The 67447-nt window shown below is 59.3% G+C and overlaps 4 protein-coding genes and 1 pseudogene across 4 annotated transcripts; all 5 read left to right on the forward strand.

Moving 5' to 3' along the window:
* Window positions 1–2155: 2155 nt before the first annotated feature.
* Window positions 2156–6457, forward strand: LOC134056796 (M-phase inducer phosphatase 2-like; annotated as a pseudogene).
* A 9640-nt stretch (window positions 6458–16097) lies between these two features.
* LOC134056694 (M-phase inducer phosphatase 2-like) lies at window positions 16098–20394 on the forward strand. Its single transcript, XM_062513556.1, has 14 exons — window positions 16098–16210; window positions 16367–16678; window positions 17091–17132; window positions 17425–17461; window positions 17588–17692; window positions 17762–17870; window positions 18115–18245; window positions 18407–18580; window positions 18692–18787; window positions 19108–19170; window positions 19277–19375; window positions 19793–19926; window positions 20034–20145; window positions 20269–20394. The coding sequence occupies exons 1-14, from the start codon at window positions 16098–16100 to the stop codon at window positions 20392–20394; spliced, it is 1653 nt and encodes a 550-aa protein (XP_062369540.1).
* Window positions 20395–32107: 11713 nt separating this feature from the next.
* On the forward strand, window positions 32108–34319 carry LOC134056695 (M-phase inducer phosphatase 2-like). The gene is made up of 8 exons (XM_062513557.1): window positions 32108–32161; window positions 32332–32505; window positions 32617–32712; window positions 33033–33095; window positions 33202–33300; window positions 33718–33851; window positions 33959–34070; window positions 34194–34319. The coding sequence occupies exons 1-8, from the start codon at window positions 32108–32110 to the stop codon at window positions 34317–34319; spliced, it is 858 nt and encodes a 285-aa protein (XP_062369541.1).
* A 2915-nt stretch (window positions 34320–37234) lies between these two features.
* LOC134056696 (M-phase inducer phosphatase 2-like) lies at window positions 37235–41532 on the forward strand. Its single transcript, XM_062513559.1, has 13 exons — window positions 37235–37347; window positions 37504–37815; window positions 38228–38269; window positions 38563–38599; window positions 38897–39016; window positions 39312–39383; window positions 39545–39754; window positions 39830–39925; window positions 40246–40308; window positions 40415–40513; window positions 40931–41064; window positions 41172–41283; window positions 41407–41532. Exons 1-13 carry the CDS (start codon window positions 37235–37237, stop codon window positions 41530–41532), a joined length of 1536 nt encoding a protein of 511 aa, XP_062369543.1.
* Window positions 41533–44436: 2904 nt separating this feature from the next.
* On the forward strand, window positions 44437–48729 carry LOC134056697 (M-phase inducer phosphatase 2-like). The gene is made up of 13 exons (XM_062513560.1): window positions 44437–44549; window positions 44706–45017; window positions 45430–45471; window positions 45760–45796; window positions 46094–46213; window positions 46509–46580; window positions 46742–46951; window positions 47027–47122; window positions 47443–47505; window positions 47612–47710; window positions 48128–48261; window positions 48369–48480; window positions 48604–48729. The coding sequence occupies exons 1-13, from the start codon at window positions 44437–44439 to the stop codon at window positions 48727–48729; spliced, it is 1536 nt and encodes a 511-aa protein (XP_062369544.1).
* Window positions 48730–67447: the final 18718 nt, after the last annotated feature.

Raw genomic sequence — 67447 nt, forward strand, 5'->3', positions numbered from 1 at the left:
CCCTCTGAGCTGGGACACTCATTCCTCCCAGCAGGACTCCCAGAAAGTGTGGCAGCCCCCATTTGGGGGTTAGGGTTCATCAAGACACTCAGGAGCATTAATCCCTCATGTTCTGAGACCCTCCTGTAGTGATTAAGCCCCCTGTCCATGGGATCCCCAAGGTATTGACGCCCCTTGTGAGTGTGGCTGTGCTCATCAGGACCCCCAGGCCAGTAACACCTCATCCCTCTGCCTGGGACCCCCAAAGCCATGTCACCCTCATGAGAGGGGGGCGCTTCTGGTCTTTGCAGGACCCCCAGGGCTGTGGCAATAATTTTCTGGGGGACAGAGCTCTGTGGGATCCCCATGGCTGTGGGGTCTGGAAGGGGTGGGTGTCCTTAACACAAGGGTCCCCCATTCTGACCCTGGCAAGTGGCCACCCAGTGCCAAGTGCTTCAGTCATCCTTCCATCCTCCCCTCCACCTTCCCACATTCCTGATCCGCTCCCTAGAGGGGCTTTTCTATGCGCCCCCTTCCCCAGCCAGGTGACAGTGGCCTGGATATTTGTGTTGGGCCTTGCCTTTGCTTTGGTTTGGCCCCGCGAGAGAACCCAAAAAATATCCCCCAAATCCTCCTGGCTCCCCATTTGTGCCTCCTGGTCCCCACACCCGTGTCCTGCTCCCTCCCAAGCTGCCCATCAATAATCCTATTTTCAAGCTGTTGGAAGGGGCATCTGCACACACACATGGGCCAAGAGGTGTGCCCTCAATTAAAGAAAAGGTTGTGGGGGTCAGCAATAAAGGGGCTGTGGCATACAAGGAAGGCCACTTAACCTGCCCCAAAACTGAGCAGATAAAGCAGAAAACAGCAATGCAAATCGCCACTCAGAAGAGCAGAAGAAATGACTCCACAAAATGGCTAAACTGAGGATCTTTGCTAAAATCATCTGCAACTTCATTCTGTGTCAAATCCCCTTTCAGCTCTTCAAATGTTTTAAGGCAGCAGTTGACAATACTTGAACAGCATAAAATGTCACTAGAGTGGCACAGAGCTTTCTCAGAATTCCTGTTCTATATATAAATGTCTGTGTATCTACATATATACACACAGATAAAAATACATAGAATTTGCTGTTAGCAGGAGGAACTGGTGCTTTTTGCAGGGCTGTGTCAGAGCCGCTGGCTCTCAGCAGTGGAACAGCGCCTTCCAAACACCCGTGAAGTTTGGACTCCAAACACCCGTGGGGCTGGGCTCCTTCGGCACGTTTGATCTCCAAGTGGGAGAAAAGCGAGATTAGTTCCAGACTGTGATTTCCGCCCCCCCCCCCCCCCCCCCCAGGTCTCTACTTAGCTCTCTTAAAATTCCAACACTTCTGGCGCATCCATGAGGAAACTGAGGCAGGCTGGAAGCACAGGGGAAATAAACACTAGGGACTCAAGGGCGTGCTTGCAAGAGCAAAGGAATCAAGCAGCTTGAAGCACAATTAACTGATTTTGGTTACGTTTAATACAGAAATAAGAGTTTTCTGGCTGGTACACAGAGCAGGCCATTCACAGCCGCCTTTAAAAAAAGAAAGTCCGCTATTAAGAAGGTCCAAGATTTCAAGCTTGCGTTCTTGTGGCTGCATGTGGCAGTCGGGGTTGTGAGGGTGGCATTAGGGCACAAGTTTGTCGCGCTGCAGGAGACACGGGAGGACCGAGTGTCCCCTGCACTGACAGGGCGCGGCCCCGCCCGTCGTGAGGGCAGCGCTGGACACGCCCTTTTTCTGCTGGACACGCCCCCTTCCGCCTCTGAAACCGCCCCCTCGTCTGCGGCTCCGCCCCCAAGCGCCTCGCGCGCCTCTCTTTGGCCCTCGCGCTCACTGCGACCTCCCATTGGCTGGGGGAGTCGCCTCGTGCGCGCCGCGGCCTCCCATTGGCTGCGGCTGCCGCTGGTGTTGTTATTCCTGTTACTGCTCTAAGCGGGAGCGGCGCGGGTGGCACCTGTCACCTCTGCTCGCCTCCTGTCGCCTCCGGCCACCTTTTATCACTTTTTGTCACCTTTTATCGCCTCTTATCTCCTTTTATCAACTCCCGCCTCTCACTGCCATCTCTTTGCACCTCTTACTTCTTGCCGTCTCTTGTCCCCCGTCCCCGGTTACTTGCCGGAGCTCGCTCTCTCGGTCCCTGCCCGGGCCATGTCACTGCGCGGTGGCCGCGGGCTGGCGGCCATCTCCCCTCTGCCCTCCCCGGGCACAGCCGCGCTCACGCCGCTGTCACTGGATAGGGCTGACCCGGCGGTCCCGGACAGGTGACGGGGGTGGCCGGGGTGCCTTTGTCCGGGGCTCGTGCCAAAGGACGCTTTTTGGGATCCCTTCTTCAGCTCCTGCCCCCGCCTCGCCGGGCCAAGAAGGGGCACCCGGGCCACGGACACTGCCCCGTGTCACCGACACTTGTCCGCCCGCAGGTACCAGGACACCCCTCAGAGGGGACGCGGGGCGCTGCCCCTCCCGCGGCTGTGGCACACGCTGTCCCCGGAGCCGCTGGCCTCGGACTGCCCCGGGGACTCGGTGTCCTCGCAGCCCACGGATACAGGTGAGGGACTGCGGCTGCTCCGCCCCACAGCCGTCCCCAACCGCTGCTGGCTCTGGGGTCGTGCCGAAGGTGTGGGAGGGGGGTCCGAGGGGCTCGAGGCTTTTTGGGGAGTGATGGGCAGGAGCCCGTGCCTGCGGTCCCTGGGGCTCGGCCAGGAGCCGCTCCGCTGGGGACCCTGCTCGGGGTGACGCGCAGCATTCCATGCGGGACCGCTGCTCCCGACGGCGCTGCCACCCGCCTGCTGGGGGCCTCCCTGCACGGACCCATCCTGCCCGGTGTCCTGGGCTGCGGCCAGCTCCCCGATCCCCACACCGCGGCTATCCCTGTCCCTTGTTCCCGCAGCACTGGCACCGGACTCCCCCACACAGCAGAGCTCCGCAGCCGTGAGGGAAAAGTGAGTGGCCCCATCCCCGTGTCCCCCCGGGGACACCTCCTGGCCCTGGCCCTGGCCCTGGCCCTGCCTCTCCCGAGCAGCAGGGCTCGGTCTAAGCCCGGCTGTGTCCCCCAGTCTGTGTCTGGGAGGTGACAACCTGGGCTGCTTGGGCAGGGATGCGGATGCCATCCCCCCATAAAGCTCATCTCTGCTCTCCCCACAGCTTCCAGAAAATGATGCCGAACTCTGGGAGACGTCTCAAAGAGTAAGTGGAGGGGCTGTGTCCTTGCGGCAGGACACGAATGCTAGGCTGTCCCCGTGCTCAGGCTGTCCCTGTCCCAGACCCAAGAGCCAGGCTGTCCCCGTGCCCCTGCTGGGGTCCCACCCACTCAGGCCATTGGTGTTCGTTCAGTACCTGCCCCAGGTTCCTTTGGGGAGCTGTGGCTGCCCCGGGGAGCTGTTACCCCACCCTGAGGACGTAGAGGACAGAGGTGACAGTGGCAGAGGGGTGGGACACAGCGCTTTCATTCCACCCTTTCCTTTCCTTTCCCTCCTCTTGCAGCAGGAAGCTCCTTGGCCAGAGGATGCACTCCTTGCCGGTAGGTGCTGGAGGCTGTGCAGGATCCTGCCGAGTCCCCGGACGAGCAGGGACGAGGAAGATGGAGCCAGCAGCGGGGGCAGGGATCCCGCACCTGTGCAGCACCTCTCACCCCCTGGCTGTCCCACAGAAGTGTCAGCTGGAAGCCAGACCGGTCCTGAAGGACATCTCCCAGCTCCAGGTGCGCAGGGACAGAGTGCAGCAGCGCCAGACGGAGCCCGAGGATGAGGGGGCAGCGGGACCTGGGGGTCAGGGAGGGGGCAGAGGGGTGCTGATCCCGTGTCTTCCCCCGCTGCAGGAGGGCTTTGGCCCCAAAAAGCTGCAGAGGCCGGGCCAGCGGGACCGGCTGCCCACCGGCCATGGGGCTGCCAGGAGCAACCTTCTTGCCAAGAGCCCTTCCCGCACACCAGAACTGCTGGTGAGAGACTGGAGGGCTCGGGAGGGCACCAAGAATGGCTGATCCTGCGGCTGGACGCGTTGGAGCTGCTGCCACAACCTCCCCATGGGTGGGGGCCTGCGGATGTGGGAGATGGGCGGGCTGGGAGGTCATTGGGACACCCTGACTGCAAGCCTGGAATGCACTGGGAGGTGGATGGAGCTTGGGTACGGGATCCATCCCTGCCTGGGGGTGGACAGCTGCTGACAGGACTTGTCCCCTTCACCATCTCCTCTGCTTCTGCCCCAAGTCCCCCCAGCTGGTGCTCTGGCAGAGCGATGCCACCATGTGCCAGGGGATGGAGAACGGGCTGACCACGCCAGTGATGAAGAAGGAGGAGGCAAAGCTGGTATGTGGCAGCCTTTGGCATAGGATGGAGCCCCACAGTCCCCTCTCGGGGTCTCCAAAGGGGCCCAAGGTCCCTGAGGTGGGGGCTGGTTGGTGAGCAGCACCAGCCCTGCTGCTGGGGGCTCCCAACACCCCAGGCAGCAGCACGGGCTCTCCCCACAGCGTGCGGGGAAGCGCAGCCAGTGCCGGCAGCTCTTCCGCTCGTCCTGGCTGCCCGGCAGTGTCCCCAGGCCCGTCCTGAAGCGGGGACAGCCCTCGCACAGGGGCACCCCTGTCAAGGCTAAGAAGCAGAAGAGGGTGTCTGGCAGTCCTGACCAGGAGGCGTCGGTGCAGTTGGTGGGTGATGGGGAAGGGGAGGAGTGGGACCAGCCTGTCCAGCAGCACTGGGCCACGTCCCTGCTGTTCCAGAGCCTCTGATGTCATCTGGGGCTGTGTGTGTCTCCACAGGGAGTGGGGCTGGAGCCTTCCAGATCCGCCCAGCTTGAGGAGATGGAGAAAGTGCTGGCCAGCGATGAGCAGGAGCTCATTGGGGACTTCTCCATGGTAGAGCCACGAGGATGGGGCAGGGCTGCATTATTGGGAACAGGGACCATCACTGGAGCCCTGCAAGAGCCCAAAGCCAGCTGGTGGCCCTTGGCTGGGGACACAGGGCTGTGACTGCCCAGCATGCAGTCCCTGCACTGGATAAAGAGCCCCATCACTGCTCCTCTGGGTCCATGCCAATGCCACGGCCACATGTATCTGCCCTTTCCCCTCCTGTGGGTGCAGAACTGACCACTGGGAGCTCCTGGGCTGGGGGGACAGGTGCCACCCCCAGGACGTGTCCCTAGGACAGGGATGACCCCGCATCCTCTCTCCTCCAGCCTCACCTCCTGCCGACGGTGGAAGGGAAGGACCCAAGCCTGAAGTACATCTCCCCTGGCACGGTAAGGGGACAGTGACCCTTTGCCAGGCCCCCCAAGGGGCTGCCTGCCTATTCCACCCCCCACCTGCCCCCGTGTGTCCCCCCTTGGTGACTTGTTCCCCCCGCAGCTGGTGGCAGTGCTGACGGGGCACTTCAGCAGCTTCCTCGAGAGCAGCATCGTGGTGGACTGCCGGTACCCCTACGAATACGAGGGGGGCCACATCACGGTCAGAACTCCACGCTCCCCCCGCCCTCTGTGCTCCTGGGACTGGGAGGAACGGGAGGAACCGCCACGAGGGGTTGAGCATAACGCCAGCAAGGGGTTCAGGATCGCCCGGGATTTGTTGAGTACCCTCTGAGAGATGAAGCAAAGATATAGAGCTCCCAGAGAGGAGTAAAGCAGCCTCACCAGAGGTACTCTGAGCCTCCAGAGAGCTTGAGCAGCCCCTCAGGAAGGGTACAGAGCTGCCCAGAGGGACAGAGCAGCCCCAAGGGGAGTGTCAAGACACTCCCTAAAAGGTTGATTCCCAGCTGGAAAGAGGAGCATGACAGTGGGGGAGGCTGTGGGGCAGCGTCCGTGGGTCCCTGCAGAAAATGAAATGGGAGGCAGAGTGGAGAAAGGTGCCTCGTGTGTCCGTCCCCAGGGTGCTGTCAACCTGCCGCTGCAGCGGGATGTGGAGGAATTCCTGCTGGAGCAGCCCAGTGTGGCGCTGGACAGCAGCAAGAGGGTGATCGTCATCTTCCACTGCGAGTTCTCTGTTGAAAGGGGCCCCAAAATGTGAGCGATGCCTCGGTGGGGGGAGGGCACTTTGGGGTCTGCCCGTCCCCCAGGCACGCCTGGATCCCCGCACGGGGCTGATCCCGTGGCCTTTCCCTGAGTCACAGGTGCAAGTTCCTGCGGGAGAGGGATCAGTCCTGCCACGAGTACCCGCAGCTGCAGTACCCTGAGCTCTACGTCTTGAACGGGGGGTACCGCGAGTTCTTCTTCCAGTTCCCGGTGAGTCCCCTCCCGGTGTCCCCTCGCTGGCAGGAGCTGAGGGGGGCGCACGGCAGTGGGGAGGGGCAGTTCTGGCTCTGAGCCCCTTCCCTGCAATGGGGCTGACGGAGCCGTGCGTTGCAGAGCCACTGCGAGCCCCGGGACTATCGGCCCATGGCGCACCCGGCGTTCAAGGAGGAGCTGCGCAAATTCCGCGGGCAGAGCCGGCGCGGCCGGCGGGAGCTCTTGGTCCGCGGGCGGGACCTGTGACCATCCATCCATCCATCCATCCATCCATCCATCCATCCATCCATCCATGCATCCCACCGGGGAACAACTGTAGGAAGAGTTCCCTTGGCCAGGGATGCGCCTCGGCTTGCTCTTGTTTGTTAGGATGTGTTTGGGAAGGTATTTAGAGTTAAGATTGGTTTTGCGTTTGTTTATTGTTACAAATGGTTTTGTTTTGTTTTTTGCTATAAGTATTTTTTATTTATGGTCTTCCATATTTTTTGTTTATTGTAAATACTTTATTGTTATTAATATTTTTGTGTTTGTCTGTTGCTAGGATGGTTTGTTAATTACAATGTCTGTTAATAAACTCCTATTGTAGGAGAACAAACCTGGCTCCTGAGCTGTCCCTGCCCACTCCAGGGCTCTGCAATAGGAACGGAGGGGTGGGGGGACGGGCAGGCTGGGATGGAGGACTCTGGGGCTCTGGGGACAGGGACAGCTGCTGGCAGAGGACAGGGATAGGGTTTCCCTGGGCTGTGGTGGCTTCCCCACAGACAAGGTGGGTGGGGAAGGGGCAAGTGTTGGCCCCTTGGCTGCTGCTCCTGCAGGGTGGGGCGGCAGCAGTATGGCCCTGGACCCGCATGGGACCCTCTTTCCTGGACATGCTGGGCTTGTGTTGAGGGTTAGTTCTTTCTTTTTTTTCCCTCTGTGGAATTTCCCCCATTGTCATGCTAAGATACCTGTTGACTGGGCCCTGGTGACAAGGGGGAGGGGACGGGAGGGAAGAGTGAAACCCCGCGAGATTCAAACAGCCAGAAGAGGAAGCGGAAGGCTGGGTCTCGGCCCATTTCCCCCGGGGAGTTCGGACGAGAAGGACGATCGCCGCCGGCGTCCCATCCCTGCGTCGGGAAACCACCATCGGACCCTGCCCGGCTGTCTTCTCGCTGTGAACTACCACCATCCAGCACTCTACTGAGCACCGGGACCGACACCGTGAGCAGAGAGCTCTCTCTCTCCATCTCTCTCTCCCCCTGGGACAGCTCTGCCATCACCCCCAGCCCTCCTGCGGCTCTGCGGGACCTGCCCGCCCCCAGCACTGGGAACTGCAGCTCAGGGAAAAGGTGCCTGCAGCCAAAAAACACTGGGACTGAGTTACTGTTCTGTTTGTGGGTAATTTCATAGCTCTTGTTGTTCTTGTTTGTCTTGTTAAATATACTAGTAAAGAACTGTTATTCCTACCCCCATGTCTTTGCCTGAGAGCTCTCTTAATTCCAAAATTATAATAATCGGAAGAATCACATTTTATTTCAGTCCAAGGGGAAGCTTCTGCTTTCCTTGGCAAACACCTGTCCTTCAAACCAGGACAGATTTTGGCCACCCAACGTGGGGCCCGAGGGCATTGAGAGAAAAGGGTGAAAAAGGAATAACAGTTCTTGAGTTACCTCAGTTTTGTGTTAGGTGGCATCATGTTGTCCAGCTTACCGTGGTTTGGGCTCCATGTGGCCACAGCTTTATCTCTCCCATTTGCAATCCCTTACTTGAACATGGGTCCTATAACTCAGGCTGCTGTAACTATTATCCAGTTCCTTTTGTGGGCTGATAACGTGAGAAATTCATGGATTTTTAACTTCCTCTGGAAGGTGGGCACATGGATTCGGAGCTATCACACTCTAACTGTATGTTTTTGGGGCTACTTTAATAATGGTACATACTGTGAGGATATGACACCAGGGAAAATTTTGTCCCAACCCCTTACACAGTTTTTTGGGTCTGCTCCACCAGCTTTTGAGGGGTTCAAATCTCTTCTAAGCAGTAATGATATCATACAGTGGCTGACATTGCTAATAGGCCTTGTAAACCTGTTCTATTTAACATTCCGAGATGAGGGGAGATTGACTTGGATGACAACCCTGATACGTCCCCCAAGGAATAGGGATCCTGCCCCAGAGCCTGGCCCTGCCCCAGAGCCTGGCTCTGCCCCAGAGACTAAGGACTCTGCCCCAGAGCCTGACCCTGCCCCTGCCCCAGAGACTAAGGATTCTGCCCCAGAGACTAAAGATTCTGCCCCAGAGGTTAAGGATGTTGCCCCTGAGCCTGATTCTGCCCCAGAGCTCACCTCAGAAAGGAACCATCCAGAGTGGGTGGGGTTTCTAGTGAAGGAGATGGGCCAAATGCTGAAGGAGTACCTTTCCCCAGCTCTTGAGAAACTCTCCCTCTGCCTTAAAGAGGGAGAACCTGATGGTGCAGCAGTGGAACCCACAAATGTTACATCTCTCCAGGCTCCAGCTGAACTGCAAGGGCACTCACAGCCAGCAGCAGTTGCCCCCGTGGAAACTAGAAAGTCTAAGGTGAAAACAAAGCACCTAGATAATAATGATCAGAAAGCAGGGCCCTCACAACCAGCAGGGGAGCCAGAGGTTGAGATCGTCACAGAGTCCCTGTCATACGAGAGTCTCCGTACTCTGCGTAAAGATGTTGTACGAAGGGGCCGTGAGGCTTTTACAACGTGGTTACTGCGGGTCTGGGACCTTATGGGTACAGGTGTGCAGCTGGATGGTACTGAGGCAAGGAATTTGGGACCCCTAACCCAGGACTCAGGTGTGGATCACATATTCGTAAGGGAACGAGGCCCCCTTTCCCTCTGGGAGCGGCTTTTAATGAGTGTAAGAGAGAGGTTTGTCCATAGAGAGAGAATGCAGGAGCACCACCATAGAATGCGCTGGAAAACCGCTGAGGAGGGGATCCAACAGCTGAGAGAAGTAGCAATACTGGAAGTACTCTTTGGGAGGGGTGGACAACATGACAATGACCCCGACAAGGTCAGGTGCACAGGGCAGATGTTGTGGAATCTGGCACACCTGGGGCCATCTCAATACACCACATTCATTGCAGCCATTAATGCTGACACCAACCACGAGACAGTGGGTTCTGTTGCCGATAAGCTCAGAAATTTTGAGAGTATAATGAATGGCCCAATGCAGGCTCAGGTCTCTGCCGTGATTAGGGAACTCAGAGAGGAGTTCAAGGAGGAGATAAGAGGGGTGAGGGAGGAGATGAGGAAGGTCAATGCAGCACCAGTGCGAGTCACAGATCCCAGAGTTAAAGCCCAACGTCCCCCAGCTAGGGAGAGAGGATACACCCCACGAGCGGACCTGTGGTTCTTTCTGCGTGACCATGGGGAAGACATGAGGAGGTGGGATGGGAAACCCACTTCTGCCCTGGCAGCACGGGTGCGTCAACTCAAGGAGGGAAACACTAACCAAAGGAGCTCCACTAAAGTGAAGGTAGCCTCAACTTCCCATAACCAAGATGCAGGGTATTACAAAAGGGAGGATGATTTGTCAGATCCCCTTGAGGGAACCTCCAACATGTATGCCCAGGAAGGAAATAATAACCAGTGCTAGAGGGGCCCTGCCTCTAGCCAGGGAGAGGCACGGGAAAACCGGGTCTTTTGGACGGTGTGGATCCCATGGCCTGGCACATCAGAGCCACAAAAACATAGGGCATTAGTTGACACTGGTTCACAGGTCACCCTAATACCATCAGAACATGTTGGGGAAGAGCCTGTTTCTATTGCTGGGGTGACAGGGGGATCACAGGAATTGACTTTGCTGGAGGCTGAGGTGAGCCTGACTGGGAAAGAGTGGCAGAAGCATCCAATTGTGACTGGCCCAGAGGCACCGTGTATTCTAGGCATAGACTTCCTGAGGAATGGCTATTACAAAGACCCAAAAGGGCTCAGGTGGGCTTTTGGAATAGCTGCTGTAGAGGCAGAAAACATTAAGCAATTGAACACCTTGCTTGGACTGTCAGAGAACCCATCTGTAGTGGGACTCCTGAAGGTGAAGGAGCAGCAAGTGCCAATTGCCACCTCCACAGTGCACCACCGGCAGTACAGGACAAATCGAGATGCCGTGATCCCCATCCACAAGATGATCCGTGAGCTGGAGGGCCAAGGGGTGGTCAGCAGAACCCACTCACCCTTCAACAGCCCCATCTGGCCTGTGCGCAAGTCTGATGGAGAATGGAGATTGACTGTGGACTACCATGCATTGAATGAAGTGACTCCACCGCTGAGCGCTGCCGTGCCGGACATGCTGGAACTCCAGTACGAGCTGGAGTCCAAGGCAGCAAAGTGGTACGCCACCATTGACATTGCCAATGCATTTTTCTCCATTCCTCTGGCAGCAGAGTGCAGGCCTCAGTTTGCTTTCACCTGGAGGGGCGTGCAGTGCACCTGGAACCGACTGCCCCGGGGGTGGAAACACAGCCCCACCATCTGCCATGGACTGATCCAGGCTGCACTGGAAAAGGGTGAAGCTCCAGAACATCTGCAATACATTGATGACATCATTGTGTGGGGGAACACGGCAATGGAAGTATTTGAGAAAGGAGAAAAGATCATCCAGATTCTGCTGGGAGCCGGTTTTGCCATCAAGAGGAGCAAAGTCAAAGGTCCTGCCCGAGAGATCCAGGTCCTGGGAGTAAAGTGGCAAGACGGGCGGCGCCAAATCCCCACTGAGGTCATCAATAAGATCACCGCGATGTCTCCACCAACCAACAAGAAGGAAACACAAGCTTTCCTAGGTGCCATAGGCTTTTGGAGAATGCACATTCCTGAGTACAGCCAGATCGTCAGCCCTCTCTACCTGGTCACCCGGAAGAAGAACGAATTCCACTGGGGCCCTGAGCAGCAGCAAGCCTTTGCCCAGATCAAGCAGGAGATGGCTCATGCTGTAGCCCTCGGCCCAGTCAGGACGGGACCAGAGGTGAAGAATGTGCTGTACTCTGCAGCTGGGAACAAGGGCTTGTCCTGGAGCCTTTGGCAGAAGGTACCTGGTGAGACCCGAGGCCGACCTCTGGGATTCTGGAGCCGAAGTTACAGAGGGTCTGAAGCCAACTACACCCCAACAGAGAAGGAGATCTTGGCTGCTTATGAAGGAGTTCAAGCTGCCTCAGAAGTGATTGGCACAGAAGCACAGCTCCTCCTGGCACCCCGACTACCAGTGCTGGGGTGGATGTTTAAAGGGAAGGTCCCCTCTACCCACCACGCCACCGATGCCACATGGAGCAAGTGGATTGCCCTCATCACACAGCGCGCCCGTATCGGAAACCCAAATCGCCCTGGGATTTTGGAAATAATTACAAACTGGCCAGAAGGTGAAAATTTTGGTCTTGCCGATGAAGAGGAGCAAGAACAAGTGACCCGGGCTGATGAAGCCCCGCCATACAACCAACTGGCAGCAGATGAAACTCGCTACGCTCTTTTCACTGACGGTTCCTGTCGCATCGTGGGGATGAACCGGAAGTGGAAAGCAGCCGTATGGAGCCCCACACGACAGGTTGCACAAGCTACTGAAGGAGAAGGTGGATCAAGTCAACTTGCTGAACTCAAAGCCGTTCAGATGGCCCTGGACATTGCTGAAAGAGAGAAGTGGCCAAAGCTTTACCTTTCCACTGATTCATGGATGGTAGCCAATGCTCTGTGGGGCTGGCTGGAAAGATGGAAAAAAGCTAACTGGCAACGTAGGGGAAAACCAATCTGGGCTGCTGATGAGTGGAAAGACATTGCCAGTCGGGTAGAGAAGCTACCCGTAAAGGTCCGTCATGTAGATGCCCATGTCCCCAAGAGTCGGGCTAATGAGGAGCACCAACACAATGAGCAAGTAGATCAGGCTGCAAGGATAGAGGTGTCACAGATAGACTTAGACTGGCAACACAAGGGAGAGTTGTTCCTGGCTCGATGGGCCCACGATGCCTCAGGTCACCAAGGCAGAGATGCTACCTATAAGTGGGCACGAGACCGAGGGGTGGATCTCACCATGGACAGTATTTCCCAGGTTATCCATGACTGTGAGACGTGTGCTGCCATCAAGCAAGCCAAGCGAGTGAAGCCCCTCTGGTATGGGGGGCGGTGGTCCAAATATAAGTATGGGGAGGCCTGGCAGATTGACTACATCACACTGCCTCAGACACGCCAAGGCAAGCGCTACGTGCTGACCATGGTAGAAGCCACCACTGGATGGTTGGAGACCTACCCTGTGCCTCATGCCACTGCCCGCAACACCATCCTGGGCCTGGAAAAACAAGTCCTTTGGAGACATGGTACCCCTGAGAGAATTGAGTCAGACAATGGGACTCATTTCAAGAACAGCCTCATAAGCACCTGGGCCAGAGAACACGGCATCGAGTGGGTGTACCACATTCCTTATCACGCACCAGCGGCTGGGAAAGTGGAACGGTGCAATGGGCTGCTTAAAACCACCTTGAAGGCACTGGGTGGGGGGACTTTCAAAAACTGGGAGATTAATCTACCAAAGGCCACATGGTTAGTGAACACCCGAGGTTCCACTAATCGAGCAGGCCCTGCCCAGTCTGAGCCCTTGAGAACACCAGATGGGGACAAGGTTCCAGTGGTGCATATGAGAGGTATGCTAGGAAAAACTGTTTGGGTGAACCCTGCCTCCAGCAAAGACAATCCAATTCGGGGGGTGGTTTTTGCTCAAGGGCCAGGGTGTACCTGGTGGATCATGCAAAGGGATGGAAAGACCAGATGCATCCCCCAAGGAGACCTTGTTTTAGGGTGAATTACCTACAATACTGTGCCTGTATCTGTAACTGTATGGATGTCTATAATTTGAAGATTTTTAATTTGATTTGGCATGATGGTAGGGGAAAATTCGGGGTGGATAATGTTGAGGGTTAGTTCTTTCTTTTTTTTCCCTCTGTGGAATTTTCCCCATTGTCATGCTAAGATACCTGTTGACTGGGCCCTGGTGACAAGGGGGAGGGGACGGGAGGGAAGAGTGAAACCCCGCGAGATTCAAACAGCCAGAAGAGGAAGCGGAAGGCTGGGTCTCGGCCCATTTTCCCCATGGAGTTCGGATGAGAAGGACGATCGCCGCCGGTGTCCCATCCCTGCGTCGGGAAACCACCATCGGACCCTGCCCGGCTGTCTTCTCGCTGTGAACTACCACCATCCAGCACTCTACCGAGCACCGGGACCGACACCGTGAGCGGAGAGCTCTCTCTCTCCATCTCTCTCTCCCCCTGGGACAGCTTTGCCATCACCCCCAGCCCTCCTGCGGCTCTGCGGGACCTGCCCGCCCCCAGCACCGGGAACTGCAGCTCAGGGAAAAGGTGCCTGCAGCCAAAAAACACTGGGACTGTGTTACTGTTCTGTTTGTGGCTAATTTCATAGCTCTTGTTGTTCTTGTTAGTCTTGTTAAATATACTAGTAAAGAACTGTTATTCCTACCCCCATATCTTTGCCGGAGAGCTCTCTTAATTCCAAAATTATAATAATCGGAAGAATCACATTTTCTTTCAGTCCAAGGGGAAGCTTCTGCTTTCCTTGGCAAACACCTGTCCTTCAAACCAGGACAGCTTGGCAGGACCCCTGGGAAACTTGGGGCTGCTGTGGGACCCCCGCAGCCAGGACACTCTCTTTTCTCAGGAGGTCTCCTGAACTTTGCAGCATTCCCCTCTGAGCTGGGACACTCATTCCTCCCAGCAGGACTCCCAGAAAGTGTGGCAGCCCCCATTTGGGGGTTAGGGTACATCAAGACACTCAGGAGCATTATTCCCTCATGTTCTGAAACCCTCCTGTAGTCATTAAGCCCCCCTGTCCATGGGATCCCCAAGGTATTGACGCCCCTTGTGAGTGTGGCTGTGCTCATCAGGACCCCCAGGCCTGTAACACCTCATCCCTCTGCCTGGGACCCCCAAAGCCATGTCACCCTCATGAGAGGGGGGTGCTTCTGGTCTTTGCAGGACCCCCAGGGCTGTGGCAATAATTTTCTGGGGGACAGAGCTCTGTGGGATCCCCATGGCTGTGGGGTCTGGAAGGGGTGGGTGTCCTTAACACAAGGGTCCCCCATTCTGACCCTGGCAAGTGGCCACCCAGTGCCAAGTGCTTCAGTCATCCTTCCATCCTCCCCTCCACCTTCCCACATTCCTGATCCGCTCCCTAGAGGGGCTTTTCTATGCGCCCCCTTCCCCAGCCAGGTGACAGTGGCCTGGATATTTGTGTTGGGCCTTGCCTTTGCTTTGGTTTGGCCCCGCGAGAGAACCCAAAAAATATCCCCCAAATCCTCCTGGCTCCCCGTTTGTGCCTCCTGGTCCCCACACCCGTGTCCTGCTCCCTCCCAAGCTGCCCATCAATAATCCTATTTTCAAGCTCTTGGAAGGGGCATCTGCACACACACATGGGCCAAGAGGTGTGTGCCCTCAATTAAAGAAAAGGTTGTGGGGGTCAGCAATAAAGGGGCTGTGGCATACAAGGAAGGCCACTTAACCTGCCCCAAAACTGAGCAGATAAAGCAGAAAACAGCAATACAAATCGCCACTCAGAAGAGCAGAAGAAATGACTCCACAAAATGGCTAAACTGAGGATCTTTGCTAAAATCATCTGCAACTTCATTCTGTGTCAAATCCCCTTTCAGCTCTTCAAATGTTTTAAGGCAGCAGTTGACAATACTTGAACAGCATAAAATGTCACTAGAGTGGCACAGAGCTTTCTCAGAATTCCTGTTCTATATATAAATGTGTGTATATATATATATATATATATATATATATATACACACGTAAAAATACATAGAATTTGCTGTTAGCAGGAGGAACTGGTGCTTTTTGCAGGGCTGTGTCAGAGCTGCTGGCTCTCAGCAGTGGAACAGCGCCTTCCAAACACCCGTGAAGTTTGGACTCCAAACACCCGTGGGGCTGGGCTCCTTCGGCACGCTTGATCTCCAAGTGGGAGAAAAGCGAGATTAGTTCCAGACTGTGATTTCCGCCCCCCCCCCCCCCCCCCCCACCCAGGTCTCTACTTAGCTCTCTTAAAATTCCAACACTTCTGGCGCATCCATGAGGAAACTGAGGCAGGCTGGAAGCACAGGGGAAATAAACACTAGGGACTCAAGGGCGTGCTTGCAAGAGCAAAGGAATCAAGCAGCTTTAAGCACAATTAACTGATTTTGGTTACGTTTAATACAGAAATAAGAGTTTTCTGGCTGGTACACAGAGCAGGCCATTCACAGCCGCCTTTAAAAAAAGAAAGTCCGCTATTAAGAAGGTCCAAGATTTCAAGCTTGCGTTCTTGTGGCTGCATGTGGCAGTCGGGGTTGTGAGGGTGGCATTAGGGCACAAGTTTGTCGCGCTGCAGGAGACACGGGAGGGACCGAGTGTCCCCTGCACTGACAGGGCGCGGCCCCGCCCGTCGTGAGGGCAGCGCTGGCCACGCCCTTTTTCTGCTGAACACGCCCTTTTCCTGCTGGACACGCCCCCTTCCGCCTCTGAAACCGCCCCCTCGTCTGCGGCTCCGCCCCCAAGCGCCTCGCGCGCCTCTCTTTGGCCCTCGCGCCCACTGCGACCTCCCATTGGCTGGGGGAGTCGCCTCGTGCGCGCCGCGGCCTCCCATTGGCTGCGGCTGCCGCTGGTGTTGTTATTCCTGTTACTGCTCTAAGCGGGAGCGGCGCGGGTGGCACCTGTCACCTCTGCTCGCCTCCTGTCGCCTCCGGCCACCTTTTATCACTTTTTGTCACCTTTTATCGCCTCTTATCGCCTTTTATCAACTCCCGCCTCTCACTGCCATCTCTTTGCACCTCTTACTTCTTGCCGTCTCTTGTCCCCCGTCCCCGGTTACTTGCCGGAGCTCGCTCTCTCGGTCCCTGCCCGGGCCATGTCACTGCGCGGTGGCCGCGGGCTGGCGGCCATCTCCCCTCTGCCCTCCCCGGGCACAGCCGCGCTCACGCCGCTGTCACTGGATAGGGCTGACCCGGCGGTCCCGGACAGGTGACGGGGGTGGCCGGGGTGCCTTTGTCCGGGGCTCGTGCCAAAGGACGCTTTTTGGGATCCCTTCCTCAGCTCCTGCCCCCGCCTCGCCGGGCCAAGAAGGGGCACCCGGGCCACGGACACTGCCCCGTGTCACCGACACTTGTCCGCCCGCAGGTACCAGGACACCCCTCAGAGGGGACGCGGGGCGCTGCCCCTCCCGCGGCTGTGGCACACGCTGTCCCCGGAGCCGCTGGCCTCGGACTGCCCCGGGGACTCGGTGTCCTCGCAGCCCACGGATCCAGGTGAGGGACTGCGGCTGCTCCGCCCCACAGCCGTCCCCAACCGCTGCTGGCTCTGGGGTCGTGCCGAAGGTGTGGGAGGGGGGTCCGAGGGGCTCGAGGCTTTTTGGGGAGTGATGGGCAGGAGCCCGTGCCTGCGGTCCCTGGGGCTCGGCCAGGAGCCGCTCCGCCTGGGACCCTGCTCGGGGTGACGCGCAGCATTCCATGCGGGACCGCTGCTCCCGACGGCGCTGCCACCCGCCTGCTGGGGGCCTCCCTGCCCGGACCCATCCTGCCCGCTGTCCTGGGCTGCGGCCAGCTCCCCGATCCCCACACCGCGGCTATCCCTGTCCCTTGTTCCCGCAGCACTGGCACCGGACTCCCCCACACAGCAGAGCTCCGCAGCCGTGAGGGAAAAGTGAGTGGCCCCATCCCCGTGTCCCCCCGGGGATACCTCCTGGCCCTGGCCCTGGCCCTGGCCCTGCCTCTCCCGAGCAGCAGGGCTCGGTCTAAGCCCGGCTGTGTCCCCCAGTCTGTGTCTGGGAGGTGACAACCTGGGCTGCTTGGGCAGGGATGCGGATGCCATCCCCCCATAAAGCTCATCTCTGCTCTCCCCACAGCTTCCAGAAAATGATCCCGAACTCTGGGAGACGTCTCAAAGAGTAAGTGGAGGGGCTGTGTCCTTGCGGCAGGACACGAATGCTAGGCTGTCCCCGTGCTCAGGCTGTCCCTGTCCCAGACCCAAGAGCCAGGCTGTCCCCGTGCCCCTGCTGGGGTCCCACCCACTCAGGCCATTGGTGTTCGTTCAGTACCTGCCCCAGGTTCCTTTGGGGAGCTGTGGCTGCCCCGGGGAGCTGTTACCCCACCCTGAGGACGTAGGGGACAGAGGTGACAGTGGCAGAGGGCTGGGACACAGCGCTTTCATTCCACCCTTTCCTTTCCCTCCTCTTGCAGCAGGAAGCTCCTTGGCCAGAGGATGCACTCCTTGCCGGTAGGTGCTGGAGGCTGTGCAGGATCCTGCCGAGTCCCGGGACGAGCAGGGACGAGGAAGATGGAGCCAGCAGCGGGGGCAGGGATCCCGCACCTGTGCAGCACCTCTCACCCCCTGGCTGTCCCACAGAAGTGTCAGCTGGAAGCCAGACCGGTCCTGAAGGACATCTCCCAGCTCCAGGTGCGCAGGGACAGAGTGCAGCAGCGCCAGACGGAGCCCGAGGATGAGGGGGCAGCGGGACCTGGGGGTCAGGGAGGGGGCAGAGGGGTGCTGATCCCGTGTCTTCCCCCGCTGCAGGAGGGCTTTGGCCCCAAAAAGCTGCAGAGGCCGGGCCAGCGGGACCGGCTGCCCGCCGGCCATGGGGCTGCCAGGAGGAACCTTCTTGCCCAGAGCCCTTCCCGCACACCAGAACTGCTGGTGAGAGACTGGAGGGTTCGGGAGGGCACCAAGAATGGCTGATCCTGCGGCTGGACGCGTTGGAGCTGCCGCCACAACCTCCCCATGGGTGGGGGCCTGCAGATGTGGGAGATGGGCGGGCTGGGAGGCCATTGGGACACCCTGACTGCAAGCCTGGAATGCACTGGGAGGTGGATGGAGCTTGGGTACGGGATCCATCCCTGCCTGGGGGTGGAAAGCAGCTGACAGGACTTGTCCCCTTCACCATCTCCTCTGCTTCTCCCCCAAGTCCCCCCAGCTGGTGCTCTGGCAGAGCGATGCCACCATGTGCCAGGGGATGGAGAACGGGCTGACCACGCCAGTGATGAAGAAGGAGGAGGCAAAGCTGGTATGTGGCAGCCTTTGGCATAGGATGGAGCCCCACAGTCCCCTCTCGGGGTCTCCAAAGGGGCCCAAGGTCCCTGAGGTGGGGGCTGGTTGGTGAGCAGCACCAGCCCTGCTGCTGGGGGCTCCCAACACCCCAGGCAGCAGCACGGGCTCTCCCCACAGCGTGCGGGGAAGCGCAGCCAGTGCCGGCAGCTCTTCCGCTCGTCCTGGCTGCCCGGCAGTGTCCCCAGGCCCGTCCTGAAGCGGGGACAGCCCTCGCACAGGGGCACCCCTGTCAAGGCTAAGAAGCAGAAGAGGGTGTCTGGCAGTCCTGACCAGGAGGCGTCGGTGCAGTTGGTGGGTGATGGGGAAGGGGAGGAGTGGGACCAGCCTGTCCAGCAGCACTGGGCCACGTCCCTGCTGTTCCAGAGCCTCTGATGTCATCTGGGGCTGTGTGTGTCTCCACAGGGCGTGGGGCTGGAGCCTTCCAGATCCGCCCAGCTTGAGGAGATGGAGAAAGTGCTGGCCAGCGATGAGCAGGAGCTCATTGGGGACTTCTCCATGGTAGAGCCACGAGGATGGGGCAGGGCTGCATTATTGGGAACAGGGACCATCACTGGAGCCCTGCAAGAGCCCAAAGCCAGCTGGTGGCCCTTGGCTGGGGACACAGGGCTGTGACTGCCCAGCATGCAGTCCCTGCACTGGATAAAGAGCCCCATCACTGCTCCTCTGGGTCCATGCCAATGCCACGGCCACATGTATCTGCCCTTTCCCCTCCTGCGGGTGCAGAACTGACCACTGGGAGCTCCTGGGCTTTGGGGACAGGTGCCACCCCCAGGACGTGTCCCTAGGACAGGGATGACCCCGCATCCTCTCTCCTCCAGCCTCACCTCCTGCCGACGGTGGAAGGGAAGGACCCAAGCCTGAAGTACATCTCCCCTGGCACGGTAAGGGGACAGTGACCCTTTGCCAGGCCCCCCAAGGGGCTGCCTGCCTATTCCACCCCCCACCTGCCCCCGTGTGTCCCCCCTTGGTGACTTGTTCCCCCCGCAGCTGGTGGCAGTGCTGACGGGGCACTTCAGCAGCTTCCTCGAGAGCAGCATCGTGGTGGACTGCCGGTACCCCTACGAATACGAGGGGGGCCACATCACGGTCAGAACTCCACGCTCCCCCCGCCCTCTGTGCTCCTGGGACTGGGAGGAACGGGAGGAACCGCCACGAGGGGTTGAGCATAACGCCAGCAAGGGGTTCAGGATCGCCCGGGATTTGTTGAGTACCCTCTGAGAGATGAAGCAAAGATATAGAGCTCCCAGAGAGGAGTAAAGCAGCCTCACCAGAGGTACTCTGAGCCTCCAGAGAGCTTGAGCAGCCCCTCAGGAAGGGTACAGAGCTGCCCAGAGGGACAGAGCAGCCCCAAGGGGAGTGTCAAGACACTCCCTAAAAGGTTGATTCCCAGCTGGAAAGAGGAGTATGACAGTGGGGGAGGCTGTGGGGCAGCGTCCGTGGGTCCCTGCAGAAAATGAAATGGGAGGCAGAGTGGAGAAAGGTGCCTCGTGTGTCCATCCCCAGGGTGCTGTCAACCTGCCGCTGCAGCGGGATGTGGAGGAATTCCTGCTGGAGCAGCCCAGTGTGGCGCTGGACAGCAGCAAGAGGGTGATCGTCATCTTCCACTGCGAGTTCTCTGTTGAAAGGGGCCCCAAAATGTGAGCGATGCCTCGGTGGGGGGAGGGCACTTTGGGGTCTGCCCGTCCCCCAGGCACGCCTGGATCCCCGCACGGGGCTGATCCCGTGGCCTTTCCCTGAGTCACAGGTGCAAGTTCCTGCGGGAGAGGGATCGGTCCTGCCACGAGTACCCGCAGCTGCAGTACCCTGAGCTCTACGTCTTGAACGGGGGGTACCGCGAGTTCTTCTTCCAGTTCCCGGTGAGTCCCCTCCCGGTGTCCCCTCGCTGGCAGGAGCTGAGGGGGGCGCACGGCAGTGGGGAGGGGCAGTTCTGGCTCTGAGCCCCTTCCCTGCAATGGGGCTGACGGAGCCGTGCGTTGCAGAGCCACTGCGAGCCCCGGGACTATCGGCCCATGGCGCACCCGGCGTTCAAGGAGGAGCTGCGCAAATTCCGCGGGCAGAGCCGGCGCGGCCGGCGGGAGCTCTTGGTCCGCGGGCGGGACCTGTGACCATCCATCCATCCATCCATCCATCCATCCATCCATCCATCCATCCATGCATCCCACCGGGGAACAACTGTAGGAAGAGTTCCCTTGGCCAGGGATGCGCCTCGGCTTGCTCTTGTTTGTTAGGATGTGTTTGGGAAGGTATTTAGAGTTAAGATTGGTTTTGCGTTTGTTTATTGTCACAAATGGTTTTGTTTTGTTTTTTGCTATAAGTATTTTTTATTTATGGTCTTCCATATTTTTTGTTTATTGTAAATACTTTATTGTTATTAATATTTTTGTGTTTGTCTGTTGCTAGGATGGTTTGTTAATTACAATGTCTGTTAATAAACTCCTATTGTAGGAGAACAAACCTGGCTCCTGAGCTGTCCCTGCCCACTCCAGGGCTCTGCAATAGGAACGGAGGGGTGGGGGGACGGGCAGGCTGGGATGGAGGACTCTGGGGCTCTGGGGACAGGGACAGCTGCTGGCAGAGGACAGGGATAGGGTTTCCCTGGGCTGTGGTGGCTTCCCCACAGACAAGGTGGGTGGGGAAGGGGCAAGTGTTGGCCCCTTGGCTGCTGCTCCTGCAGGGTGGGGCGGCAGCAGTATGGCCCTGGACCCGCATGGGACCCTCTTTCCTGGACATGCTGGGCTTGTGTTGAGGGTTAGTTCTTTCTTTTTTTTCCCTCTGTGGAATTTCCCCCATTGTCATGCTAAGATACCTGTTGACTGGGCCCTGGTGACAAGGGGGAGGGGACGGGAGGGAAGAGTGAAACCCCGCGAGATTCAAACAGCCAGAAGAGGAAGCGGAAGGCTGGGTCTCGGCCCATTTCCCCCGCAGAGTTCGGACGAGAAGGACGATCGCCGCCGGCGTCCCATCCCTGCGTCGGGAAACCACCATCGGACCCTGCCCGGCTGTCTTCTCGCTGTGAACTACCACCATCCAGCACTCTACTGAGCACCGGGACCGACACCGTGAGCAGAGAGCTCTCTCTCTCCATCTCTCTCTCCCCCTGGGACAGCTCTGCCATCACCCCCAGCCCTCCTGCGGCTCTGCGGGACCTGCCCGCCCCCAGCACTGGGAACTGCAGCTCAGGGAAAAGGTGCCTGCAGCCAAAAAACACTGGGACTGAGTTACTGTTCTGTTTGTGGGTAATTTCATAGCTCTTGTTGTTCTTGTTTGTCTTGTTAAATATACTAGTAAAGAACTGTTATTCCTACCCCCATATCTTTGCCTGAGAGCTCTCTTAATTCCAAAATTATAATAATCGGAAGAATCACATTTTCTTTCAGTCCAAGGGGAAGCTTCTGCTTTCCTGGGCAAACACCTGTCCTTCAAACCAGGACAGATTTTGGCCACCCAACGTGGGGCCCGAGGGCATTGAGAGAAAAGGGTGAAAAAGGAATAACAGTTCTTGAGTTACCTCAGTTTTGTGTTAGGTGGCATCATGTTGTCCAGCTTACCGTGGTTTGGGCTCCATGTGGCCACAGCTTTATCTCTCCCATTTGCAATCCCTTACTTGAACATGGGTCCTATAACTCAGGCTGCTGTAACTATTATCCAGTTCCTTTTGTGGGCTGATAACGTGAGAAATTCATGGATTTTTAACTTCCTCTGGAAGGTGGGCACATGGATTCGGAGCTATCACACTCTAACTGTATGTTTTTGGGGCTACTTTAATAATGGTACATACGGTGAGGATATGACACCAGGGAAAATTTTGTCCCAACCCCTTACACAGTTTTTTGGGTCTGCTCCACCAGCTTTTGAGGGGTTCAAATCTCTTCTAAGCAGTAATGATATCATACAGTGGCTGACATTGCTAATAGGCCTTGTAAACCTGTTCTATTTAACATTCCGAGATGAGGGGAGATTGACTTGGATGACAACCCTGATACGTCCCCCAAGGAATAGGGATCCTGCCCCAGAGCCTGGCCCTGCCCCAGAGCCTGGCTCTGCCCCAGAGACTAAGGACTCTGCCCCAGAGCCTGACCCTGCCCCTGCCCCAGAGACTAAGGATTCTGCCCCAGAGACTAAAGATTCTGCCCCAGAGGTTAAGGATGTTGCCCCTGAGCCTGATTCTGCCCCAGAGCTCACCTCAGAAAGGAACCATCCAGAGTGGGTGGGGTTTCTAGTGAAGGAGATGGGCCAAATGCTGAAGGAGTACCTTTCCCCAGCTCTTGAGAAACTCTCCCTCTGCCTTAAAGAGGGAGAACCTGATGGTGCAGCAGTGGAACCCACAAATGTTACATCTCTCCAGGCTCCAGCTGAACTGCAAGGGCACTCACAGCCAGCAGCAGTTGCCCCCGTGGAAACTAGAAAGTCTAAGGTGAAAACAAAGCACCTAGATAATAATGATCAGAAAGCAGGGCCCTCACAACCAGCAGGGGAGCCAGAGGTTGAGATCGTCACAGAGTCCCTGTCATACGAGAGTCTCCGTACTCTGCGTAAAGATGTTGTACGAAGGGGCCGTGAGGCTTTTACAACGTGGTTGCTGCGGGTCTGGGACCTTATGGGTACAGGTGTGCAGCTGGATGGTACTGAGGCAAGGAATTTGGGACCCCTAACCCAGGACTCAGGTGTGGATCACATATTCGTAAGGGAACGAGGCCCCCTTTCCCTCTGGGAGCGGCTTTTAATGAGTGTAAGAGAGAGGTTTGTCCATAGAGAGAGAATGCAGGAGCACCACCATAGAATGCGCTGGAAAACCGCTGAGGAGGGGATCCAACAGCTGAGAGAAGTAGCAATACTGGAAGTACTCTTTGGGAGGGGTGGACAACATGACAATGACCCCGACAAGGTCAGGTGCACAGGGCAGATGTTGTGGAATCTGGCACACCTGGGGCCATCTCAATACACCACATTCATTGCAGCCATTAATGCTGACACCAACCACGAGGCAGTGGGTTCTGTTGCCGATAAGCTCACAAATTTTGAGAGTATAATGAATGGCCCAGTGCAGGCTCAGGTCTCTGCCGTGATTAGGGAACTCAGAGAGGAGTTCAAGGAGGAGATAAGAGGGGTGAGGGAGGAGATGAGGAAGGTCAATGCAGCACCAGTGCGAGTCACAGATCCCAGAGTTAGAGCCCAACGTCCCCCAGCTAGGGAGAGAGGATACACCCCACGAGCTGACCTGTGGTTCTTTCTGCGTGACCATGGGGAAGACATGAGGAGGTGGGATGGGAAACCCACTTCTGCCCTGGCAGCGCGGGTGCGTCAACTCAAGGAGGGAAACACTAACCAAAGGAGCTCCACTAAAGTGAAGGTAGCCTCAACTTCCCATAACCAAGATGCAGGGTATTACAAAAGGGAGGATGATTTGTCAGATCCCCTTGAGGGAACCTCCAACATGTATGCCCAGGAAGGAAATAATAACCAGTGCTAGAGGGGCCCTGCCTCTAGCCAGGGAGAGGCACGGGAAAACCGGGTCTTTTGGACGGTGTGGATCCGATGGCCTGGCACATCAGAGCCACAAAAACATAGGGCATTAGTTGACACTGGTTCACAGGTCACCCTAATACCATCAGAACATGTTGGGGAAGAGCCTGTTTCTATTGCTGGGGTGACAGGGGGATCACAGGAATTGACTTTGCTGGAGGCTGAGGTGAGCCTGACTGGGAAAGAGTGGCAGAAGCATCCAATTGTGACTGGCCCAGAGGCACCGTGTATTCTAGGCATAGACTTCCTGAGGAATGGCTATTACAAAGACCCAAAAGGGCTCAGGTGGGCTTTTGGAATAGCTGCTGTAGAGGCAGAAAACATTAAGCAATTGAACACCTTGCTTGGACTGTCAGAGAACCCATCTGTAGTGGGACTCCTGAAGGTGAAGGAGCAGCAAGTGCCAATTGCCACCTCCACAGTGCACCACCGGCAGTACAGGACAAATCGAGATGCCATGATCCCCATCCACAAGATGATCCGTGAGCTGAAGGGCCAAGGGGTGGTCAGCAAAACCCACTCACCCTTCAACAGCCCCATCTGGCCTGTGCGCAAGTCTGATGGAGAATGGAGATTGACTGTGGACTACCGTGCATTGAATGAAGTGACTCCACCGCTGAGCGCTGCCGTGCCGGACATGCTGGAACTCCAGTACGAGCTGGAGTCCAAGGCAGCAAAGTGGTACGCCACCATTGACATTGCCAATGCATTTTTCTCCATTCCTCTGGCAGCAGAGTGCAGGCCTCAGTTTGCTTTCACCTGGAGGGGCGTGCAGTACACCTGGAACCGACTGCCCCAGGGGTGGAAACACAGCCCCACCATCTGCCATGGACTGATCCAGGCTGCACTGGAAAAGGGTGAAGCTCCAGAACATCTGCAATACTTTGATGACATCATTGTGTGGGGGAACACGGCAATGGAAGTATTTGAGAAAGGAGAAAAGATCATCCAGATTCTGCTGGGAGCCGGTTTTGCCATCAAGAGGAGCAAAGTCAAAGGTCCTGCCCGAGAGATCCAGGTCCTGGGAGTAAAGTGGCAAGACGGGCGGCGCCAAATCCCCACTGAGGTCATCAATAAGATCACCGCGATGTCTCCACCAACCAACAAGAAGGAAACACAAGCTTTCCTAGGTGCCATAGGCTTTTGGAGAATGCACATTCCTGAGTACAGCCAGATCGTCAGCCCTCTCTACCTGGTCACCCGGAAGAAGAACGAATTCCACTGGGGCCCTGAGCAGCAGCAAGCCTTTGCCCAGATCAAGCAGGAGATGGCTCATGCTGTAGCCCTCGGCCCAGTCAGGACGGGACCAGAGGTGAAGAATGTGCTCTACTCTGCAGCCGGGAACAAGGGCTTGTCCTGGAGCCTTTGGCAGAAGGTACCTGGTGAGACCCGAGGCCGACCTCTGGGATTCTGGAGCCAAAGTTACAGAGGGTCTGAAGCCAACTACACCCCAACAGAGAAGGAGATCTTGGCTGCTTATGAAGGAGTTCAAGCTGCCTCAGAAGTGATTGGCACAGAAGCACAGCTCCTCCTGGCACCCCGACTACCAGTGCTGGGGTGGATGTTTAAAGGGAAGGTCCCCTCTACCCACCACGCCACCGATGCCACATGGAGCAAGTGGATTGCCCTCATCACACAGCGCGCCCGTATCGGAAACCCAAATCGCCCTGGGATTTTGGAAATAATTACAAACTGGCCAGAAGGTGAAAATTTTGGTCTTGCCGATGAAGAGGAGCAAGAACAAGTGACCCGGGCTGATGAAGCCCCGCCATACAACCAACTGGCAGCAGATGAAACTCGCTACGCTCTTTTCACTGACGGTTCCTGTCGCATCGTGGGGATGAACCGGAAGTGGAAAGCAGCCGTATGGAGCCCCACACGACAGGTTGCACAAGCTACTGAAGGAGAAGGTGGATCAAGTCAACTTGCTGAACTCAAAGCCGTTCAGCTGGCCCTGGACATTGCTGAAAGAGAGAAGTGGCCAAAGCTTTACCTTTCCACTGATTCATGGATGGTAGCCAATGCTCTGTGGGGCTGGCTGGAAAGATGGAAAAAAGCTAACTGGCAACGTAGGGGAAAACCAATCTGGGCTGCTGATGAGTGGAAAGACATTGCCAGTCGGGTAGAGAAGCTACCCGTAAAGGTCCGTCATGTAGATGCCCATGTCCCCAAGAGTCGGGCTAATGAGGAGCACCAACACAATGAGCAAGTAGATCAGGCTGCAAGGATAGAGGTGTCACAGATAGACTTAGACTGGCAACACAAGGGAGAGTTGTTCCTGGCTCGATGGGCCCACGATGCCTCAGGTCACCAAGGCAGAGATGCTACCTATAAGTGGGCACGAGACCGAGGGGTGGATCTCACCATGGACAGTATTTCCCAGGTTATCCATGACTGTGAGACGTGTGCTGCCATCAAGCAAGCCAAGCGATTGAAGCCTCTCTGGTATGGGGGGCGGTGGTCCAAATATAAGTATGGGGAGGCCTGGCAGATTGACTACATCACACTGCCTCAGACACGCCAAGGCAAGCGCTACGTGCTGACCATGGTAGAAGCCACCACTGGATGGTTGGAGACCTACCCTGTGCCTCATGCCACTGCCCACAACACCATCCTGGGCCTGGAAAAACAAGTCCTTTGGAGACATGGTACCCCTGAGAGAATTGAGTCAGACAATGGGACTCATTTCAAGAACAGCCTCATAAGCACCTGGGCCAGAGAACACGGCATCGAGTGGGTGTACCACATTCCTTATCACGCACCAGCGGCTGGGAAAGTGGAACGGTGCAATGGGCTGCTTAAAACCACCTTGAAGGCACTGGGTGGGGGGGACATTCAAGAACTGGGAGATTAATCTACCAAAGGCCACATGGTTAGTGAACACCCAAGGTTCCACTAATCGAGCAGGCCCTGCCCAGTCTGAGCCCTTGAGAACACCAGATGGGGACAAGGTTCCAGTGGTGCATATGAGAGGTATGCTAGGAAAAACTGTTTGGGTGAACCCTGCCTCCAGCAAAGACAATCCAATTCGGGGGTGGTTTTTGCTCAAGGGCCAGGGTGTACCTGGTGGATCATGCAAAGGGATGGAAAGACCAGATGCATCCCCCAAGGAGACCTTGTTTTAGGGTGAATTACCTACAATACTGTGCCTGTATCTGTAACTGTATGGATGTCTATAATTTGAAGATTTTTAATTTGATTTGGCATGATGGTAGGGGAAAATTCGGGGTGGATAATGTTGAGGGTTAGTTCTTTCTTTTTTTTGCCTCTGTGGAATTTTCCCCATTGTCATGCTAAGATACCTGTTGACTGGGCCCTGGTTACAAGGGGGAGGGGACGGGAGGGAAGAGTGAAACCCGGCGAGATTCAAACAGCCAGAAGAGGAAGCGGAAGGCTGGGTCTCGGCCCATTTCCCCCGTGGAGTTCGGACGAGAAGGACGATCGCCTCCGGTGTCCCATCCCTGCGTCGGGGAAACCACCATCGGACCCTGCCCGGCTGTCTTCTCGCTGTGAACTACCACCATCCAGCACTCTACTGAGCACCGGGACCGACACCGTGAGCAGAGAGCTCTCTCTCTCCATCTCTCTCTCCCCCTGGGACAGCTCTGCCATCACCCCCAGCCCTCCTGCGGCTCTGCGGGACCTGCCCGCCCCCAGCACCGGGAACTGCAGCTCAGGGAAAAGGTGCCTGCAGCCAAAAAACACTGGGACTGAGTTACTGTTCTGTTTGTGGGTAATTTCATAGCTCTTGTTGTTCTTGTTTGTCTTGTTAAATATACTAGTAAAGAACTGTTATTCCTACCCCCATATCTTTGCCTGAGAGCTCTCTTAATTCCAAAATTATAATAATCGGAAGAATCACATTTTCTTTCAGTCCAAGGGGAAGCTTCTGCTTTCCTGGGCAAACACCTGTCCTTGAAACCAGGACAGCTTGGCAGGACCCCTGGGAAACTTGGGGCTGCTGTGGGACCCCCGCAGCCAGGACACTCTCTTTTCTCAGGAGGTCTCCTGAACTTTGCAGCATTCCCCTCTGAGCTGGGACACTCATTCCTCCCAGCAGGACTCCCAGAAAGTGTGGCAGCCCCCATTTGGGGGTTAGGGTTCATCAAGACACTCAGGAGCATTAATCCCTCATGTTCTGAGACCCTCCTGTAGTGATTAAGCCCCCATGTCCATGGGATCCCCAAGGTATTGACGCCCCTTGTGAGTGTGGCTGTGCTCATCAGGACCCCCAGGCCAGTAACACCTCATCCCTCTGCCTGGGACCCCCAAAGCCATGTCACCCTCATGAGAGGGGGGCGCTTCTGGTCTTTGCAGGACCCCCAGGGCTGTGGCAATAATTTTCTGGGGGACAGAGCTCTGTGGGATCCCCATGGCTGTGGGGTCTGGAAGGGGTGGGTGTCCTTAACACAAGGGTCCCCCATTCTGACCCTGGCAAGTGGCCACCCAGTGCCAAGTGCTTCAGTCATCCTTCCATCCTCCCCTCCACCTTCCCACATTCCTGATCCGCTCCCTAGAGGGGCTTTTCTATGCGCCCCCTTCCCCAGCCAGGTGACAGCGGCCTGGATATTTGTGTTGGGCCTTGCCCTTGCTTTGGTTTGGCCCCGCGAGAGAACCCAAAAAATATCCCCCAAATCCTCCTGGCTCCCCGTTTGTGCCTCCTGGTCCCCACACCCGTGTCCTGCTCCCTCCCACGCTGCCCATCAATAATCCTATTTTCAAGCTGTTGGAAGGGGCATCTGCACACACACATGGGCCAAGAGGTGTGTGCCCTCAATTAAAGAAAAGGTTGTGGAGGTCAGCAATAAAGGGGCTGTGGCATACAAGGAAGGCCACTTAACCTGCCCCAAAACTGAGCAGATAAAGCAGAAAACAGCAATGCAAATCGCCACTCAGAAGAGCAGAAGAAATGACTCCACAAAATGGCTAAACTGAGGATCTTTGCTAAAATCATCTGCAACTTCATTCTGTGTCAAATCCCCTTTCAGCTCTTCAAATGTTTTAAGGCAGCAGTTGACAAGACTTGAACAGCATAAAATGTCACTAGAGTGGCACAGAGCTTTCTCAGAATTCCTGTTCTATATATAAATGTGTATATATATATATATATATATATATACACACACGTAAAAATACATAGAATTTGCTGTTAGCAGGAGGAACTGGTGCTTTTTGCAGGGCTGTGTCAGAGCTGCTGGCTCTCAGCAGTGGAACAGCGCCTTCCAAACACCCGTGAAGTTTGGACTCCAAACACCCGTGGGGCTGGGCTCCTTCGGCACGTTTGATCTCCAAGTGGGAGAAAAGCGAGATTAGTTCCAGACTGTGATTTCCGCACCCCCCCCCCCCCCCACCCAGGTCTCTACTTAGCTCTCTTAAAATTCCAACACTTCTGGCGCATCCATGAGGAAACTGAGGCAGGCTGGAAGCACAGGGGAAATAAACACTAGGGACTCAAGGGCGTGCTTGCAAGAGCAAAGGGATCAAGCAGCTTTAAGCACAATTAACTGATTTTGGTTACGTTTAATACAGAAATAAGAGTTTTCTGGCTGGTACACAGAGCAGGCCATTCACAGCCGCCTTTAAAAAAAGAAAGTCCGCTATTAAGAAGGTCCAAGATTTCAAGCTTGCGTTCTTGTGGCTGCATGTGGCAGTCGGGGTTGTGAGGGTGGCATTAGGGCACAAGTTTGTCGCGCTGCAGGAGACACGGGAGGGACCGAGTGTCCCCTGCACTGACAGGGCGCGGCCCCGCCCGTCGTGAGGGCAGCGCTGGCCACGCCCTTTTTCTGCTGAACACGCCCTTTTCCTGCTGGACACGCCCCCTTTCGCCTCTGAAACCGCCCCCTCGTCTGCGGCTCCGCCCCCAAGCGCCTCGCGCGCCTCTCTTTGGCCCTCGCGCCCACTGCGACCTCCCATTGGCTGGGGGAGTCGCCTCGTGCGCGCCGCGGCCTCCCATTGGCTGCGGCTGCCGCTGGTGTTGTTATTCCTGTTACTGCTCTAAGCGGGAGCGGCGCGGGTGGCACCTGTCACCTCTGCTCGCCTCCTGTCGCCTCCGGCCACCTTTTATCACTTTTTGTCACGTTTTATCGCCTCTTATCGCCTTTTATCAACTCCCGCCTCTCACTGCCATCTCTTTGCACCTCTTACTTCTTGCCGTCTCTTGTTCCCCGTCCCCGGTTACTTGCCGGAGCTCGCTCTCTCGGTCCCTGCCCGGGCCATGTCACTGCGCGGTGGCCGCGGGCTGGCGGCCATCTCCCCTCTGCCCTCCCCGGGCACAGCCGCGCTCACGCCGCTGTCACTGGATAGGGCTGACCCGGCGGTCCCGGACAGGTGACGGGGGTGGCCGGGGTGCCTTTGTCCGGGGCTCGTGCCAAAGGACGCTTTTTGGGATCCCTCCTTCAGCTCCTGCCCCCGCCTCGCCGGGGCAAGAAGGGGCACCCGGGCCACGGACACTGCCCCGTGTCACCGACACTTGTCCGCCCGCAGGTACCAGGACACCCCTCAGAGGGGACGCGGGGCGCTGCCCCTCCCGCGGCTGTGGCACACGCTGTCCCCGGAGCCGCTGGCCTCGGACTGCCCCGGGGACTCGGTGTCCTCGCAGCCCACGGATCCAGGTGAGGGACTGCGGCTGCTCCGCCCCACAGCCGTCCCCAACCGCTGCTGGCTCTGGGGTCGTGCCGAAGGTGTGGGAGGGGGGTCCGAGGGGCTCGAGGCTTTTTGGGGAGTGATGGGCAGGAGCCCGTGCCTGCGGTCCCTGGGGCTCAGCCAGGAGCCGCTCCGCTGGGGACCCTGCTCGGGGTGACGCGCAGCATTCCATGCGGGACCGCTGCTCCCGACGGCGCTGCCACCCGCCTGCTGGGGGCCTCCCTGCCCGGACCCATCCTGCCCGCTGTCCTGGGCTGCGGCCAGCTCCCCGATCCCCACACCGCGGCTATCCCTGTCCCTTGTTCCCGCAGCACTGGCACCGGACTCCCCCACACAGCAGAGCTCCGCAGCCGTGAGGGAAAAGTGAGTGGCCCCATCCCCGTGTCCCCCCGGGGATACCTCCTGGCCCTGGCCCTGGCCCTGGCCCTGCCTCTCCCGAGCAGCAGGGCTTGGTCTAAGCCCGGCTGTGTCCCCCAGTCTGTGTCTGGGAGGTGACAACCTGGGCTGCTTGGGCAGGGATGCGGATGCCATCCCCCCATAAAGCTCATCTCTGTTCTCCCCACAGCTTCCAGAAAATGATGCCGAACTCTGGGAGACGTCTCAAAGAGTAAGTGGAGGGGCTGTGTCCTTGCGGCAGGACACGAATGCTAGGCTGTCCCCGTGCTCAGGCTGTCCCTGTCCCAGACCCAACAGCCAGGCTGTCCCCGTGCCCCTGCTGGGGTCCCACTCAGGCCATTGGTGTTCGTTCAGTACCTGCCCCAGGTTCCTCTGGGGAGCTGTGGCTGCCCCGGGGAGCTGTTACCCCACCCTGAGGACGTAGGGGACAGAGGTGACAGTGGCTGAGGGGTGGGACACAGCGCTTTCATTCCATCCTTTCCTTTCCCTCCTCTTGCAGCAGGAAGCTCCTTGGCCCGAGGATGCACTCCTTGCCGGTAGGTGCTGGAGGCTGTGCAGGATCCTGCCGAGTCCCCGGACGAGCAGGGACGAGGAAGATGGAGCCAGCAGCGGGGGCAGGGATCCCGCACCTGTGCAGCACCTCTCACCCCCTGGCTGTCCCACAGAAGTGTCAGCTGGAAGCCAGACCGGTCCTGAAGGACATCTCCCAGCTCCAGGTGCGCAGGGACAGAGTGCAGCAGCGCCAGACGGAGCCCGAGGATGAGGGGGCAGCGGGACCTGGGGGTCAGGGAGGGGGCAGAGGGGTGCTGATCCCGTGTCTTCCCCCGCTGCAGGAGGGCTTTGGCCCCAAAAAGCTGCAGAGGCCGGGCCAGCGGGACCGGCTGCCCGCCGGCCATGGGGCTGCCAGGAGGAACCTTCTTGCCCAGAGCCCTTCCCGCACACCAGAACTGCTGGTGAGAGACTGGAGGGTTCGGGAGGGCACCAAGAATGGCTGATCCTGCGGCTGGACGCGTTGGAGCTGCTGCCACAACCTCCCCATGGGTGGGGGCCTGCGGATGTGGGAGATGGGCGGGCTGGGAGGTCATTGGGACACCCTGACTGCAAGCCTGGAATGCACTGGGAGGTGGATGGAGCTTGGGTACGGGATCCATCCCTGCCTGGGGGTGGAAAGCAGCTGACAGGACTTGTCCCCTTCACCATCTCCTCTGCTTCTCCCCCAAGTCCCCCCAGCTGGTGCTCTGGCAGAGCGATGCCACCATGTGCCAGGGGATGGAGAACGGGCTGACCACGCCAGTGATGAAGAAGGAGGAGGCAAAGCTGGTATGTGGCAGCCTTTGGCATAGGATGGAGCCCCACAGTCCCCTCTCGGGGTCTCCAAAGGGGCCCAAGGTCCCTGAGGTGGGGGCTGATTGGTGAGCAGCACCAGCCCTGCTGCTGGGGGCTCCCAACACCCCAGGCAGCAGCACGGGCTCTCCCCACAGCGTGCGGGGAAGCGCAGCCAGTGCCGGCAGCTCTTCCGCTCGTCCTGGCTGCCCGGCAGTGTCCCCAGGCCCGTCCTGAAGCGGGGACAGCCCTCGCACAGGGGCACCCCTCTCAAGGCTAAGAAGCAGAAGAGGGTGTCTGGCAGTCCTGACCAGGAGGCGTCGGTGCAGTTGGTGGGTGATGGGGAAGGGGAGGAGTGGGACCAGCCTGTCCAGCAGCACTGGGCCACGTCCCTGCTGTTCCAGAGCCTCTGATGTCATCTGGGGCTGTGTGTGTCTCCACAGGGAGTGGGGCTGGAGCCTTCCAGATCCGCCCAGCTTGAGGAGATGGAGAAAGTGCTGGCCAGCGATGAGCAGGAGCTCATTGGGGACTTCTCCATGGTAGAGCCACGAGGATGGGGCAGGGCTGCATTATTGGGAGCAGGGACCATCACTGGAGCCCTGCAAGAGCCCAAAGCCAGCTGGTGGCCCTTGGCTGGGGACACAGGGCTGTGACTGCCCAGCATGCAGTCCCTGCACTGGATAAAGAGCCCCATCACTGCTCCTCTGGGTCCATGCCAATGCCACGGCCACATGTATCTGCCCTTTCCCCTCCTGCGGGTGCAGAACTGACCACTGGGAGCTCCTGGGCTGGGGGGACAGGTGCCACCCCCAGGACGTGTCCCTAGGACAGGGATGACCCCGCATCCTCTCTCCTCCAGCCTCACCTCCTGCCGACGGTGGAAGGGAAGGACCCAAGCCTGAAGTACATCTCCCCTGGCACGGTAAGGGGACAGTGACCCTTTGCCAGGCCCCCCAAGGGGCTGCCTGCCTATTCCACCCCCCACCTGCCCCCGTGTGTCCCCCCTTGGTGACTTGTTCCCCCCGCAGCTGGTGGCAGTGCTGACGGGGCACTTCAGCAGCTTCCTCGAGAGCAACATCGTGGTGGACTGCCGGTACCCCTACGAATACGAGGGGGGCCACATCACGGTCAGAACTCCACGCTGCCCCCGCCCTCTGTGCTCCTGGGACTGGGAGGAACGGGAGGAACCGCCACGAGGGGTTGAGCATAACGCCAGCAAGGGGTTCAGGATCGCCCGGGATTTGTTGAGTACCCTCTGAGAGATGAAGCAAAGATATAGAGCTCCCAGAGAGGAGTAAAGCAGCCTCACCAGAGGTACTCTGAGCCTCCAGAGAGCTTGAGCAGCCCCTCAGGAAGGGTACAGAGCTGCCCAGAGGGACAGAGCAGCCCCAAGGGGAGTGTCAAGACACTCCCTAAAAGGTTGATTCCCAGCTGGAAAGAGGAGTATGACAGTGGGGGAGGCTGTGGGGCAGCGTCCGTGGGTCCCTGCAGAAAATGAAATGGGAGGCAGAGTGGAGAAAGGTGCCTCGTGTGTCCGTCCCCAGGGTGCTGTCAACCTGCCGCTGCAGCGGGATGTGGAGGAATTCCTGCTGGAGCAGCCCAGTGTGGCGCTGGACAGCAGCAAGAGGGTGATCGTCATCTTCCACTGCGAGTTCTCTGTTGAAAGGGGCCCCAAAATGTGAGCGATGCCTCGGTGGGGGGAGGGCACTTTGGGGTCTGCCCGTCCCCCAGGCACGCCTGGATCCCCGCACGGGGCTGATCCCGTGGCCTTTCCCTGAGTCACAGGTGCAAGTTCCTGCGGGAGAGGGATCGGTCCTGCCACGAGTACCCGCAGCTGCAGTACCCTGAGCTCTACGTCTTGAACGGGGGGTACCGCGAGTTCTTCTTCCAGTTCCCGGTGAGTCCCCTCCCGGTGTCCCCTCGCTGGCAGGAGCTGAGGGGGGCGCACGGCAGTGGGGAGGGGCAGTTCTGGCTCTGAGCCCCTTCCCTGCAATGGGGCTGACGGAGCCGTGCGTTGCAGAGCCACTGCGAGCCCCGGGACTATCGGCCCATGGCGCACCCGGCGTTCAAGGAGGAGCTGCGCAAATTCCGCGGGCAGAGCCGGCGCGGCCGGCGGGAGCTCTTGGTCCGCGGGCGGGACCTGTGACCATCCATCCATCCATCCATCCATCCATCCATCCTTCCATCCATCCATGCATCCCACCGGGGAACAACTGTAGGAAGAGTTCCCTTGGCCAGGGATGCGCCTCGGCTTGCTCTTGTTTGTTAGGATGTGTTTGGGAAGGTATTTAGAGTTAAGATTGGTTTTGCGTTTGTTTATTGTTACAAATGGTTTTGTTTTGTTTTTTGCTATAAGTATTTTTTATTTATGGTCTTCCGTATTTTTTGTTTATTGTAAATACTTTATTGTTATTAATATTTTTGTGTTTGTCTGTTGCTAGGATGGTTTGTTAATTACAATGTCTGTTAATAAACTCCTATTGTAGGAGAACAAACCTGGCTCCTGAGCTGTCCCTGCCCACTCCAGGGCTCTGCAGTAGGAACGGAGGGGTGGGGGGACGGGCAGGCTGGGATGGAGGACTCTGGGGCTCTGGGGACAGGGACAGCTGCTGGCAGAGGACAGGGATAGGGTTTCCCTGGGCTGTGGTGGCTTCCCCACAGACAAGGTGGGTGGGGAAGGGGCAAGTGTTGGCCCCTTGGCTGCTGCTCCTGCAGGGTGGGGCGGCAGCAGTATGGCCCTGGACCCGCATGGGACCCTCTTTCCTGGACATGCTGGGCTTGGCAGGACCCCTGGGAAACTTGGGGCTGCTGTGGGACCCCCGCAGCCAGGACACTCTCTTTTCTCAGGAGGTCTCCTGAACTTTGCAGCATTCCCCTCTGAGCTGGGACACTCATTCCTCCCAGCAGGACTCCCAGAAAGTGTGGCAGCCCCCATTTGGGGGTTAGGGTTCATCAAGACACTCAGGAGCATTAATCCCTCATGTTCTGAGACCCTCCTGTAGTGATTAAGCCCCCATGTCCATGGGATCCCCAAGGTATTGACGCCCCTTGTGAGTGTGGCTGTGCTCATCAGGACCCCCAGGCCAGTAACACCTCATCCCTCTGCCTGGGACCCCCAAAGCCATGTCACCCTCATGAGAGGGGGGCGCTTCTGGTCTTTGCAGGACCCCCAGGGCTGTGGCAATAATTTTCTGGGGGACAGAGCTCTGTGGGATCCCCATGGCTGTGGGGTCTGGAAGGGGTGGGTGTCCTTAACACAAGGGTCCCCGATTCTGACCCTGGCAAGTGGCCACCCAGTGCCAAGTGCTTCAGTCATCCTTCCATCCTCCCCTCCACCTTCCCACATTCCTGATCCGCTCCCTAGAGGGGCTTTTCTATGCGCCCCCTTCCCCAGCCAGGTGACAGCGGCCTGGATATTTGTGTTGGGCCTTGCCTTTGCTTTGGTTTGGCCCCGCGAGAGAACCCAAAAAATATCCCCCAAATCCTCCTGGCTCCCCGTTTGTGCCTCCTGGTCCCCACACCCGTGTCCTGCTCCCTCCCAAGCTGCCCATCAATAATCCTATTTTCAAGCTGTTGGAAGGGGCATCTGCACACACACATGGGCCAAGAGGTGTGTGCCCTCAATTAAAGAAAAGGTTGTGGAGGTCAGCAATAAAGGGGCTGTGGCATACAAGGAAGGCCACTTAGCCTGCCCCAAAACTGAGCAGATAAAGCAGAAAACAGCAATGCAAATCACCACTCAGAAGAGCAGAAGAAATGACTACACAAAATGGCTAAACTGAGGATCTTTGCTAAAATCATCTGCAACTTCATTCTGTGTCAAATCCCCTTTCAGCTCTTCAAATGTTTTAAGGCAGCAGTTGACAAGACTTGAACAGCATAAAATGTCACTAGAGTGGCACAGAGCTTTCTCAGAATTCCTGTTCTATATATAAATGTGTGTATATATATATATATATATACACACACGTAAAAATACATAGAATTTGCTGTTAGCAGGAGGAACTGGTGCTTTTTGCAGGGCTGTGTCAGAGCTGCTGGCTCTCAGCAGTGGAACAGCGCCTTCCAAACACCCGTGAAGTTTGGACTCCAAACACCCGTGGGGCTGGGCTCCTTCAGCACGTTTGATCTCCAAGTGGGAGAAAAGCGAGATTAGTTCCAGACTGTGATTTCCGCCCCCCCCCCCCCCCCCCCCCCCAGGTCTCTACTTAGCTCTCTTAAAATTCCAACACTTCTGGCGCATCCATGAGGAAACTGAGGCAGGCTGGAAGCACAGGGGAAATAAACACTAGGGACTCAAGGGCGTGCTTGCAAGAGCAAAGGAATCAAGCAGCTTGAAGCACAATTAACTGATTTTGGTTACGTTTAATACAGAAGTAAGAGTTTTCTGGCTGGTACACAGAGCAGGCCATTCACAGCCGCCTTTAAAAAAAGAAAGTCCGCTATTAAGAAGGTCCAAGATTTCAAGCTTGCGTTCTTGTGGCTGCATGTGGCAGTCGGGGTTGTGAGGGTGGCATTAGGGCACAAGTTTGTCGCGCTGCAGGAGACACGGGAGGGACCGAGTGTCCCCTGCACTGACAGGGCGCGGCCCCGCCCGTCGTGAGGGCAGCGCTGGCCACGCCCTTTTTCTGCTGAACACGCCCCCTTTTTCTGCTGGACACGCCCCCTTTCGCCTCTGAAACCGCCCCCTCGTCTGCGGCTCCGCCCCCAAGCGCCTCGCGCGCCTCTCTTTGGCCCTCGCGCCCACTGCGACCTCCCATTGGCTGGGGGAGTCGCCTCGTGCGCGCCGCGGCCTCCCATTGGCTGCGGCTGCCGCTGGTGTTGTTATTCCTGTTACTGCTCTAAGCGGGAGCGGCGCGGGTGGCACCTGTCACCTCTGCTCGCCTCCTGTCGCCTCCGGCCACCTTTTATCACTTTTTGTCACCTTTTATCGCCTCTTATCGCCTTTTATCAACTCCCGCCTCTCACTGCCATCTCTTTGCACCTCTTACTTCTTGCCGTCTCTTGTCCCCCGTCCCCGGTTACTTGCCGGAGCTCGCTCTCTCGGTCCCTGCCCGGGCCATGTCACTGCGCGGTGGCCGCGGGCTGGCGGCCATCTCCCCTCTGCCCTCCCCGGGCACAGCCGCGCTCACGCCGCTGTCACTGGATAGGGCTGACCCGGCGGTCCCGGACAGGTGACGGGGGTGGCCGGGGTGCCTTTGTCCGGGGCTCGTGCCAAAGGACGCTTTTTGGGATCCCTCCTTCAGCTCCTGCCCCCGCCTCGCCGGGGCAAGAAGGGGCACCCGGGCCACGGACACTGCCCCGTGTCACCGACACTTGTCCGCCCGCAGGTACCAGGACACCCCTCAGAGGGGACGCGGGGCGCTGCCCCTCCCGCGGCTGTGGCACACGCTGTCCCCGGAGCCGCTGGCCTCGGACTGCCCCGGGGACTCGGTGTCCTCGCAGCCCACGGATCCAGGTGAGGGACTGCGGCTGCTCCGCCCCACAGCCGTCCCCAACCGCTGCTGGCTCTGGGGTCGTGCCGAAGGTGTGGGAGGGGGGTCCGAGGGGCTCGAGGCTTTTTGGGGAGTGATGGGCAGGAGCCCGTGCCTGCGGTCCCTGGGGCTCAGCCAGGAGCCGCTCCGCTGGGGACCCTGCTCGGGGTGACGCGCAGCATTCCATGCGGGACCGCTGCTCCCGACGGCGCTGCCACCCGCCTGCTGGGGGCCTCCCTGCCCGGACCCATCCTGCCCGCTGTCCTGGGCTGCGGCCAGCTCCCCGATCCCCACACCGCGGCTATCCCTGTCCCTTGTTCCCGCAGCACTGGCACCGGACTCCCCCACACAGCAGAGCTCCGCAGCCGTGAGGGAAAAGTGAGTGGCCCCATCCCCGTGTCCCCCCGGGGATACCTCCTGGCCCTGGCCCTGGCCCTGGCCCTGCCTCTCCCGAGCAGCAGGGCTCGGTCTAAGCCCGGCTGTGTCCCCCAGTCTGTGTCTGGGAGGTGACAACCTGGGCTGCTTGGGCAGGGATGCGGATGCCATCCCCCCATAAAGCTCATCTCTGCTCTCCCCACAGCTTCCAGAAAATGATGCCGAACTCTGGGAGACGTCTCAAAGAGTAAGTGGAGGGGCTGTGTCCTTGTGGCAGGACACGAATGCTAGGCTGTCCCCGTGCTCAGGCTGTCCCTGTCCCAGACCCAAGAGCCAGGCTGTCCCCGTGCCCCTGCTGGGGTCCCACTCAGGCCATTGGTGTTCGTTCAGTACCTGCCCCAGGTTCCTTTGGGGAGCTGTGGCTGCCCCGGGGAGCTGTTACCCCACCCTGAGGACGTAGGGGACAGAGGTGACAGTGGCAGAGGGGTGGGACACAGCGCTTTCATTCCATCCTTTCCTTTCCTTTCCCTCCTCTTGCAGCAGGAAGCTCCTTGGCCAGAGGATGCACTCCTTGCCGGTAGGTGCTGGAGGCTGTGCAGGATCCTGCCGAGTCCCCAGACGAGCAGGGACGAGGAAGATGGAGCCAGCAGCGGGGGCAGGGATCCCGCACCTGTGCAGCACCTCTCACCCCCTGGCTGTCCCACAGAAGTGTCAGCTGGAAGCCAGACCGGTCCTGAAGGACATCTCCCAGCTCCAGGTGCGCAGGGACAGAGTGCAGCAGCGCCAGACGGAGCCCGAGGATGAGGGGGCAGCGGGACCTGGGGGTCAGGGAGGGGGCAGAGGGGTGCTGATCCCGTGTCTTCCCCCGCTGCAGGAGGGCTTTGGCCCCAAAAAGCTGCAGAGGCCGGGCCAGCGGGACCGGCTGCCCGCCGGCCATGGGGCTGCCAGGAGGAACCTTCTTGCCCAGAGCCCTTCCCGCACACCAGAAGTGCTGGTGAGAGACTGGAGGGTTCGGGAGGGCACCAAGAATGGCTGATCCTGCGGCTGGACGCGTTGGAGCTGCTGCCACAACCTCCCCATGGGTGGGGGCCTGCGGATGTGGGAGATGGGCGGGCTGGGAGGTCATTGGGACACCCTGACTGCAAGCCTGGAATGCACTGGGAGGTGGATGGAGCTTGGGTACGGGATCCATCCCTGCCTGGGGGTGGAAAGCAGCTGACAGGACTTGTCCCCTTCACCATCTCCTCTGCTTCTGCCCCAAGTCCCCCCAGCTGGTGCTCTGGCAGAGCGATGCCACCATGTGCCAGGGGATGGAGAACGGGCTGACCACGCCAGTGATGAAGAAGGAGGAGGCAAAGCTGGTATGTGGCAGCCTTTGGCATAGGATGGAGCCCCACAGTCCCCTCTCGGGGTCTCCAAAGGGGCCCAAGGTCCCTGAGGTGGGGGCTGGTTGGTGAGCAGCACCAGCCCTGCTGCTGGGGGCTCCCAACACCCCAGGCAGCAGCACGGGCTCTCCCCACAGCGTGCGGGGAAGCGCAGCCAGTGCCGGCAGCTCTTCCGCTCGTCCTGGCTGCCCGGCAGTGTCCCCAGGCCCGTCCTGAAGCGGGGACAGCCCTCGCACAGGGGCACCCCTGTCAAGGCTAAGAAGCAGAAGAGGGTGTCTGGCAGTCCTGACCAGGAGGCGTCGGTGCAGTTGGTGGGTGATGGGGAAGGGGAGGAGTGGGACCAGCCTGTCCAGCAGCACTGGGCCACGTCCCTGCTGTTCCAGAGCCTCTGATGTCATCTGGGGCTATGTGCGTCTCCACAGGGCGTGGGGCTGGAGCCTTCCAGATCCGCCCAGCTTGAGGAGATGGAGAAAGTGCTGGCCAGCGATGAGCAGGAGCTCATTGGGGACTTCTCCAAGGTAGAGCCACGAGGATGGGGCAGGGCTGCATTATTCGGAACAGGGACCATCACTGGAGCCCTGCAAGAGCCCAAAGCCAGCTGGTGGCCCTTGGCTGGGGACACAGGGCTGCGACTGCCCAGCATGCAGTCCCTGCACTGGATAAAGAGCCCCATCACTGCTCCTCTGGGTCCATGCCAATGCCACGGCCACATGTATCTGCCCTTTCCCCTCCTGTGGGTGCAGAACTGACCACTGGGAGCTCCTGGGCTGGGGGGACAGGTGCCACCCCCAGGACGTGTCCCTAGGACAGGGATGACCCCGCATCCTCTCTCCTCCAGCCTCACCTCCTGCCGACGGTGGAAGGGAAGGACCCAAGCCTGAAGTACATCTCCCCTGGCACGGTAAGGGGACAGTGACCCTTTGCCAGGCCCCCCAAGGGGCTGCCTGCCTACTCCACCCCCCACCTGCCACCGTGTGTCCCCCCTTGGTGACTTGTTCCCCCCGCAGCTGGTGGCAGTGCTGACGGGGCACTTCAGCAGCTTCCTCGAGAGCAGCATCGTGGTGGACTGCCGGTACCCCTACGAATACGAGGGGGGCCACATCACGGTCAGAACTCCACGCTCCCCCCGCCCTCTGTGCTCCTGGGACTGGGAGGAACGGGAGGAACCGCCACGAGGGGTTGAGCATAACGCCAGCAAGGGGTTCAGGATCGCCCGGGATTTGTTGAGTACCCTCTGAGAGATGAAGCAAAGATATAGAGCTCCCAGAGAGGAGTAAAGCAGCCTCACCAGAGGTACTCTGAGCCTCCAGAGAGCTTGAGCAGCCCCTCAGGAAGGGTACAGAGCTGCCCAGAGGGACAGAGCAGCCCCAAGGGGAGTGTCAAGACACTCCCTAAAAGGTTGATTCCCAGCTGGAAAGAGGAGCATGACAGTGGGGGAGGCTGTGGGGCAGCGTCCGTGGGTCCCTGCAGAAAATGAAATGGGAGGCAGAGTGGAGAAAGGTGCCTCGTGTGTCCGTCCCCAGGGTGCTGTCAACCTGCCGCTGCAGCGGGATGTGGAGGAATTCCTGCTGGAGCAGCCCAGTGTGGCGCTGGACAGCAGCAAGAGGGTGATCGTCATCTTCCACTGCGAGTTCTCTGTTGAAAGGGGCCCCAAAATGTGAGCGATGCCTCGGTGGGGGGAGGGCACTTTGGGGTCTGCCCGTCCCCCAGGCACGCCTGGATGCCCGCACGGGGCTGATCCCGTGGCCTTTCCCTGAGTCACAGGTGCAAGTTCCTGCGGGAGAGGGATCGGTCCTGCCACGAGTACCCGCAGCTGCAGTACCCTGAGCTCTACGTCTTGAACGGGGGGTACCGCGAGTTCTTCTTCCAGTTCCCGGTGAGTCCCCTCCCGGTGTCCCCTCGCTGGCAGGAGCTGAGGGGGGCGCACGGCAGTGGGGAGGGGCAGTTCTGGCTCTGAGCCCCTTCCCTGCAATGGGGCTGACGGAGCCGTGCGTTGCAGAGCCACTGCGAGCCCCGGGACTATCGGCCCATGGCGCACCCGGCGTTCAAGGAGGAGCTGCGCAAATTCCGCGGGCAGAGCCGGCGCGGCCGGCGGGAGCTCTTGGTCCGCGGGCGGGACCTGTGACCATCCATCCATCCATCCATCCATCCATCCATCCATCCATCCATGCATCCCACCGGGGAACAACTGTAGGAAGAGTTCCCTTGGCCAGGGATGCGCCTCGGCTTGCTCTTGTTTGTTAGGATGTGTTTGGGAAGGTATTTAGAGTTAAGATTGGTTTTGCGTTTGTTTATTGTTACAAATGGTTTTGTTTTGTTTTTTGCTATAAGTATTTTTTATTTATGGTCTTCCATATTTTTTGTTTATTGTAAATAGTTTATTGTTATTAATATTTTTGTGTTTGTCTGTTGCTAGGATGGTTTGTTAATTACAATGTCTGTTAATAAACTCCTATTGTAGGAGAACAAACCTGGCTCCTGAGCTGTCCCTGCCCACACCAGGGCTCTGCAATAGGAACGGAGGGGTGGGGGGACGGGCAGGCTGGGATGGAGGACTCTGGGGCTCTGGGGACAGGGACAGCTGCTGGCAGAGGACAGGGATAGGGTTTCCCTGGGCTGTGGTGGCTTCCCCACAGACAAGGTGGGTGGGGAAGGGGCAAGTGTTGGCCCCTTGGCTGCTGCTCCTGCAGGGTGGGGCGGCAGCAGTATGGCCCTGGACCCGCATGGGACCCTCTTTCCTGGACATGCTGGGCTTGGCAGGACCCCTGGGAAACTTGGGGCTGCTGTGGGACCCCCGCAGCCAGGACACTCTCTTTTCTCAGGAGGTCTCCTGAACTTTGCAGCATTCCCCTCTGAGCTGGGACACTCATTCCTCCCAGCAGGACTCCCAGAAAGTGTGGCAGCCCCCATTTGGGGGTTAGGGTTCATCAAGACACTCAGGAGCATTAATCCCTCATGTTCTGAGACCCTCCTGTAGTGATTAAGCCCCCATGTCCATGGGATCCCCAAGGTATTGACGCCCCTTGTGAGTGTGGCTGTGCTCATCAGGACCCCCAGGCCAGTAACACCTCATCCCTCTGCCTGGGACCCCCAAAGCCATGTCACCCTCATGAGAGGGGGGCGCTTCTGGTCTTTGCAGGACCCCCAGGGCTGTGGCAATAATTTTCTGGGGGACAGAGCTCTGTGGGATCCCCATGGCTGTGGGGTCTGGAAGGGGTGGGTGTCCTTAACACAAGGGTCCCCGATTCTGACCCTGGCAAGTGGCCACCCAGTGCCAAGTGCTTCAGTCATCCTTCCATCCTCCCCTCCACCTTCCCACATTCCTGATCCGCTCCCTAGAGGGGCTTTTCTATGCGCCCCCTTCCCCAGCCAGGTGACAGCGGCCTGGATATTTGTGTTGGGCCTTGCCTTTGCTTTGGTTTGGCCCCGCGAGAGAACCCAAAAAATATCCCCCAAATCCTCCTGGCTCCCCGTTTGTGCCTCCTGGTCCCCACACCCGTGTCCTGCTCCCTCCCAAGCTGCCCATCAATAATCCTATTTTCAAGCTGTTGGAAGGGGCATCTGCACACACACATGGGCCAAGAGGTGTGTGCCCTCAATTAAAGAAAAGGTTGTGGAGGTCAGCAATAAAGGGGCTGTGGCATACAAGGAAGGCCACTTAACCTGCCCCAAAACTGAGCAGATAAAGCAGAAAACAGCAATGCAAATCACCACTCAGAAGAGCAGAAGAAATGACTACACAAAATGGCTAAACTGAGGATCTTTGCTAAAATCATCTGCAACTTCATTCTGTGTCAAATCCCCTTTCAGCTCTTCAAATGTTTTAAGGCAGCAGTTGACAAGACTTGAACAGCATAAAATGTCACTAGAGTGGCACAGAGCTTTCTCAGAATTCCTGTTCTATATATAAATGTGTGTATATATATATATATATACACACACGTAAAAATACATAGAATTTGCTGTTAGCAGGAGGAACTGGTGCTTTTTGCAGGGCTGTGTCAGAGCTGCTGGCTCTCAGCAGTGGAACAGCGCCTTCCAAACACCCGTGAAGTTTGGACTCCAAACACCCGTGGGGCTGGGCTCCTTCAGCACGTTTGATCTCCAAGTGGGAGAAAAGCGAGATTAGTTCCAGACTGTGATTTCCGCCCCCCCCCCCCCCCCCCCCAGGTCTCTACTTAGCTCTCTTAAAATTCCAACACTTCTGGCGCATCCATGAGGAAACTGAGGCAGGCTGGAAGCACAGGGGAAATAAACACTAGGGACTCAAGGGCGTGCTTGCAAGAGCAAAGGAATCAAGCAGCTTGAAGCACAATTAACTGATTTTGGTTACGTTTAATACAGAAGTAAGAGTTTTCTGGCTGGTACACAGAGCAGGCCATTCACAGCCGCCTTTAAAAAAAGAAAGTCCGCTATTAAGAAGGTCCAAGATTTCAAGCTTGCGTTCTTGTGGCTGCATGTGGCAGTCGGGGTTGTGAGGGTGGCATTAGGGCACAAGTTTGTCGCGCTGCAGGAGACACGGGAGGGACCGAGTGTCCCCTGCACTGACAGGGCGCGGCCCCGCCCGTCGTGAGGGCAGCGCTGGACACGCCCTTTTCCTGCTGAACACGCCCTTTTTCTGATGGACACGCCCCCTTTCGCCTCTGAAACCGCCCCCTCGTCTGCGGCTCCGCCCCCAAGCGCCTCGCGCGCCTCTCTTTGGCCCTCGCGCCCACTGCGACCTCCCATTGGCTGGGGGAGTCGCCTCGTGCGCGCCGCGGCCTCCCATTGGCTGCGGCTGCCGCTGGTGTTGTTATTCCTGTTACTGCTCTAAGCGGGAGCGGCGCGGGTGGCACCTGTCACCTCTGCTCGCCTCCTGTCGCCTCCGGCCACCTTTTATCACTTTTTGTCACCTTTTATCGCCTCTTATCGCCTTTTATCAACTCCCGCCTCTCACTGCCATCTCTTTGCACCTCTTACTTCTTGCCGTCTCTTGTCCCCCGTCCCCGGTTACTTGCCGGAGCTCGCTCTCTCGGTCCCTGCCCGGGCCATGTCACTGCGCGGTGGCCGCGGGCTGGCGGCCATCTCCCCTCTGCCCTCCCCGGGCACAGCCGCGCTCACGCCGCTGTCACTGGATAGGGCTGACCCGGCGGTCCCGGACAGGTGACGGGGGTGGCCGGGGTGCCTTTGTCCGGGGCTCGTGCCAAAGGACGCTTTTTGGGATCCCTCCTTCAGCTCCTGCCCCCGCCTCGCCGGGGCAAGAAGGGGCACCCGGGCCACGGACACTGCCCCGTGTCACCGACACTTGTCCGCCCGCAGGTACCAGGACACCCCTCAGAGGGGACGCGGGGCGCTGCCCCTCCCGCGGCTGTGGCACACGCTGTCCCCGGAGCCGCTGGCCTCGGACTGCCCCGGGGACTCGGTGTCCTCGCAGCCCACGGATCCAGGTGAGGGACTGCGGCTGCTCCGCCCCACAGCCGTCCCCAACCGCTGCTGGCTCTGGGGTCGTGCCGAAGGTGTGGGAGGGGGGTCCGAGGGGCTCGAGGCTTTTTGGGGAGTGATGGGCAGGAGCCCGTGCCTGCGGTCCCTGGGGCTCAGCCAGGAGCCGCTCCGCTGGGGACCCTGCTCGGGGTGACGCGCAGCATTCCATGCGGGACCGCTGCTCCCGACGGCGCTGCCACCCGCCTGCTGGGGGCCTCCCTGCCCGGACCCATCCTGCCCGCTGTCCTGGGCTGCGGCCAGCTCCCCGATCCCCACACCGCGGCTATCCCTGTCCCTTGTTCCCGCAGCACTGGCACCGGACTCCCCCACACAGCAGAGCTCCGCAGCCGTGAGGGAAAAGTGAGTGGCCCCATCCCCGTGTCCCCCCGGGGATACCTCCTGGCCCTGGCCCTGGCCCTGGCCCTGCCTCTCCCGAGCAGCAGGGCTCGGTCTAAGCCCGGCTGTGTCCCCCAGTCTGTGTCTGGGAGGTGACAACCTGGGCTGCTTGGGCAGGGATGCGGATGCCATCCCCCCATAAAGCTCATCTCTGCTCTCCCCACAGCTTCCAGAAAATGATGCCGAACTCTGGGAGACGTCTCAAAGAGTAAGTGGAGGGGCTGTGTCCTTGTGGCAGGACACGAATGCTAGGCTGTCCCCGTGCTCAGGCTGTCCCTGTCCCAGACCCAAGAGCCAGGCTGTCCCCGTGCCCCTGCTGGGGTCCCACTCAGGCCATTGGTGTTCGTTCAGTACCTGCCCCAGGTTCCTTTGGGGAGCTGTGGCTGCCCCGGGGAGCTGTTACCCCACCCTGAGGACGTAGGGGACAGAGGTGACAGTGGCAGAGGGCTGGGACACAGCGCTTTCATTCCACCCTTTCCTTTCCCTCCTCTTGCAGCAGGAAGCTCCTTGGCCCGAGGATGCACTCCTTGCCGGTAGGTGCTGGAGGCTGTGCAGGATCCTGCCGAGTCCCCAGACGAGCAGGGACGAGGAAGATGGAGCCAGCAGCGGGGGCAGGGATCCCGCACCTGTGCAGCACCTCTCACCCCCTGGCTGTCCCACAGAAGTGTCAGCTGGAAGCCAGACCGGTCCTGAAGGACATCTCCCAGCTCCAGGTGCGCAGGGACAGAGTGCAGCAGCGCCAGACGGAGCCCGAGGATGAGGGGGCAGCGGGACCTGGGGGTCAGGGAGGGGGCAGAGGGGTGCTGATCCCGTGTCTTCCCCCGCTGCAGGAGGGCTTTGGCCCCAAAAAGCTGCAGAGGCCGGGCCAGCGGGACCGGCTGCCCGCCGGCCATGGGGCTGCCAGGAGGAACCTTCTTGCCCAGAGCCCTTCCCGCACACCAGAAGTGCTGGTGAGAGACTGGAGGGTTCGGGAGGGCACCAAGAATGGCTGATCCTGCGGCTGGACGCGTTGGAGCTGCTGCCACAACCTCCCCATGGGTGGGGGCCTGCGGATGTGGGAGATGGGCGGGCTGGGAGGTCATTGGGACACCCTGACTGCAAGCCTGGAATGCACTGGGAGGTGGATGGAGCTTGGGTACGGGATCCATCCCTGCCTGGGGGTGGAAAGCAGCTGACAGGACTTGTCCCCTTCACCATCTCCTCTGCTTCTGCCCCAAGTCCCCCCAGCTGGTGCTCTGGCAGAGCGATGCCACCATGTGCCAGGGGATGGAGAACGGGCTGACCACGCCAGTGATGAAGAAGGAGGAGGCAAAGCTGGTATGTGGCAGCCTTTGGCATAGGATGGAGCCCCACAGTCCCCTCTCGGGGTCTCCAAAGGGGCCCAAGGTCCCTGAGGTGGGGGCTGGTTGGTGAGCAGCACCAGCCCTGCTGCTGGGGGCTCCCAACACCCCAGGCAGCAGCACGGGCTCTCCCCACAGCGTGCGGGGAAGCGCAGCCAGTGCCGGCAGCTCTTCCGCTCGTCCTGGCTGCCCGGCAGTGTCCCCAGGCCCGTCCTGAAGCGGGGACAGCCCTCGCACAGGGGCACCCCTGTCAAGGCTAAGAAGCAGAAGAGGGTGTCTGGCAGTCCTGACCAGGAGGCGTCGGTGCAGTTGGTGGGTGATGGGGAAGGGGAGGAGTGGGACCAGCCTGTCCAGCAGCACTGGGCCACGTCCCTGCTGTTCCAGAGCCTCTGATGTCATCTGGGGCTATGTGCGTCTCCACAGGGCGTGGGGCTGGAGCCTTCCAGATCCGCCCAGCTTGAGGAGATGGAGAAAGTGCTGGCCAGCGATGAGCAGGAGCTCATTGGGGACTTCTCCAAGGTAGAGCCACGAGGATGGGGCAGGGCTGCATTATTCGGAACAGGGACCATCACTGGAGCCCTGCAAGAGCCCAAAGCCAGCTGGTGGCCCTTGGCTGGGGACACAGGGCTGCGACTGCCCAGCATGCAGTCCCTGCACTGGATAAAGAGCCCCATCACTGCTCCTCTGGGTCCATGCCAATGCCACGGCCACATGTATCTGCCCTTTCCCCTCCTGTGGGTGCAGAACTGACCACTGGGAGCTCCTGGGCTGGGGGGACAGGTGCCACCCCCAGGACGTGTCCCTAGGACAGGGATGACCCCGCATCCTCTCTCCTCCAGCCTCACCTCCTGCCGACGGTGGAAGGGAAGGACCCAAGCCTGAAGTACATCTCCCCTGGCACGGTAAGGGGACAGTGACCCTTTGCCAGGCCCCCCAAGGGGCTGCCTGCCTACTCCACCCCCCACCTGCCACCGTGTGTCCCCCCTTGGTGACTTGTTCCCCCCGCAGCTGGTGGCAGTGCTGACGGGGCACTTCAGCAGCTTCCTCGAGAGCAGCATCGTGGTGGACTGCCGGTACCCCTACGAATACGAGGGGGGCCACATCACGGTCAGAACTCCACGCTCCCCCCGCCCTCTGTGCTCCTGGGACTGGGAGGAACGGGAGGAACCGCCACGAGGGGTTGAGCATAACGCCAGCAAGGGGTTCAGGATCGCCCGGGATTTGTTGAGTACCCTCTGAGAGATGAAGCAAAGATATAGAGCTCCCAGAGAGGAGTAAAGCAGCCTCACCAGAGGTACTCTGAGCCTCCAGAGAGCTTGAGCAGCCCCTCAGGAAGGGTACAGAGCTGCCCAGAGGGACAGAGCAGCCCCAAGGGGAGTGTCAAGACACTCCCTAAAAGGTTGATTCCCAGCTGGAAAGAGGAGCATGACAGTGGGGGAGGCTGTGGGGCAGCGTCCGTGGGTCCCTGCAGAAAATGAAATGGGAGGCAGAGTGGAGAAAGGTGCCTCGTGTGTCCGTCCCCAGGGTGCTGTCAACCTGCCGCTGCAGCGGGATGTGGAGGAATTCCTGCTGGAGCAGCCCAGTGTGGCGCTGGACAGCAGCAAGAGGGTGATCGTCATCTTCCACTGCGAGTTCTCTGTTGAAAGGGGCCCCAAAATGTGAGCGATGCCTCGGTGGGGGGAGGGCACTTTGGGGTCTGCCCGTCCCCCAGGCACGCCTGGATGCCCGCACGGGGCTGATCCCGTGGCCTTTCCCTGAGTCACAGGTGCAAGTTCCTGCGGGAGAGGGATCGGTCCTGCCACGAGTACCCGCAGCTGCAGTACCCTGAGCTCTACGTCTTGAACGGGGGGTACCGCGAGTTCTTCTTCCAGTTCCCGGTGAGTCCCCTCCCGGTGTCCCCTCGCTGGCAGGAGCTGAGGGGGGCGCACGGCAGTGGGGAGGGGCAGTTCTGGCTCTGAGCCCCTTCCCTGCAATGGGGCTGACGGAGCCGTGCGTTGCAGAGCCACTGCGAGCCCCGGGACTATCGGCCCATGGCGCACCCGGCGTTCAAGGAGGAGCTGCGCAAATTCCGCGGGCAGAGCCGGCGCGGCCGGCGGGAGCTCTTGGTCCGCGGGCGGGACCTGTGACCATCCATCCATCCATCCATCCATCCATCCATCCATCCATCCATGCATCCCACCGGGGAACAACTGTAGGAAGAGTTCCCTTGGCCAGGGATGCGCCTCGGCTTGCTCTTGTTTGTTAGGATGTGTTTGGGAAGGTATTTAGAGTTAACATTGGTTTTGCGTTTGTTTATTGTTACAAATGGTTTTGTTTTGTTTTTTGCTATAAGTATTTTTTATTTATGGTCTTCCATATTTTTTGTTTATTGTAAATAGTTTATTGTTATTAATATTTTTGTGTTTGTCTGTTGCTAGGATGGTTTGTTAATTACAATGTCTGTTAATAAACTCCTATTGTAGGAGAACAAACCTGGCTCCTGAGCTGTCCCTGCCCACACCAGGGCTCTGCAATAGGAACGGAGGGGTGGGGGGACGGGCAGGCTGGGATGGAGGACTCTGGGGCTCTGGGGACAGGGACAGCTGCTGGCAGAGGACAGGGATAGGGTTTCCCTGGGCTGTGGTGGCTTCCCCACAGACAAGGTGGGTGGGGAAGGGGCAAGTGTTGGCCCCTTGGCTGCTGCTCCTGCAGGGTGGGGCGGCAGCAGTATGGCCCTGGACCCGCATGGGACCCTCTTTCCTGGACATGCTGGGCTTGGCAGGACCCCTGGGAAACTTGGGGCTGCTGTGGGACCCCCGCAGCCAGGACACTCTCTTTTCTCAGGAGGTCTCCTGAACTTTGCAGCATTCCCCTCTGAGCTGGGACACTCATTCCTCCCAGCAGGACTCCCAGAAAGTGTGGCAGCCCCCATTTGGGGGTTAGGGTTCATCAAGACACTCAGGAGCATTAATCCCTCATGTTCTGAGACCCTCCTGTAGTGATTAAGCCCCCATGTCCATGGGATCCCCAAGGTATTGACGCCCCTTGTGAGTGTGGCTGTGCTCATCAGGACCCCCAGGCCAGTAACACCTCATCCCTCTGCCTGGGACCCCCAAAGCCATGTCACCCTCATGAGAGGGGGGCGCTTCTGGTCTTTGCAGGACCCCCAGGGCTGTGGCAATAATTTTCTGGGGGACAGAGCTCTGTGGGATCCCCATGGCTGTGGGGTCTGGAAGGGGTGGGTGTCCTTAACACAAGGGTCCCCCATTCTGACCCTGGCAAGTGGCCACCCAGTGCCAAGTGCTTCAGTCATCCTTCCATCCTCCCCTCCACCTTCCCACATTCCTGATCCGCTCCCTAGAGGGGCTTTTCTATGCGCCCCCTTCCCCAGCCAGGTGACAGCGGCCTGGATATTTGTGTTGGGCCTTGCCTTTGCTTTGGTTTGGCCCCGCGAGAGAACCCAAAAAATATCCCCCAAATCCTCCTGGCTCCCCGTTTGTGCCTCCTGGTCCCCACACCCGTGTCCTGCTCCCTCCCAAGCTGCCCATCAATAATCCTATTTTCAAGCTGTTGGAAGGGGCATCTGCACACACACATGGGCCAAGAGGTGTGTGCCCTCAATTAAAGAAAAGGTTGTGGAGGTCAGCAATAAAGGGGCTGTGGCATACAAGGAAGGCCACTTAGCCTGCCCCAAAACTGAGCAGATAAAGCAGAAAACAGCAATGCAAATCACCACTCAGAAGAGCAGAAGAAATGACTACACAAAATGGCTAAACTGAGGATCTTTGCTAAAATCATCTGCAACTTCATTCTGTGTCAAATCCCCTTTCAGCTCTTCAAATGTTTTAAGGCAGCAGTTGACAATACTTGAACAGCATAAAATGTCACTAGAGTGGCACAGAGCTTTCTCAGAATTCCTGTTCTATATATAAATGTGTGTGTATCTATATATATACACACATAAAAATACATAGAATTTGCTGTTAGCAGGAGGAACTGGTGCTTTTTGCAGGGCTGTGTCAGAGCTGCTGGCTCTCAGCAGTGGAACAGCGCCTTCCAAACACCCGTGAAGTTTGGACTCCAAACACCCGTGGGGCTGGGCTCCTTCGGCACGTTTGATCTCCAAGTGGGAGAAAAGCGAGATTAGTTCCAGACTGTGATTTCCGCCCCCCCCCCCCCCCCCCCAGGTCTCTACTTAGCTCTCTTAAAATTCCAACACTTCTGGCGCATCCATGAGGAAACTGAGGCAGGCTGGAAGCACAGGGGAAATAAACACTAGGGACTCAAGGGCGTGCTTGCAAGAGCAAAGGAATCAAGCAGCTTGAAGCACAATTAACTGATTTTGGTTACGTTTAATACAGAAGTAAGAGTTTTCTGGCTGGTACACAGAGCAGGCCATTCACAGCCGCCTTTAAAAAAAGAAAGTCCGCTATTAAGAAGGTCCAAGATTTCAAGCTTGCGTTCTTGTGGCTGCATGTGGCAGTCGGGGTTGTGAGGGTGGCATTAGGGCACAAGTTTGTCGCGCTGCAGGAGACACGGGAGGGACCGAGTGTCCCCTGCACTGACAGGGCGCGGCCCCGCCCGTCGTGAGGGCAGCGCTGGACACGCCCTTTTCCTGCTGAACACGCCCTTTTTCTGATGGACACGCCCCCTTCCGCCTCTGAAACCGCCCCCTCGTCTGCGGCTCCGCCCCCAAGCGCCTCGCGCGCCTCTCTTTGGCCCTCGCGCCCACTGCGACCTCCCATTGGCTGGGGGAGTCGCCTCGTGCGCGCCGCGGCCTCCCATTGGCTGCGGCTGCCGCTGGTGTTGTTATTCCTGTTACTGCTCTAAGCGGGAGCGGCGCGGGTGGCACCTGTCACCTCTGCTCGCCTCCTGTCGCCTCCGGCCACCTTTTATCACTTTTTGTCACGCTTTATCGCCTCTTATCGCCTTTTATCAACTCCCGCCTCTCACTGCCATCTCTTTGCACCTCTTACTTCTTGCCGTCTCTTGTCCCCCGTCCCCGGTTACTTGCCGGAGCTCGCTCTCTCGGTCCCTGCCCGGGCCATGTCACTGCGCGGTGGCCGCGGGCTGGCGGCCATCTCCCCTCTGCCCTCCCCGGGCACAGCCGCGCTCACGCCGCTGTCACTGGATAGGGCTGACCCGGCGGTCCCGGACAGGTGACGGGGGTGGCCGGGGTGCCTTTGTCCGGGGCTCGTGCCAAAGGACGCTTTTTGGGATCCCTCCTTCAGCTCCTGCCCCCGCCTCGCCGGGGCAAGAAGGGGCACCCGGGCCACGGACACTGCCCCGTGTCACCGACACTTGTCCGCCCGCAGGTACCAGGACACCCCTCAGAGGGGACGCGGGGCGCTGCCCCTCCCGCGGCTGTGGCACACGCTGTCCCCGGAGCCGCTGGCCTCGGACTGCCCCGGGGACTCGGTGTCCTCGCAGCCCACGGATCCAGGTGAGGGACTGCGGCTGCTCCGCCCCACAGCCGTCCCCAACCGCTGCTGGCTCTGGGGTCGTGCCGAAGGTGTGGGAGGGGGGTCCGAGGGGCTCGAGGCTTTTTGGGGAGTGATGGGCAGGAGCCCGTGCCTGCGGTCCCTGGGGCTCAGCCAGGAGCCGCTCCGCTGGGGACCCTGCTCGGGGTGACGCGCAGCATTCCATGCGGGACCGCTGCTCCCGACGGCGCTGCCACCCGCCTGCTGGGGGCCTCCCTGCCCGGACCCATCCTGCCCGCTGTCCTGGGCTGCGGCCAGCTCCCCGATCCCCACACCGCGGCTATCCCTGTCCCTTGTTCCCGCAGCACTGGCACCGGACTCCCCCACACAGCAGAGCTCCGCAGCCGTGAGGGAAAAGTGAGTGGCCCCATCCCCGTGTCCCCCCGGGGATACCTCCTGGCCCTGGCCCTGGCCCTGGCCCTGCCTCTCCCGAGCAGCAGGGCTCGGTCTAAGCCCGGCTGTGTCCCCCAGTCTGTGTCTGGGAGGTGACAACCTGGGCTGCTTGGGCAGGGATGCGGATGCCACCCCCCCATAAAGCTCATCTCTGCTCTCCCCACAGCTTCCAGAAAATGATGCCGAACTCTGGGAGACGTCTCAAAGAGTAAGTGGAGGGGCTGTGTCCTTGCGGCAGGACACGAATGCTAGGCTGTCCCCGTGCTCAGGCTGTCCCTGTCCCAGACCCAAGAGCCAGGCTGTCCCCGTGCCCCTGCTGGGGTCCCACCCACTCAGGCCATTGGTGTTCGTTCAGTACCTGCCCCAGGTTCCTTTGGGGAGCTGTGGCTGCCCCGGGGAGCTGTTACCCCACCCTGAGGACGTAGGGGACAGAGGTGACAGTGGCAGAGGGGTGGGACACAGCGCTTTCATTCCATCCTTTCCTTTCCCTCCTCTTGCAGCAGGAAGCTCCTTGGCCAGAGGATGCACTCCTTGCCGGTAGGTGCTGGAGGCTGTGCAGGATCCTGCCGAGTCCCCGGACGAGCAGGGACGAGGAAGATGGAGCCAGCAGCGGGGGCAGGGATCCCGCACCTGTGCAGCACCTCTCACCCCCTGGCTGTCCCACAGAAGTGTCAGCTGGAAGCCAGACCGGTCCTGAAGGACATCTCCCAGCTCCAGGTGCGCAGGGACAGAGTGCAGCAGCGCCCGACGGAGCCCGAGGATGAGGGGACAGCGGGACCTGGGGGTCAGGGAGGGGGCAGAGGGGTGCTGATCCCGTGTCTTCCCCCGCTGCAGGAGGGCTTTGGCCCCAAAAAGCTGCAGAGGCCGGGCCAGCGGGACCGGCTGCCCGCCGGCCATGGGGCTGCCAGGAGGAACCTTCTTGCCCAGAGCCCTTCCCGCACACCAGAAGTGCTGGTGAGAGACTGGAGGGTTCGGGAGGGCACCAAGAATGGCTGATCCTGCGGCTGGACGCGTTGGAGCTGCTGCCACAACCTCCCCATGGGTGGGGGCCTGCGGATGTGGGAGATGGGCGGGCTGGGAGGTCATTGGGACACCCTGACTGCAAGCCTGGAATGCACTGGGAGGTGGATGGAGCTTGGGTACGGGATCCATCCCTGCGTGGGGGTGGAAAGCAGCTGACAGGACTTGTCCCCTTCACCATCTCCTCTGCTTCTCCCCCAAGTCCCCCCAGCTGGTGCTCTGGCAGAGCGATGCCACCATGTGCCAGGGGATGGAGAACGGGCTGACCACGCCAGTGATGAAGAAGGAGGAGGCAAAGCTGGTATGTGGCAGCCTTTGGCATAGGATGGAGCCCCACAGTCCCCTCTCGGGGTCTCCAAAGGGGCCCAAGGTCCCTGAGGTGGGGGCTGGTTGGTGAGCAGCACCAGCCCTGCTGCTGGGGGCTCCCAACACCCCAGGCAGCAGCACGGGCTCTCCCCACAGCGTGCGGGGAAGCGCAGCCAGTGCCGGCAGCTCTTCCGCTCGTCCTGGCTGCCCGGCAGTGTCCCCAGGCCCGTCCTGAAGCGGGGACAGCCCTCGCACAGGGGCACCCCTGTCAAGGCTAAGAAGCAGAAGAGGGTGTCTGGCAGTCCTGACCAGGAGGCGTCGGTGCAGTTGGTGGGTGATGGGGAAGGGGAGGAGTGGGACCAGCCTGTCCAGCAGCACTGGGCCACGTCCCTGCTGTTCCAGAGCCTCTGATGTCATCTGGGGCTGTGTGTGTCTCCACAGGGCGTGGGGCTGGAGCCTTCCAGATCCGCCCAGCTTGAGGAGATGGAGAAAGTGCTGGCCAGCGATGAGCAGGAGCTCATTGGGGACTTCTCCATGGTAGAGCCACGAGGATGGGGCAGGGCTGCATTATTGGGAACAGGGACCATCACTGGAGCCCTGCAAGAGCCCAAAGCCAGCTGGTGGCCCTTGGCTGGGGACACAGGGCTGCGACTGCCCAGCATGCAGTCCCTGCACTGGATAAAGAGCCCCATCACTGCTCCTCTGGGTCCATGCCAATGCCACGGCCACATGTATCTGCCCTTTCCCCTCCTGCGGGTGCAGAACTGACCACTGGGAGCTCCTGGGCTGGGGGGACAGGTGCCACCCCCAGGACGTGTCCCTAGGACAGGGATGACCCCGCATCCTCTCTCCTCCAGCCTCACCTCCTGCCGACGGTGGAAGGGAAGGACCCAAGCCTGAAGTACATCTCCCCTGGCACGGTAAGGGGACAGTGACCCTTTGCCAGGCCCCCCAAGGGGCTGCCTGCCTATTCCACCCCCCACCTGCCCCCGTGTGTCCCCCCTTGGTGACTTGTTCCCCCCGCAGCTGGTGGCAGTGCTGACGGGGCACTTCAGCAGCTTCCTCGAGAGCAGCATCGTGGTGGACTGCCGGTACCCCTACGAATACGAGGGGGGCCACATCACGGTCAGAACTCCACGCTCCCCCCGCCCTCTGTGCTCCTGGGACTGGGAGGAACGGGAGGAACCGCCACGAGGGGTTGAGCATAACGCCAGCAAGGGGTTCAGGATCGCCCGGGATTTGTTGAGTACCCTCTGAGAGATGAAGCAAAGATATAGAGCTCCCAGAGAGGAGTAAAGCAGCCTCACCAGAGGTACTCTGAGCCTCCAGAGAGCTTGAGCAGCCCCTCAGGAAGGGTACAGAGCTGCCCAGAGGGACAGAGCAGCCCCAAGGGGAGTGTCAAGACACTCCCTAAAAGGTTGATTCCCAGCTGGAAAGAGGAGCATGACAGTGGGGGAGGCTGTGGGGCAGCGTCCGTGGGTCCCTGCAGAAAATGAAATGGGAGGCAGAGTGGAGAAAGGTGCCTCGTGTGTCCGTCCCCAGGGTGCTGTCAACCTGCCGCTGCAGCGGGATGTGGAGGAATTCCTGCTGGAGCAGCCCAGTGTGGCGCTGGACAGCAGCAAGAGGGTGATCGTCATCTTCCACTGCGAGTTCTCTGTTGAAAGGGGCCCCAAAATGTGAGCGATGCCTCGGTGGGGGGAGGGCACTTTGGGGTCTGCCCGTCCCCCAGGCACGCCTGGATCCCCGCACGGGGCTGATCCCGTGGCCTTTCCCTGAGTCACAGGTGCAAGTTCCTGCGCGAGAGGGATCGGTCCTGCCACGAGTACCCGCAGCTGCAGTACCCTGAGCTCTACGTCTTGAACGGGGGGTACCGCGAGTTCTTCTTCCAGTTCCCGGTGAGTCCCCTCCCGGTGTCCCCTCGCTGGCAGGAGCTGAGGGGGGCGCACGGCAGTGGGGAGGGGCAGTTCTGGCTCTGAGCCCCTTCCCTGCAATGGGGCTGACGGAGCCGTGCGTTGCAGAGCCACTGCGAGCCCCGGGACTATCGGCCCATGGCGCACCCGGCGTTCAAGGAGGAGCTGCGCAAATTCCGCGGGCAGAGCCGGCGCGGCCGGCGGGAGCTCTTGGTCCGCGGGCGGGACCTGTGACCATCCATCCATCCATCCATCCATCCATCCATCCATCCATGCATCCCACCGGGGAACAACTGTAGGAAGAGTTCCCTTGGCCAGGGATGCGCCTCGGCTTGCTCTTGTTTGTTAGGATGTGTTTGGGAAGGTATTTAGAGTTAACATTGGTTTTGCGTTTGTTTATTGTTACAAATGGTTTTGTTTTGTTTTTTGCTATAAGTATTTTTTATTTATGGTCTTCCATATTTTTTGTTTATTGTAAATAGTTTATTGTTATTAATATTTTTGTGTTTGTCTGTTGCTAGGATGGTTTGTTAATTACAATGTCTGTTAATAAACTCCTATTGTAGGAGAACAAACCTGGCTCCTGAGCTGTCCCTGCCCACACCAGGGCTCTGCAATAGGAACGGAGGGGTGGGGGGACGGGCAGGCTGGGATGGAGGACTCTGGGGCTCTGGGGACAGGGACAGCTGCTGGCAGAGGACAGGGATAGGGTTTCCCTGGGCTGTGGTGGCTTCCCCACAGACAAGGTGGGTGGGGAAGGGGCAAGTGTTGGCCCCTTGGCTGCTGCTCCTGCAGGGTGGGGCGGCAGCAGTATGGCCCTGGACCCGCATGGGACCCTCTTTCCTGGACATGCTGGGCTTGGCAGGACCCCTGGGAAACTTGGGGCTGCTGTGGGACCCCCGCAGCCAGGACACTCTCTTTTCTCAGGAGGTCTCCTGAACTTTGCAGCATTCCCCTCTGAGCTGGGACACTCATTCCTCCCAGCAGGACTCCCAGAAAGTGTGGCAGCCCCCATTTGGGGGTTAGGGTTCATCAAGACACTCAGGAGCATTAATCCCTCATGTTCTGAGACCCTCCTGTAGTGATTAAGCCCCCATGTCCATGGGATCCCCAAGGTATTGACGCCCCTTGTGAGTGTGGCTGTGCTCATCAGGACCCCCAGGCCAGTAACACCTCATCCCTCTGCCTGGGACCCCCAAAGCCATGTCACCCTCATGAGAGGGGGGCGCTTCTGGTCTTTGCAGGACCCCCAGGGCTGTGGCAATAATTTTCTGGGGGACAGAGCTCTGTGGGATCCCCATGGCTGTGGGGTCTGGAAGGGGTGGGTGTCCTTAACACAAGGGTCCCCCATTCTGACCCTGGCAAGTGGCCACCCAGTGCCAAGTGCTTCAGTCATCCTTCCATCCTCCCCTCCACCTTCCCACATTCCTGATCCGCTCCCTAGAGGGGCTTTTCTATGCGCCCCCTTCCCCAGCCAGGTGACAGCGGCCTGGATATTTGTGTTGGGCCTTGCCTTTGCTTTGGTTTGGCCCCGCGAGAGAACCCAAAAAATATCCCCCAAATCCTCCTGGCTCCCCATTTGTGCCTCCTGGTCCCCACACCCGTGTCCTGCTCCCTCCCAAGCTGCCCATCAATAATCCTATTTTCAAGCTGTTGGAAGGGGCATCTGCACACACACATGGGCCAAGAGGTGTGTGCCCTCAATTAAAGAAAAGGTTGTGGAGGTCAGCAATAAAGGGGCTGTGGCATACAAGGAAGGCCACTTAACCTGCCCCAAAACTGAGCAGATAAAGCAGAAAACAGCAATGCAAATCACCACTCAGAAGAGCAGAAGAAATGACTCCACAAAATGGCTAAACTGAGGATCTTTGCTAAAATCATCTGCAACTTCATTCTGTGTCAAATCCCCTTTCAGCTCTTCAAATGTTTTAAGGCAGCAGTTGACAAGACTTGAACAGCATAAAATGTCACTAGAGTGGCACAGAGCTTTCTCAGAATTCCTGTTCTATATATAAATGTGTGTATATATATATATATATACACACACGTAAAAATACATAGAATTTGCTGTTAGCAGGAGGAACTGGTGCTTTTTGCAGGGCTGTGTCAGAGCTGCTGGCTCTCAGCAGTGGAACAGCGCCTTCCAAACACCCGTGAAGTTTGGACTCCAAACACCCGTGGGGCTGGGCTCCTTCAGCACGTTTGATCTCCAAGTGGGAGAAAAGCGAGATTAGTTCCAGACTGTGATTTCCGCCCCCCCCCCCCCCCCCCCCCCCAGGTCTCTACTTAGCTCTCTTAAAATTCCAACACTTCTGGCGCATCCATGAGGAAACTGAGGCAGGCTGGAAGCACAGGGGAAATAAACACTAGGGACTCAAGGGCGTGCTTGCAAGAGCAAAGGAATCAAGCAGCTTGAAGCACAATTAACTGATTTTGGTTACGTTTAATACAGAAGTAAGAGTTTTCTGGCTGGTACACAGAGCAGGCCATTCACAGCCGCCTTTAAAAAAAGAAAGTCCGCTATTAAGAAGGTCCAAGATTTCAAGCTTGCGTTCTTGTGGCTGCATGTGGCAGTCGGGGTTGTGAGGGTGGCATTAGGGCACAAGTTTGTCGCGCTGCAGGAGACACGGGAGGGACCGAGTGTCCCCTGCACTGACAGGGCGCGGCCCCGCCCGTCGTGAGGGCAGCGCTGGCCACGCCCTTTTTCTGCTGAACACGCCCCCTTTTTCTGCTGGACACGCCCCCTTTCGCCTCTGAAACCGCCCCCTCGTCTGCGGCTCCGCCCCCAAGCGCTTCGCGCGCCTCTCTTTGGCCCTCGCGCCCACTGCGACCTCCCATTGGCTGGGGGAGTCGCCTCGTGCGCGCCGCGGCCTCCCATTGGCTGCGGCTGCCGCTGGTGTTGTTATTCCTGTTACTGCTCTAAGCGGGAGCGGCGCGGGTGGCACCTGTCACCTCTGCTCGCCTCCTGTCGCCTCCGGCCACCTTTTATCACTTTTTGTCACGCTTTATCGCCTCTTATCGCCTTTTATCAACTCCCGCCTCTCACTGCCATCTCTTTGCACCTCTTACTTCTTGCCGTCTCTTGTCCCCCGTCCCCGGTTACTTGCCGGAGCTCGCTCTCTCGGTCCCTGCCCGGGCCATGTCACTGCGCGGTGGCCGCGGGCTGGCGGCCATCTCCCCTCTGCCCTTCCCGGGCACAGCCGCGCTCACGCCGCTGTCACTGGATAGGGCTGACCCGGCGGTCCCGGACAGGTGACGGGGGTGGCCGGGGTGCCTTTGTCCGGGGCTCGTGCCAAAGGACGCTTTTTGGGATCCCTCCTTCAGCTCCTGCCCCCGCCTCGCCGGGGCAAGAAGGGGCACCCGGGCCACGGACACTGCCCCGTGTCACCGACACTTGTCCGCCCGCAGGTACCAGGACACCCCTCAGAGGGGACGCGGGGCGCTGCCCCTCCCGCGGCTGTGGCACACGCTGTCCCCGGAGCCGCTGGCCTCGGACTGCCCCGGGGACTCGGTGTCCTCGCAGCCCACGGATCCAGGTGAGGGACTGCGGCTGCTCTGCCCCACAGCCGTCCCCAACCGCTGCTGGCTCTGGGGTCGTGCCGAAGGTGTGGGAGGGGGGTCCGAGGGGCTCGAGGCTTTTTGGGGAGTGATGGGCAGGAGCCCGTGCCTGCGGTCCCTGGGGCTCAGCCAGGAGCCGCTCCGCTGGGGACCCTGCTCGGGGTGACGCGCAGCATTCCATGCGGGACCGCTGCTCCCGACGGCGCTGCCACCCGCCTGCTGGGGGCCTCCCTGCCCGGACCCATCCTGCCCGCTGTCCTGGGCTGCGGCCAGCTCCCCGATCCCCACACCGCGGCTATCCCTGTCCCTTGTTCCCGCAGCACTGGCACCGGACTCCCCCACACAGCAGAGCTCCGCAGCCGTGAGGGAAAAGTGAGTGGCCCCATCCCCGTGTCCCCCCGGGGATACCTCCTGGCCCTGGCCCTGGCCCTGGCCCTGCCTCTCCCGAGCAGCAGGGCTCGGTCTAAGCCCGGCTGTGTCCCCCAGTCTGTGTCTGGGAGGTGACAACCTGGGCTGCTTGGGCAGGGATGCGGATGCCATCCCCCCATAAAGCTCATCTCTGCTCTCCCCACAGCTTCCAGAAAATGATCCCGAACTCTGGGAGACGTCTCAAAGAGTAAGTGGAGGGGCTGTGTCCTTGCGGCAGGACACGAATGCTAGGCTGTCCCCGTGCTCAGGCTGTCCCTGTCCCAGACCCAAGAGCCAGGCTGTCCCCGTGCCCCTGCTGGGGTCCCACCCACTCAGGCCATTGGTGTTCGTTCAGTACCTGCCCCAGGTTCCTTTGGGGAGCTGTGGCTGCCCCGGGGAGCTGTTACCCCACCCTGAGGACGTAGGGGACAGAGGTGACAGTGGCAGAGGGCTGGGACACAGCGCTTTCATTCCATCCTTTCCTTTCCTTTCCCTCCTCTTGCAGCAGGAAGCTCCTTGGCCAGAGGATGCACTCCTTGCCGGTAGGTGCTGGAGGCTGTGCAGGATCCTGCCGAGTCCCCGGACGAGCAGGGACGAGGAAGATGGAGCCAGCAGCGGGGGCAGGGATCCCGCACCTGTGCAGCACCTCTCACCCCCTGGCTGTCCCACAGAAGTGTCAGCTGGAAGCCAGACCGGTCCTGAAGGACATCTCCCAGCTCCAGGTGCGCAGGGACAGAGTGCAGCAGCGCCAGACGGAGCCCGAGGATGAGGGGGCAGCGGGACCTGGGGGTCAGGGAGGGGGCAGAGGGGTGCTGATCCCGTGTCTTCCCCCGCTGCAGGAGGGCTTTGGCCCCAAAAAGCTGCAGAGGCCGGGCCAGCGGGACCGGCTGCCCGCCGGCCATGGGGCTGCCAGGAGGAACCTTCTTGCCAAGAGCCCTTCCCGCACACCAGAAGTGCTGGTGAGAGACTGGAGGGCTCGGGAGGGCACCAAGAATGGCTGATCCTGCGGCTGGACGCGTTGGAGCTGCCGCCACAACCTCCCCATGGGTGGGGGCCTGCGGATGTGGGAGATGGGCGGGCTGGGAGGTCATTGGGACACCCTGACTGCAAGCCTGGAATGCACTGGGAGGTGGATGGAGCTTGGGTACGGGATCCATCCCTGCGTGGGGGTGGAAAGCAGCTGACAGGACTTGTCCCCTTCACCATCTCCTCTGCTTCTCCCCCAAGTCCCCCCAGCTGGTGCTCTGGCAGAGCGATGCCACCATGTGCCAGGGGATGGAGAACGGGCTGACCACGCCAGTGATGAAGAAGGAGGAGGCAAAGCTGGTATGTGGCAGCCTTTGGCATAGGATGGAGCCCCACAGTCCCCTCTCGGGGTCTCCAAAGGGGCCCAAGGTCCCTGAGGTGGGGGCTGGTTGGTGAGCAGCACCAGCCCTGCTGCTGGGGGCTCCCAACACCCCAGGCAGCAGCACGGGCTCTCCCCACAGCGTGCGGGGAAGCGCAGCCAGTGCCGGCAGCTCTTCCGCTCGTCCTGGCTGCCCGGCAGTGTCCCCAGGCCCGTCCTGAAGCGGGGACAGCCCTCGCACAGGGGCACCCCTGTCAAGGCTAAGAAGCAGAAGAGGGTGTCTGGCAGTCCTGACCAGGAGGCGTCGGTGCAGTTGGTGGGTGATGGGGAAGGGGAGGAGTGGGACCAGCCTGTCCAGCAGCACTGGGCCACGTCCCTGCTGTTCCAGAGCCTCTGATGTCATCTGGGGCTGTGTGTGTCTCCACAGGGAGTGGGGCTGGAGCCTTCCAGATCCGCCCAGCTTGAGGAGATGGAGAAAGTGCTGGCCAGCGATGAGCAGGAGCTCATTGGGGACTTCTCCATGGTAGAGCCACGAGGATGGGGCAGGGCTGCATTATTGGGAACAGGGACCATCACTGGAGCCCTGCAAGAGCCCAAAGCCAGCTGGTGGCCCTTGGCTGGGGACACAGGGCTGTGACTGCCCAGCATGCAGTCCCTGCACTGGATAAAGAGCCCCATCACTGCTCCTCTGGGTCCATGCCAATGCCACGGCCACATGTATCTGCCCTTTCCCCTCCTGCGGGTGCAGAACTGACCACTGGGAGCTCCTGGGCTGGGGGGACAGGTGCCACCCCCAGGACGTGTCCCTAGGACAGGGATGACCCCGCATCCTCTCTCCTCCAGCCTCACCTCCTGCCGACGGTGGAAGGGAAGGACCCAAGCCTGAAGTACATCTCCCCTGGCACGGTAAGGGGACAGTGACCCTTTGCCAGGCCCCCCAAGGGGCTGCCTGCCTATTCCACCCCCCACCTGCCCCCGTGTGTCCCCCCTTGGTGACTTGTTCCCCCCGCAGCTGGTGGCAGTGCTGACGGGGCACTTCAGCAGCTTCCTCGAGAGCAGCATCGTGGTGGACTGCCGGTACCCCTACGAATACGAGGGGGGCCACATCACGGTCAGAACTCCACGCTCCCCCCGCCCTCTGTGCTCCTGGGACTGGGAGGAACGGGAGGAACCGCCACGAGGGGTTGAGCATAACGCCAGCAAGGGGTTCAGGATCGCCCGGGATTTGTTGAGTACCCTCTGAGAGATGAAGCAAAGATATAGAGCTCCCAGAGAGGAGTAAAGCAGCCTCACCAGAGGTACTCTGAGCCTCCAGAGAGCTTGAGCAGCCCCTCAGGAAGGGTACAGAGCTGCCCAGAGGGACAGAGCAGCCCCAAGGGGAGTGTCAAGACACTCCCTAAAAGGTTGATTCCCAGCTGGAAAGAGGAGCATGACAGTGGGGGAGGCTGTGGGGCAGCGTCCGTGGGTCCCTGCAGAAAATGAAATGGGAGGCAGAGTGGAGAAAGGTGCCTCGTGTGTCCGTCCCCAGGGTGCTGTCAACCTGCCGCTGCAGCGGGATGTGGAGGAATTCCTGCTGGAGCAGCCCAGTGTGGCGCTGGACAGCAGCAAGAGGGTGATCGTCATCTTCCACTGCGAGTTCTCTGTTGAAAGGGGCCCCAAAATGTGAGCGATGCCTCGGTGGGGGGAGGGCACTTTGGGGTCTGCCCGTCCCCCAGGCACGCCTGGATGCCCGCACGGGGCTGATCCCGTGGCCTTTCCCTGAGTCACAGGTGCAAGTTCCTGCGGGAGAGGGATCGGTCCTGCCACGAGTACCCGCAGCTGCAGTACCCTGAGCTCTACGTCTTGAACGGGGGGTACCGCGAGTTCTTCTTCCAGTTCCCGGTGAGTCCCCTCCCGGTGTCCCCTCGCTGGCAGGAGCTGAGGGGGGCGCACGGCAGTGGGGAGGGGCAGTTCTGGCTCTGAGCCCCTTCCCTGCAATGGGGCTGACGGAGCCGTGCGTTGCAGAGCCACTGCGAGCCCCGGGACTATCGGCCCATGGCGCACCCGGCGTTCAAGGAGGAGCTGCGCAAATTCCGCGGGCAGAGCCGGCGCGGCCGGCGGGAGCTCTTGGTCCGCGGGCGGGACCTGTGACCATCCATCCATCCATCCATCCATCCATCCATCCATCCATGCATCCCACCGGGGAACAACTGTAGGAAGAGTTCCCTTGGCCAGGGATGCGCCTCGGCTTGCTCTTGTTTGTTAGGATGTGTTTGGGAAGGTATTTAGAGTTAAGATTGGTTTTGCGTTTGTTTATTGTTACAAATGGTTTTGTTTTGTTTTTTGCTATAAGTATTTTTTATTTATGGTCTTCCATATTTTTTGTTTATTGTAAATAGTTTATTGTTATTAATATTTTTGTGTTTGTCTGTTGCTAGGATGGTTTGTTAATTACAATGTCTGTTAATAAACTCCTATTGTAGGAGAACAAACCTGGCTCCTGAGCTGTCCCTGCCCACACCAGGGCTCTGCAATAGGAACGGAGGGGTGGGGGGACGGGCAGGCTGGGATGGAGGACTCTGGGGCTCTGGGGACAGGGACAGCTGCTGGCAGAGGACAGGGATAGGGTTTCCCTGGGCTGTGGTGGCTTCCCCACAGACAAGGTGGGTGGGGAAGGGGCAAGTGTTGGCCCCTTGGCTGCTGCTCCTGCAGGGTGGGGCGGCAGCAGTATGGCCCTGGACCCGCATGGGACCCTCTTTCCTGGACATGCTGGGCTTGGCAGGACCCCTGGGAAACTTGGGGCTGCTGTGGGACCCCCGCAGCCAGGACACTCTCTTTTCTCAGGAGGTCTCCTGAACTTTGCAGCATTCCCCTCTGAGCTGGGACACTCATTCCTCCCAGCAGGACTCCCAGAAAGTGTGGCAGCCCCCATTTGGGGGTTAGGGTTCATCAAGACACTCAGGAGCATTAATCCCTCATGTTCTGAGACCCTCCTGTAGTGATTAAGCCCCCATGTCCATGGGATCCCCAAGGTATTGACGCCCCTTGTGAGTGTGGCTGTGCTCATCAGGACCCCCAGGCCAGTAACACCTCATCCCTCTGCCTGGGACCCCCAAAGCCATGTCACCCTCATGAGAGGGGGGCGCTTCTGGTCTTTGCAGGACCCCCAGGGCTGTGGCAATAATTTTCTGGGGGACAGAGCTCTGTGGGATCCCCATGGCTGTGGGGTCTGGAAGGGGTGGGTGTCCTTAACACAAGGGTCCCCCATTCTGACCCTGGCAAGTGGCCACCCAGTGCCAAGTGCTTCAGTCATCCTTCCATCCTCCCCTCCACCTTCCCACATTCCTGATCCGCTCCCTAGAGGGGCTTTTCTATGCGCCCCCTTCCCCAGCCAGGTGACAGCGGCCTGGATATTTGTGTTGGGCCTTGCCTTTGCTTTGGTTTGGCCCCGCGAGAGAACCCAAAAAATATCCCCCAAATCCTCCTGGCTCCCCGTTTGTGCCTCCTGGTCCCCACACCCGTGTCCTGCTCCCTCCCAAGCTGCCCATCAATAATCCTATTTTCAAGCTGTTGGAAGGGGCATCTGCACACACACATGGGCCAAGAGGTGTGTGCCCTCAATTAAAGAAAAGGTTGTGGAGGTCAGCAATAAAGGGGCTGTGGCATACAAGGAAGGCCACTTAGCCTGCCCCAAAACTGAGCAGATAAAGCAGAAAACAGCAATGCAAATCACCACTCAGAAGAGCAGAAGAAATGACTACACAAAATGGCTAAACTGAGGATCTTTGCTAAAATCATCTGCAACTTCATTCTGTGTCAAATCCCCTTTCAGCTCTTCAAATGTTTTAAGGCAGCAGTTGACAAGACTTGAACAGCATAAAATGTCACTAGAGTGGCACAGAGCTTTCTCAGAATTCCTGTTCTATATATAAATGTGTGTATATATATATATATATACACACACGTAAAAATACATAGAATTTGCTGTTAGCAGGAGGAACTGGTGCTTTTTGCAGGGCTGTGTCAGAGCTGCTGGCTCTCAGCAGTGGAACAGCGCCTTCCAAACACCCGTGAAGTTTGGACTCCAAACACCCGTGGGGCTGGGCTCCTTCAGCACGTTTGATCTCCAAGTGGGAGAAAAGCGAGATTAGTTCCAGACTGTGATTTCCGCCCCCCCCCCCCCCCCCCCCCCAGGTCTCTACTTAGCTCTCTTAAAATTCCAACACTTCTGGCGCATCCATGAGGAAACTGAGGCAGGCTGGAAGCACAGGGGAAATAAACACTAGGGACTCAAGGGCGTGCTTGCAAGAGCAAAGGAATCAAGCAGCTTGAAGCACAATTAACTGATTTTGGTTACGTTTAATACAGAAGTAAGAGTTTTCTGGCTGGTACACAGAGCAGGCCATTCACAGCCGCCTTTAAAAAAAGAAAGTCCGCTATTAAGAAGGTCCAAGATTTCAAGCTTGCGTTCTTGTGGCTGCATGTGGCAGTCGGGGTTGTGAGGGTGGCATTAGGGCACAAGTTTGTCGCGCTGCAGGAGACACGGGAGGGACCGAGTGTCCCCTGCACTGACAGGGCGCGGCCCCGCCCGTCGTGAGGGCAGCGCTGGCCACGCCCTTTTTCTGCTGAACACGCCCCCTTTTTCTGCTGGACACGCCCCCTTTCGCCTCTGAAACCGCCCCCTCGTCTGCGGCTCCGCCCCCAAGCGCCTCGCGCGCCTCTCTTTGGCCCTCGCGCCCACTGCGACCTCCCATTGGCTGGGGGAGTCGCCTCGTGCGCGCCGCGGCCTCCCATTGGCTGCGGCTGCCGCTGGTGTTGTTATTCCTGTTACTGCTCTAAGCGGGAGCGGCGCGGGTGGCACCTGTCACCTCTGCTCGCCTCCTGTCGCCTCCGGCCACCTTTTATCACTTTTTGTCACGCTTTATCGCCTCTTATCGCCTTTTATCAACTCCCGCCTCTCACTGCCATCTCTTTGCACCTCTTACTTCTTGCCGTCTCTTGTCCCCCGTCCCCGGTTACTTGCCGGAGCTCGCTCTCTCGGTCCCTGCCCGGGCCATGTCACTGCGCGGTGGCCGCGGGCTGGCGGCCATCTCCCCTCTGCCCTCCCCGCGTGAGCACAGCCGCGCTCACGCCGCTGTCACTGGATAGGGCTGACCCGGCGGTCCCGGACAGGTGACGGGGGTGGCCGGGGTGCCTTTGTCCGGGGCTCGTGCCAAAGGACGCTTTTTGGGATCCCTCCTTCAGCTCCTGCCCCCGCCTCGCCGGGGCAAGAAGGGGCACCCGGGCCACGGACACTGCCCCGTGTCACCGACACTTGTCCGCCCGCAGGTACCAGGACACCCCTCAGAGGGGACGCGGGGCGCTGCCCCTCCCGCGGCTGTGGCACACGCTGTCCCCGGAGCCGCTGGCCTCGGACTGCCCCGGGGACTCGGTGTCCTCGCAGCCCACGGATCCAGGTGAGGGACTGCGGCTGCTCCGCCCCACAGCCGTCCCCAACCGCTGCTGGCTCTGGGGTCGTGCCGAAGGTGTGGGAGGGGGGTCCGAGGGGCTCGAGGCTTTTTGGGGAGTGATGGGCAGGAGCCCGTGCCTGCGGTCCCTGGGGCTCAGCCAGGAGCCGCTCCGCTGGGGACCCTGCTCGGGGTGACGCGCAGCATTCCATGCGGGACCGCTGCTCCCGACGGCGCTGCCACCCGCCTGCTGGGGGCCTCCTTGCCCGGACCCATCCTGCCCGCTGTCCTGGGCTGCGGCCAGCTCCCCGATCCCCACACCGCGGCTATCCCTGTCCCTTGTTCCCGCAGCACTGGCACCGGACTCCCCCACACAGCAGAGCTCCGCAGCCGTGAGGGAAAAGTGAGTGGCCCCATCCCCGTGTCCCCCCGGGGATACCTCCTGGCCCTGGCCCTGGCCCTGGCCCTGCCTCTCCCGAGCAGCAGGGCTCGGTCTAAGCCCGGCTGTGTCCCCCAGTCTGTGTCTGGGAGGTGACAACCTGGGCTGCTTGGGCAGGGATGCGGATGCCATCCCCCCATAAAGCTCATCTCTGCTCTCCCCACAGCTTCCAGAAAATGATCCCGAACTCTGGGAGACGTCTCAAAGAGTAAGTGGAGGGGCTGTGTCCTTGCGGCAGGACACGAATGCTAGGCTGTCCCCGTGCTCAGGCTGTCCCTGTCCCAGACCCAAGAGCCAGGCTGTCCCCGTGCCCCTGCTGGGGTCCCACCCACTCAGGCCATTGGTGTTCGTTCAGTACCTGCCCCAGGTTCCTTTGGGGAGCTGTGGCTGCCCCGGGGAGCTGTTACCCCACCCTGAGGACGTAGGGGACAGAGGTGACAGTGGCAGAGGGCTGGGACACAGCGCTTTCATTCCACCCTTTCCTTTCCTTTCCCTCCTCTTGCAGCAGGAAGCTCCTTGGCCAGAGGATGCACTCCTTGCCGGTAGGTGCTGGAGGCTGTGCAGGATCCTGCCGAGTCCC

This window comes from Cinclus cinclus, chromosome Z (genome assembly GCF_963662255.1).
Source record: "Cinclus cinclus chromosome Z, bCinCin1.1, whole genome shotgun sequence".
NCBI classification, from domain to species: Eukaryota; Metazoa; Chordata; class Aves; order Passeriformes; family Cinclidae; genus Cinclus; species Cinclus cinclus.

Excerpts from the sequence above, each read along its gene's own strand:
- LOC134056694 (XM_062513556.1), top strand. The coding sequence starts at position 16,098 with ATGTCACTGCGCGGTGGCCGCGGGCTGGCGGCCATCTCCCCTCTGCCC. Across the intron at positions 17,133-17,424 it reads TCTGGGAGACGTCTCAAAGA|CAGGAAGCTCCTTGGCCAGA; the intron begins GTAAGTGGAGGG and ends CTCCTCTTGCAG. Across the intron at positions 19,927-20,033 it reads GTTGAAAGGGGCCCCAAAAT|GTGCAAGTTCCTGCGGGAGA; the intron begins GTGAGCGATGCC and ends CCTGAGTCACAG.
- LOC134056695 (XM_062513557.1), top strand. The coding sequence starts at position 32,108 with ATGTGCCAGGGGATGGAGAACGGGCTGACCACGCCAGTGATGAAGAAG. Across the intron at positions 32,506-32,616 it reads AGGAGGCGTCGGTGCAGTTG|GGAGTGGGGCTGGAGCCTTC; the intron begins GTGGGTGATGGG and ends GTGTCTCCACAG. Across the intron at positions 34,071-34,193 it reads AGTTCTTCTTCCAGTTCCCG|AGCCACTGCGAGCCCCGGGA; the intron begins GTGAGTCCCCTC and ends CGTGCGTTGCAG.
- LOC134056696 (XM_062513559.1), top strand. The coding sequence starts at position 37,235 with ATGTCACTGCGCGGTGGCCGCGGGCTGGCGGCCATCTCCCCTCTGCCC. Across the intron at positions 39,755-39,829 it reads GGGAGGAGTGGGACCAGCCT|GGCGTGGGGCTGGAGCCTTC; the intron begins GTCCAGCAGCAC and ends GCGTCTCCACAG. Across the intron at positions 40,309-40,414 it reads AGTACATCTCCCCTGGCACG|CTGGTGGCAGTGCTGACGGG; the intron begins GTAAGGGGACAG and ends TTCCCCCCGCAG.
- LOC134056697 (XM_062513560.1), top strand. The coding sequence starts at position 44,437 with ATGTCACTGCGCGGTGGCCGCGGGCTGGCGGCCATCTCCCCTCTGCCC. Across the intron at positions 46,214-46,508 it reads CCCGCACACCAGAAGTGCTG|GATGCCACCATGTGCCAGGG; the intron begins GTGAGAGACTGG and ends CTCTGGCAGAGC. Across the intron at positions 46,952-47,026 it reads GGGAGGAGTGGGACCAGCCT|GGCGTGGGGCTGGAGCCTTC; the intron begins GTCCAGCAGCAC and ends GCGTCTCCACAG.